This window comes from Pelodiscus sinensis, unplaced genomic scaffold, assembly GCF_049634645.1.
Source record: "Pelodiscus sinensis isolate JC-2024 unplaced genomic scaffold, ASM4963464v1 ctg58, whole genome shotgun sequence".
NCBI lineage: Eukaryota > Metazoa > Chordata > Testudines > Trionychidae > Pelodiscus > Pelodiscus sinensis.
The window spans coordinates 422,170-490,534 of NW_027465922.1; the positions used below are offsets into that span (position 1 = coordinate 422,170).

At 60.6% G+C, this 68,365-nt stretch overlaps 2 protein-coding genes across 3 annotated transcripts; one reads left to right on the forward strand and one right to left on the reverse strand.

Annotated features, from left to right (window-relative positions):
- The first annotated feature begins 15,103 nt into the window (after positions 1 to 15,103).
- On the forward strand, positions 15,104 to 33,566 carry LOC142825018 (C-type lectin-like). Of its 2 annotated transcripts, none has more exons than XM_075916737.1 (6): positions 15,104 to 15,254; positions 21,374 to 21,453; positions 22,650 to 22,744; positions 27,132 to 27,272; positions 29,695 to 29,900; positions 32,586 to 33,566. In XM_075916737.1, exons 2-6 carry the CDS (start codon positions 21,387 to 21,389, stop codon positions 32,590 to 32,592), a joined length of 516 nt encoding a protein of 171 aa, XP_075772852.1. In that variant the 5' UTR covers positions 15,104 to 15,254; positions 21,374 to 21,386; the 3' UTR covers positions 32,593 to 33,566. The 2 variants fall into 2 exon arrangements, with proteins under 2 accessions (XP_075772852.1, XP_075772853.1); XM_075916738.1 differs by having other exon boundaries at positions 15,141 to 15,254; positions 29,783 to 29,900; positions 32,586 to 33,548.
- A 13,236-nt stretch (positions 33,567 to 46,802) lies between these two features.
- LOC102457719 (C-type lectin mannose-binding isoform-like) lies at positions 46,803 to 59,441 on the reverse strand. The gene is made up of 7 exons (XM_075916733.1): positions 59,304 to 59,441; positions 58,675 to 58,789; positions 57,697 to 57,776; positions 54,496 to 54,590; positions 51,542 to 51,682; positions 50,364 to 50,475; positions 46,803 to 47,120 (listed from the first exon to the last, which is right to left on the reverse strand). The coding sequence occupies exons 2-7, from the start codon at positions 58,764 to 58,766 to the stop codon at positions 46,984 to 46,986; spliced, it is 657 nt and encodes a 218-aa protein (XP_075772848.1). The 5' UTR covers positions 58,767 to 58,789; positions 59,304 to 59,441; the 3' UTR covers positions 46,803 to 46,983.
- Positions 59,442 to 68,365: the final 8,924 nt, after the last annotated feature.

Consider the following 68,365-nt stretch of genomic DNA (forward strand, 5'->3'; position numbering starts at 1 on the left):
CGGGACCGCTTGTTCTTTGTAAAGCTCCAGACTGACGCAGCTCCCCCGCTGAGACGTTTTCTCCACGTACACGGCAATGGGTGGTGTCTAGGTACGGAGAGGGAGAGTGACTTCAGACCGCTCTGCAGACCTCCGCCACTGCTCGGGTGAGTGACCCTGGCCATTTCCCCTGTGGGCTGCTCTGTTTTGCTGCCTTGGTGGTGAGATAACAGCTGCTGTTTCCGGTCTGTGGGTGCTGCCTTAAACACCTTAAGCTGGTTAACATAACAACGGTGGGTTGGTTGGTTTGTTTCGCATTCCCCTTGGGCTGAGTCATGTAAAATACACCGACTGATTCACTTGTTTACAACAGGGGCCTGCAGCCTGTCTAGTGCAGCGGTCCCCAACCTTTCGTGGCTGCCAGGCGCCCGGGGCGGGGCCGCTCATGTGCCGGGCGTCTGGGGGCGGGGCCACGCATGTGCCGTGTGCCGGGGGCGGGGCCAGAGGACACGGCCGGTTCTGGCCAGAGGCAGCCAAGGGGCTGCAGAGGGGACCCGGCGACCGGCCCAGCTGGCCCCAACCAGGGGGGAACATTGGAGGGGAGGGGGAGAAGACAATGGGCGGGGGAGGGGCTGTGGCTGGGGTATTGGGGCTCTGCTGGGAGATTGGGGCTGTGTTGGGGGGCTGAGGGCAGGGCAGGCAGGGCTCAGCCGGCTGCAGGGTGTGACATAGTGGGGGTACTTGCTGGGCTCTTGAAGGCAGAGCTGGTGGGGCTGTGCAGAGAGAGGGGCTTGCCTGTGCAGAAAGCAACCAAGGCCCAGCTGATTGCCCAGCTGGAAGAGAATGACCAGCCACAGGGCCAGGATCTTGTCCCCAGGGGAAGCAGCCAGACCCCACATGGGAGTGTGTCAGGCTCAGAGAGGGGGAGGAGCGCTGGAACCCACCGGAGAGATGAGACAGCGTCTCCCGGGAGGCCTGCAAGCCTCCCCCCCCCCCCCCCCCCACTACATCACAGGAAGTTTTTCCTAACGTCCAACCTCAACCTCCCTGGCTGCAGTTTACGCCCGTTGCTGCTTGTCCCGTCCTCAGAGGCCGAGATGAACAATTTCCCCCTCCTCCTTGTGACCCCTTTTAGGTACCGGAAAACCGCTCTCATGGCCCCCCTCCGTCTTCTCCTTTCCAAGCTCAACAAGCCCAGTTCCTTCAGCCTCCCCTCCTAGCTCACTTCTTGACGGACATTGGCCAGAGCAACCCGCAGGCAGTCAGGCCGAGCCAGACAGACACGCGGTCACACGCTGTGTCACGGTGCTAAGCCCTGTGAGAACAGGGTGTGACGGCGCGTCGGGGTCCCCCGTTCCTGCACCCCCATCGCAGCAAGAACAGACTCCGCCGGGCGTGGAACAGAGAGGGGCGGATTGTTCCTTCAGGACACAGCCCTGCACAGATGGGATGTGGCTACCGGGCCCGGGGCCAGGATGTCTCTGCCCTAGGGTTGGGGTCCATCGCCCCTTGGCCCCAGCTTAGCCTCTTCTCTCCATGCTTCCCCCACAGCCACTGCCCCCCTCCCAGGCCCTGCCCCCAGCCAGGTGCTGGCCTCCGCCCCCCTCCCTTTGTCTCTCCCTGGGGGCTGAGCCTGGGTGTCTGGGTTAATCCACAGTGGGAGAGTCGGTGAGAATCCCCCATCCCAGCGCAGGGGGACCCCGGTCACAGAGCAGACAGCCCCCCCCACTGCACCACACGGGGCGAGGTGCAGAGCTCATGGGAGGGGCCCGTGGGGTACTAGCGCTGGCAAATGAGGACACACATCAGGTTAGAACGGCCCATGAGATGCTGCCCCACAGGACGTGAACTGGCGAGGGGCTAGTGAACTTGATCTGTTGTGTGGAAAGGGAAACTGAGGCACGCCCACTCAGTGATTTGCTGGCTGACCGCCAAGGGGGTGCGCCTCTGGGAAGCGTGGGGATCTGCGGGGAGGTGGCCCCACTCGAAGGGGGAGGGGCTATCAGCAGCCCAGCACAGCGAGGTGTTTCCAACAGGCCAGGGAGGGCGGGGACCGACCCCGGAATCCGCACCGGAGGAATACAAGGGGCAGAGATCCAGGGGCTGGCAAGGGGCAGAGATCCAGAGTCGGGAGAGATGCTGGGTCCGAGCGGGGCGAGATGAAGAGGCCCGACGGTGCCTGGCCACCCAGCGACAAGGCTGCCTCTGGAAACGGGGATGCTGGGGCCGGTCCCCGATGCGCCCTCCAGTTACGGGCAGAGGCCTCGGCGGAAGGGCACAGAAACAGCCACGTCCCTCTGTCCCAGGCCGGTACGGTCCCTGGGGGCCTGCTCCCCCCTGGCCTGGCTAAACAGAGCGCAGGGCTCCAATTCCAGCCTGTTACGCGGCAGCCGGGCCCTGCCAGGGTTCGACACGAGGCTCCTGCGTAGGAAGGGAGCAGAACGTGGCAGCTGAGGCCTCGGCGTGAGTCACTGACTCACCCGCCTGCCGCGAGCTGAGGGGGACGGTCTGACGCTCTGCGCCCCACAACAACACCCCTCGGCCCCGGCCCCCAGGGCAGGACTGTGGTGCAATTCTGAGCTGGCTCGTGCAAACCACGTCCCGCCAGGTGTTCACGGGAAGGGGCCAGTTCCCGGAATAGGACCCGCCTGTTGGCAGGCAGGTGGCGTGGCTGTCGGGGGAGTTCGCCTGTGGCCGATTGTCACATTGCTGAATTGGAGGGAAGCAGCCAAATCGCTGCTGCACCCCTAGGTGGGGGTGTTGGCCCCAGAAATTGGTGTGGGGGGAGCCATGTGGGGTATTGAATGGGAGATTATTGTTTGTTGATCTTATGTACGCTATTTATGTGAGTGTATAATGTCTGTGTGTGTAGGTAGGAATCTGTAATCTGTGTGGAAGCTGAATATTTCTGTGAATGTGGTTAAGCATGGCTATGGACAGGCTGAGTAGCAAAGCCCTGTGGAACAATGGCTCTCAATAGGCTATGGACACACCCAAAGAATGGGATTTGTCACCTGAGGGCAGCCAGCAGGAAACATAGAGATTGGCCTCTGACCAGGTGACTTGCTGCATACAAGAAGAGGCCAGGAAGGAGTATAAAGAGGCCATGTGGTCGATGCCATTTTGTTCTCAGCTCAGCACTTCATCCCAGAGGCAGCACTGCAGGGATTGAAGAGCCCGGAAGACCTGTGAACCCATCCTGATCGTAGGATGTGCAATAAGAACTTTTAAACCAGCAGCTGTAACATCTCTGCTAGAGCCTGCATCGAGAACTGGGAGATTCGGTGCATGTAACATACTGTACTTTAATAACCTCACTCTCAGGCTTTTCTTTCCTGTAATAATAAACCTTTAGATATAGATTCTAAAGGATTGGCCCAGCGTGATTTGTGGGTAAGGTCCAGAGGGTAAATTGACCAGGGATCTGTGGCTGGTTTCTTGGAACCGGACAGAACTTGTTCGGGGTAGGTGGGATTGGGTGCTAGGACCCCCCACCTGTGTATGAGGCCCGGGGCCATCTGGGGCACGGATATTGCTGGGGTGTCGGAGGGGTTTTGCTCGGGAGGCTTCAGGCAGGCTGCTGAAGCGCTCTGTGGGACTGGTTTGTGGCCTGTGTGGAGAGGTCACCAGTCTGGGGGCTGTAAGGAGCCCCGGATTTGAGCAATTCACCCTGAGCGGACGCCCTAAGCTGTGCCCAAATACGGCCCGGTCTGTCACACCGATGTGCCTGTATTGCCGATGGGTTTGCTCTTGTGAGACGTCTCGGAGGGGCCCGTTAGCCTGGGAGGCGTTTTCGACCCTTCAGACGCTCTTGGCAGGGGCCCGGTTTCCTGTTTTGTGCTGTGGTTTGACTTCGTGTTTTTCCCTTTCCTGGCCAGAGGTCTGTGGTTTACCCTGGCAAGCGAGTGAATCAGCAGCAGTGGTGATGGTATGATTGGCAGGGGGGAGATGGCTTGACCATTGCCTGTTTGGTTTACTCCCTGGGGGGCACCTGGTGCTGGCCACTGAGGGCAGACAGGACCCTGGCTGGATGGACCTCTGGTCTGATCCAGTCCAGCCACTCTTATGTTCTTATTTGAAGCCCTTAGTTCTCCCAGGCTGCACCCTTGAGCTGTCTGCCTCAGTTTCCCCCTTCTGTTTGGCAGGTCCCAACAGGGGAATAACTTCTCAATCAGCTAAGAGCCATTGTGGGAAAAGAGCGGGAGCTCGCCCCCAGCCTCTCACCTGTTTTCCTTGGAGGCTTGTTGACGTAAGTGTGAAAACCAGGCTGGGGCGTTGTTTCCTGTTGGTTTCTCTGGAGGGATGGCATCGGTTCTCACATTTTAAAGTGGAGAAGACACTTCATTTGCAACTCCGAATGACTACACTACCCCCTAGTTCGAACTAGGGGGGTAGTGTAGACATACCCTTAGTTCCTGGGTCAGTGGCCTGCACCCAGGTCCAGACCTGCGCCTCAGACAGACAGGGGCTGGCCCGTGGCACCCCACTGTTACAACCGTTCCAGTGCCGCTGGGGTTAGCCGAACTGGGAACGGGTGGTGCACAACAAGGCCCATCCAGACACACCCGTAGCCACATCCCTGCTCTTTCCAACATTTTCAATCTGCCTAAAAATCAAGGTCAGTTTGTTAGCAACAGTGAAGTGATACCATGAACCTGGCAGTCAAAAACCACCCACGAGAAGGCAAGGCACAAAGCCAGCGCTAAGCAGAGACAGGTGGCCATCTTCCTTGAAATCGCTAGACGTACTGAACAGAGGATGTGCATCACCCAGGAAACCTCTCAAAGAGCCGATCGCTTGCCGGGCTGGGGCGATACCACACAAGGGGACGCCGAAGGGGCGAGGGAACCGCACACTAGTGGGAATTTTGTCAAAGTTAGAAAAGAAACCAATCCCGAAGACGTGGCACTAGGCCCACGTCTACTTCATTGGCTCGCCTAGAATGCTGCTGAGTAAATAAACCAGAACCCCTGGGCACTGGGGAGAACTGGAGACCAGAGGAGGAGGCTGGAGGGCAAAAGCCACGTAGAGGCCTCATGAGACCCATTTCCTGAGGGTGATGAAAAATGCAACCACAGAACGGAGAAATTGGCTGATTGTTTTGGAAACCACCAAGGGCGTCTCCAGCTGCGCTTGCAAAGTATTCCCTGGCCAGAGTAAAGGAAAAGAAACGTGTTGATGGGCCCCCCCACCCCCGCACTGCAGGCAGCCCCGGCCGGCCACCCTCCCCATCCCGTGGGCAGCCCCACTCACCCGAGGCAGCGAGCTGCTCACACGGGCTGGGAGGCTTCAGAGGAGCCCTGGGGGGCTTTCCCACTTCAAAGCGCCGCTTCCCTCCGCCCAGCTGTGCGGTGCCCCGTGCTCCTCTGCAGCCTTCTGCCCCGTGTTCTCACAACTTGCCACCTCCCGATGGCTCTTCTGGGGCTACAGCCTGCCAGTGAGCCCCCCTGCTCTCCTGCCCCCACATCGCTGTCTGCAAAGGAACTGCCCCCTGCGTGGAGGAGGAGGGTGCCGGACCCCATGATGAACTGCCCGGCCCTGGTTACAGGAGGAGGCAGGATCAGCTCCTTGTCCTGTAGATACGGCAGAGCCGAGAGAAAGCAACCGGTGGGTGCAGTCACTAGAAGGAAGTCAGGGGAGTTAGCTCAGGCTGGCGCGGTACCTGTAGGAGTGGGGATGGAACCGGAGTCTCAGGAGCTTCCCGGTGAGTGGGCGAAGGACGTTCACTGTGCAGCAGCCGTCAGCGGTCTGCAGGAAGGGAAAGGAAGCCCTGGAGTGACGCCCAGGAGGTGAAGTTGTGGTTGTCTCAGAGGAGGTAGCTAGTGATGCAAAGGAAGAGATGAGCAGAGCTGCGGGGGAGGAGATATCTTCTCCTCTGTGGTGTCCACCCCGATGGAGAAGGGAGAGTGTCTTTAGAAACTGTGAGGCTCAGGGGCTAGAGGAGGCTGGGTTCCAGGTGACCCAGGGAGCTAGTGCCTGGGATGTAGTAACATCTGGGTTACACCAGAGAGACAGCTGAGGGACACCATTCCCGTTCCTCCCTTCCTGTTACATTGACTCCTCGTAGATCAGGAGATCCGGCCCCTCCGAGTGGGCCTGTATTGGTATCGTCAACATTCCCTAGGTCCCTAGAATTTCCTGTACCTCCCTCTCCCCAGTGGGATATGCCGGTGTCAGCGGGGGGAGCTGGGGAACTCGCAGCAGCACCCGAGGTCCATGGACTGAGGAGGGTCCGGCGAGTGCAGGACTGCAGGGTTTCCCAGAGGTCTCCTGCTCGCCCAGAGTTCTAGGCAAGGGAACGTTGTGAGACCTCTCTGGAGGAAGTTGGTGATCTGGGCAGGAGAACCCCCGACCCTCCTTTGGGAGGCCTGAGCCTGGGAACTCTCAGGTCAGACACTGACTTGGGGAGGAGCACTCCAGGCTCTGCTTCAGATTCGCCGGTAGCAGCTGTGACAGAGATCGAGATGCTAGAGCTGGCAGCTAAGCAAGGTGGGACGATGGAGAATTCTTCAGTAACGGTGCACGCCCGGCCTCCTGTGGGTGGGGGAGGGGCACTACACACGAAAGAAAATGTAGAATCAAATGAAGCAAAAAACTTCAGTGAACCCAAAAGCTCCATAGACTATGGATAGTAATGCCATGCTCCAATACTAAGAATACAGCAGTAGGGATATATTATTGACCACCTGATGAGGACAGTGATAGTAATTATGAAATACTAAGGCAGATCAGAGAGGCTATCAACATTTAAAAAATTCAATAATAATGGGTAATAGAAATGTAGCCGTGTTAGTCTGGGGTAGCTGAAGCAAAATGCAGAACAATGTAGCACTTTAAAGACTAACAAGATGGTTTATTAGATGATGAGCTTTCGTGGGCCAGACCCACTTCCTCAGATCAAATAGTGGAAGAAAATAGTCACAGCCATATATACCAGAGGATACAATTAAAAAAAATGAACACATATGAAAAGGACAAATCATATTTCAGAACAGGCGGGGGATGCGGGGGGGAGGTAAATGTCTGTGGGCTAATGGTGGATTTCTACTATCCCCATATTGACTGGGGACACGTCACCTCCGGACGGGATGCAGAGATTAAATTTCTTGATACCTTAAACGACTGTTTCTTGGAGCAGCTGGTTCTGGAATGCACAAGGGGAGAGGCAATTCTCGATTTAGTGCTAAGTGGAGCGCAGGTTCTGGTCCAAGATGTAAATATAACTGGACCACTTGGAAATAGTGACCATAATGTAATAAACTTTAGCATCCCTGTGGTGGGAAAAACCCCTCAGCAGCCAACACTGTGGCATTTAATTTCAGAAAGGGGAACTTCACAAAAATGAGAAAGTTAGTTAAACAGAAATGAAAAGGTTCAGTGACAAAAGTAAAATCTCTGCAAGCTGCATGGAAACCTTTCAAAGACACCATAAGAGAGGCCCAACTTAAATGTATCCCCCTAAATTAAAAAACACGGTAAGAGAACCAAGAACGTGCCACTGTGGCTTAACAACCAAGTAAAAGAAGCAGTGAGAGATAACAAGACATCTTTTAAAAAGTGGAGGTCAAATCCTAGTGAGGAAAATAGAAAGGAGCATAAACTCTGTCAAATTAAGTGTAAAAATCATATATATAGCAGCCCAATGTCTGAGAGTCTGTAACGCCAAAATGCTGGCTGTTCCCTCTGGGCGGCGCTGTTTCCTGAAATGCTGGCTGTTCCCTCTGGGGGGCGCTGTTGCCTGAAATGCTGGCTGTTCCCTCTGGGGAGCGCTGTTGCCTGAAATGCTGGCTGTTCCCTCTGGGCGGCGCTGTTTCCTGAAATGCTGGCTGTTCCCTCTGGGGGGCGCTGTTTCCTGAAATGTTGGCTGTTCCCTCTGGGCGGCGCTGTTTCCTGAAATGTTGGCTGTTCCCTCTGGGCGGCGCTGTTGCCTGAAATGCTGGCTGTTCCCTCTGGGGGGCGCTGTTGCCTGAAATGCTGGCTGTTCCCTCTGGGGGGCGCTGTTGCCTGAAATGCTGGCTGTTCCCTCTTGGTGGCCCATGCTGCATGGGGAGTGCAGGGCCCAAACGGCCGCTTGCGCCGCTTGCAGAAGTCAGCCGAGTGCCATGGTGGGAAGCGAAGGGGGGCGGGGTGGTGACATGCAGCATGACAGCGGCTCCAGGCCCCATCCCCTGGCTGTGTATGTCACCGCACCGCCACCCTTCGCCTCCTGCCAGGGCGCTCGGCTGACTTCTGCGCCACTCAGCCAGGCCATCACGTGGGAACAAGTGGCGCAAGCGACCATTTGGGTCCACGCTCCCCATGCAGCACAGAGAGTGCAGAGCCCAAATGACCGTGAGAGGCAGGAGGGGGAGGAGAGCTGAGAGAGAGAGGGGGGGAGACAGTCGGAGGAGGAGAGAGAGACGGAGCGAGAGACCGGCGGCTCAGGAGAGAAGACCGACATGGAGGAGAGACCTGAAAATCCCAACTTATGACGGACTAATTGCCTCGTATACTAAGAAAAGTCACTAAAGAGTTTGAAGAGCCACTAGCCAAAACCTCAACGTAATAGCAAAATGTTTGTAAGTCCATCAGAAGCAGGAAGTTGGCTACACAACCAATGAGGCACTGGACGATGGAGATGCTAAAGGAGCTCTCAAAGATGATAAAGTCGTAGTGGAGAAGCTAAATGAATTATATTAGTTCCACGAGGAGTAACGGTAGTTCGGAATAGAGAGCCTAGTCCGAACTACCTAGTTCGTGCCGCGTGTAGCCGCATGTAGCCGCGGGGCACGGAGTCCGAACTACCGGGGATTTAAAAATGGCGGTGCCCGGCAAGATGCAAATGAAGCCCGGGAAATTTAAATCCTGGGCTTTATTTGCAACTTCGGATGCCTACATTAACCACCCTAGTTCGAAGTAGGGGGGTAGTGTAGACAGACCCCTAGAGTTTTCTGAGGGGGTTAACAAACATGTGGCCAAGGGGGATCCAGGGGATCTAGTGTACTCAGATTTCCAGAAAGCCCTTGACAAGGTCCCTCAGCAAAGATGTTAGGTAAAGTTGGTTGTTACGGGATGAGAGGGAAGGTCCTTTCATGGAGTGATCATTGGTTAAAAACAGGACACAAAGGGTAGGAATCAATGGTCATTTTCCTGGTTTTCTGACGTGGCCTACCCCCTCCTGCCATGGCTGATGAAGCTGTGCATTGGCCACCTGGACCCCAGCAGGGACCAATGCAAGGCCCAACCCAGCTGGGCCCACATGCAGGTGGCGTGTGCCTTGGGCACCTGAAGGCTCGGTTCAGGTGCCTCCTGACCCTCCTCGACGTGAGAGAACACAACATCCCCGAGATGGTGTGTGTGTGTTGTGTCCCCCACAGCATTGTGGAGAGGAAGGGGGAGGTCTTCTTCCCGGGGTGGGGGCAGAGGCCGGCCAGGAAGGAAGGACTTTCGAGCACCCGCACACACCTGCCATCTGCCAGGCCCATCAGTTGGGGGTACGCATCTGGGAGGCCCTGAGGGAGAGTGTCTCTCAAGGTCCCCAGTAACTTTCCCCAGGGCCTCCCCACTAGGGGCCTGGGCCTTGCGCCACTGTCCCTTTCCCACCACAGCCCCCCCGCACCCCCTTCCCTGACCTCTGAATAAACACACCTCTTTGGATTTGAACAAAGCAAACTTCCTATTTTTTTTAAAATAAAATAAACTGGGGAGGAGGGGGGCTGAGAACGTGGATGGGGGGGTAAGGAGGGGGGCTGAGAACCTGAATAGGGGAAGGAGGAGGGGGGCTGAGAACGTGGATGGGGGAGTGAGGAGGGGGGCTGAGAACATGGATGGGGGGTAAGGAGGGGGGCTGAGAACGTGGATGGGGGGGTAAGGAGGGGGGCTGAGAACCTGAATAGGGGAAGGAGGAGGGGGGCTGAGAACGTGGATGGGGGAGTGAGGAGGGGGGCTGAGAACATGGATGGGGGGTAAGGAGGGGGGCTGAGAACGTGGATGGGGGGGTAAGGAGGGGGGCTGAGAACCTGAATAGGGGAAGGAGGAGGGGGGCTGAGAACGTGGATGGGGGGGTAAGGAGGGGGGCTGAGAACGTGGATGGGGGGGTAAGGAGGGGGGCTGAGAACCTGAATAGGGGAAGGAGGAGGGGGGCTGAGAACGTGGATGGGGGAGTGAGGAGGGGGGCTGAGAACATGGATGGGGGGTAAGGAGGGGGGCTGAGAACGTGGATGGGGGGGTAAGGAGGGGGGCTGAGAACCTGAATAGGGGAAGGAGGAGGGGGGCTGAGAACGTGGATGGGGGAGTGAGGAGGGGGGCTGAGAACATGGATGGGAGAGGGAGGAGGGGGGCTCAGGGTTGGGAGTGGCACATGGTGCAGCTGGAAGTGCTACCTGGGTCTGGGGACCTCAGCAAACTTGGGGCTGGTTGGGGTCTGGGGCAACAGGGAGATGGGCAGAAGCGGGGGGCTGGAGCAGGGTCAGGGATGGCAGGGGGAGTGGGAATGGGCATGGCAAGGAGGACAAAGGGAGGGGGAATGGGCATAGCGGGGGGGCAGGGTGTGGGGGATGGGCATAGCGGGGGGCAGGGAGTGGAGGATGGGCATAGCGGGGGGTAGGAGGGTCCACCGCCATGGGTGGGGAAAGGGCTTCCCCGCCCCCAGGATCTGGTGGAGCTCCTGGAAGTAGGGACGGGAGTGGGTCCTGCCCCGGAGGCAGAGCTGCGCTCCCTGGCTCTGGCGTAGCTCTGACCTTGCTCCTGGGGGTGTCTCCTCTCGGCCAGAGCCTCGGCCATCGGGCCAGAGGTGTCATTTCTTCCCCGGGAGCGGAGATCCTGCAGGGTCTCCTCCTCCCCCCACAGCTCGAGGAGGGACAGGATCTCCGCCCCGGTCCAGGAGGGCACAAGCTGTTTGGTGCCCCTGGCTGGGTCCCGGGAGCCCTGGTGCTGCTCCCTGAGAGGGCCAGGGAAGTGTCGGGGGCCTTGAGGCTGGGCCATCGGTCCAAAAGGGGGTGACAGGCAGACCCGTGCGGTGGGGTGCAGCTCCCAGGCCCGGCTCCCTGCCACAAGGCTCGTCCCGGGGGCCTGCAGCTTTAAGAGCTGCCAGGAGACAGGAACCGTAGAGCTGCGATGAGCGCGGATGGAGCGGCCCCCAGGGCACCTGTGTCATTTGCTGGGGGCCCTGCTTTGGGAAGAAGCCCGCCCCTCTGCGTCCGCACGCGCCTTTTGCCAGAAAAGCTTTTTGGGAAAAACGCGTCTTCCTCGTAGAACGAGGTTTGCCGCTGTCGGAAAACCCTCCGTTCCTTTCACGTCCTGTCGAAGATCGTAACGGCAGAGCGGGCGTAAGTATTGTGTGTCCGGAAAAACGGCCGTTACTCCAGAACAACGCTGCCGTGCGGGATACCCTTTGCCCCTCCTCCAAGCCCGCGGCTTTCGCTGCACGGGGACGGCCAGGCCAGTGCTCTGGGCGCTAGTCACGTCGTTAGCATCTCGGCCGCAGTCCCCAGCTCTTTTCGGTCCCAAACTCTCGTTGTTTTTCTCTCTCTGCTGCCTGCAGCCTGGGGGCTCAGCTTGGGGGTGGCCTCGCCGCCCTCCCTCGTCCGGCGCGGTTCTGCCCCTGCTCCCCTTTCCTGGAAGAAGCCGACAGAAAATAACTGTGGTGAGGTCTGTGGTCGGTCCCCGGCACATCTCACAGCTCAAACCTCACCGAATCGCCGCCCCCGTGGGAAGGGCAAAGCTCCCCAGACCACCCACTGTGCCCATCCCCCACTCGCTGTGGGGCTCCGCTGGGCCCTCGGGCTGCGGCCCGGTGCTGGGACCCCCTGGGGCACCAGTCTGGGCTCCCGGCGCACGGGGAGGCTCGGACAAGCTGCAGCCTCCTCCAGGCCTCGCACGAACTCTGAGCAAATGTCACCGACCCTCATCGCGGGGAGCCCTGAGCGACATAGGCCCAGCCCCCCACCTCCCTGCTCGGAGCACAGGCCGTGGGGCCAGGCACAGACCCCCTGGGGGTCACATTCGTATTGCCCCAGTAAGAGGTGACAGTTGCTGCCAAAATTGCAGTTTCTTTGGTAGCACTTGGGGGTGCACGGCCCCCCGTGCCTCTGCCAACATTTCCATTGCTAACTGGGGTGCCCCACACGTCCCCTGCCCCTCTGGGTGGCCCCCCCTGCTCCCCTCCCCCACAGGCACCCGTCAAGCCTGGCAATCTCCTCTGTGATCCGGCACGTCCGGGGCGTTAGGACCCAGCCCTGGTGCGGCTCACCCAGCCCGCAGGGAGCTGAGATAACACAGGGCTGGCTCCTCGCCTCCTGCGCTCGCGGGCTCTGCGGGAAGCGGGTTCCTCTCTGGCAGCCTGCAGAGCTCAGCAGGGCCAGGCTGCTCCTGGCGTCTGCCTCTGGGCTCAGCTGCGGCGCAGGGAACGGCTGAGCACACGCGGGAGGGCGGCCAGGGGACGGGATCCGGGCTCTGACCTGAGACACGGCCTCAGGCCTGACCCTCAGCGCCGCTGCCAGGCCCGAAGGACACAGAGCAGCCCGTGTCTGGGGAGGGGGCGATGCTTTCGGCAGCAGGCTCGGAGATGCACCTTTCTGGTCCCTCTGCTGGGTGTGGGGCGTCCCGGCGGAGGCCGTTAGGGCTAACGAGGGCCCAGCTGGGGCTCTATGTAGAAGAACAGTTTGCTGCTGAGGGGGAGCAGAGGGAGCAGGAGGCTCCCAGGAGCGAGCACAGGACTGGGGCAGCGAGCCGCCCTGGTTAGCGGGGTAGCCAGTCCACACGCCGGGCCGGTGACGAGCGGCCCGTCCAGACGCAGTTAGCCCGGAGACGGGCGCCGCTAGATGAAGTCTGGCAGCGGGTCACTGAGGCAGGGTGGGGAGTGGGCACCCCTACAAGGGCCCAGCGGGGGTGGGGGTCTCCTGAGCCAAGACACGTAGACAATGGCCAGAAGCGTCACACCCGGCGAGGGGAAGGGGTTTGGGCAGAGGAAGGGGGGGCTGCCTGGGGGGGTGAGTGACCGGTGCCTGGGAGAAGGGGCAGCCTTGGTTGGGGGGAGCAAGAAGGGAGCAGACTCAGTCCAGGACGGGGGGTTCAGGGGCCTGTGACCCCCCCAGAGGACTAGGCCCTGCCCTGGCTCCTCTCAGCATCGCCCCTGCGCTGCGCCGGGTCTCTGAGCAGCAAGAAACCTTCCACTCTCCTGGCCGCCTGAGCCGCGTCTGGCTGCAGATGGGGGAGCAGGGTCGGGGGCTCCCCGACACGCCGTCACAGAGGTGAGCGGGAACGGCTCACTGCGAGCCCGGCTCGGCGGGTGCGGCTGGGCTGGTGGGTCCCAGGGGCCTCCCTTGGCACCGAGCTGATTGAATTTCTTCCGCGCGGCCCCCGGCCCTGAGACCCCCCTGTAGCTCGTCCCCTCTGCCTGGGGCTCAGCGCTCTCGGGGGCGGGGTGGGGGGCTGAGCTGTCTGCAGGTGTCGCCCCCCCCCACTCACTCCCGGCCCGTGACAGGTGGTGAGTCCGAGGGGCCAGCGCGGGCCCGGGGCAGCGAGTGCAGTTCTGGGCAGAGCTCCCTGCGCGTCCCCTCGACTCCCACTCGAATCGCTGGGTCCCGTTGCCAGTCCTGGCGCCCGGAGAGACACAGACACGTTCCCCCGGCCACGCGTTCTGGGAAACCCGGGTCTCACGCGTGTCTCTGGGCCGCCTGCCTGTCCCAGCACCCGGCCCTGCACCCGCCTGCCTGTCCCAGCACCCGGCCCTGCACCCGCCTGCCTGTCCCAGCACCCAGCCCTGCCCCCGCCTGCCTGTCCCAGCACCCGGCCCTGCCCCCGCCTGCCTGTCCCAGCACCCGGCCCTGCCCCCGCCTGCCTGTCCCAGCGCCCGGCCCTGCACCCGCCTGCCTGTCCCAGTGCCCAGCCCTGCCCCCGCCTGCCTGTCCCAGCACCCGGCCCTGCACCAGCCTGACTGCCCCAGTGCCCAGCCCTGCCCCCGCCTGACTGCCCCAGTGCCCGGCCCTGCACCCGCCCGCCTGTCCCAGCACCCGGCCCTGCACCCGCCTGCCTGTCCGAGCACCCGGCCCTGCCCCCGCCTGCCTGTCCTAGCACCCGGCCCTGCCCCCGCCCGCCTGCCCCAGCGCCCGGCCTGCACCCGCCTGCCTGCCCCAGCGCCCGGCCCTGCCCCCGCCTGCCTGCCCCAGTGCCCAGCCCTGCACCCGCCTGCCTGCCCCAGTGCCCAGCCCTGCCCCCGCCTGCCTGCCCCAGTGCCCAGCCCTGCACCTGTCTGCCTGTCCCAGCACCCGGCCCTGCCCCCGCCTGCCTGCCCCAGTGCCCAGCCCTGCACCCGCCCGCCTGTCCCAGCGCCCGGCCCTGCCCCCGCCCGCCTGTCCCAGTGCCCGGCCCTGCCCCCGCCCGCCTGTCCCAGTACCCGGCCCTGCACCCGCCTGCCTGTCCCAGCGCCCGGCCCTGCACCCGCCTGCCTGCCCCAGCGCCCGGCCCTGCCCCCGCCCGCCTGTCCCAGTACCCGGCCCTGCCCCCGCCTGCCTGCCCCAGTGCCTGGCCCTGCCCCCGGCTGCCTGTCCCAGCGCCTGGCCCTGCCCCCGCCCGCCTGTCCTAGCGCCCGGCCCTGCCCCCGCCCGCCTGTCCCAGCACCCGGCCCTGCACCCGCCTGCCTGCCCCACCCCCGGCCCTGCACCCGCCTGCCTGTCCCAGCGCCTGGCCCTGCCCCCGCCTGCCTGTCCCAGCACCCGGCCCTGCACCCGCCTGCCTGTCCCAGCGCCCGGCCCTGCCCCCGCCCGCCTGTCCCAGCACCCGGCCCTGCGCCCGCCTGCCTGCCCCACCCCCGGCCCTGCACCCGCCTGCCTGCCCCAGCGCCCGGCCCTGCACCCGCCTGCCTGTCCCAGCACCCGGCCCTGCCCCCGCCTGCCTGCTCCAGCGCCCGGCCCTGCACCCACCTGCCTGCCCCAGCGCCTGGCCCTGCCCCCGCCTGCCTGCTCCAGCGCCCGGCCCTGCCCCCGCCTACCTGTCCTAGCGCCTGGCCCAACACCCACCCCAGGACCTGCCGCAGTGCCCAGCCCAGTGCCAGGCTGGGACTCAGCAGCAATAACGCTCCCTCCTTCCCCCAGTCACTGCAGGGCAGCAGGAAGCTGAGCGGGGGAGGGGCAGATTGCCATCTCTCAGCTGTGTGGTCCCATTTCAACATTCATGCTCCTCCTCCTTCCCCCAGCCCCGCCCCCTGCAGGGCTATAAATACCTGGGACTCTGCACCGGCTGGACACCAGCCCCCAGCGCTCCGGACCGGCCACCCAGACAGACGGACGCACGGACGGGTGAGTCCCTGCCCCCTCCAGCCCCTTTTCCCCTCCCTGCTCTGTGCTGGGCCCTTGGGGGCAGCCGGTCCCTGTTATTGGGTCTGGGGGCTGCACTTTCCTATGTGAACTCCTGGGCCCAGGGACAGAGTCTGCCTGGCTCTCCACCCCACAGCCCGGCCCCCAACACAGGCATCCCGTCCCAGAGCGCGGAGCCCAGGGCCCCACCCTCCCTGGCTGGCACTGAACTGCCCCCCTGTGCGACCGCTGACACATGATCCCCTTGTGGGGGCTGTATCCACTCGTGGGGCCTCGGCGTCTGTTGCAGCATTCGCTGGCTGCTCTGTTGGGCTGTGACCCCTACTGGGCTGGGCTGCTCTGCAGGGACTCTCGGTGTGAGGGTGAGCTAGATTTTTTGGGCTGCCTTATGGAAAAGGGAACAGAGCTGGCTTGGGGGGCTGGGCAGGGGCCGAGCTGGCTTGGGGGGCCGGGCCGGGGCTCAGAGCCCTGCCTCTGGCCCCCCCTTGCCTCCAAGATGGATGGTGCTGGCTGCTCCTGGTTCCGGTAACAAGAAGTCTGGGCTGCACCTCAACCAATAAACCTTTTGTTCTGCCTGAGAGTCCCATCTGGCTGGAGCTGGGGGGCGGGGCCTGGTGACTCCCCCACACCCCGTGACCCCCTGCAGAGTGGCACCTGTCCCCTGTGGTAGGACAGGACAGCGACACGGTGAATTCAGCCAAGCGAAGCCCCAGGCGTGGGTACCGCACGGGGGTGGTGAGAGATGTACGAGCTCCGTGCTAGAAGTTACCAGAGCAGCCGTGTGAGCCACCAGTGCGGAGGGTCAGGACAGTGACGCGGTGAATTCAGGATTCACTGGTGTGGGCCGGACCAGTCTCCTGCTCCGGCAGGGACGGGAAATGTTCGGTTGCCTGCGCTCTCATGGGCTCCCTCCGGATATCCGGCCAGCTCCGTGCAGGGAGCCGGCGTCATGGACGTCATGGGAGCCCCCACAGGGCACAGACCCCGATTAGCTGGGAAGCCGCCCGAGTCAGGTTCCCAGTCGAAGGAAGCGCAGTGACAGTCGTCGGCAGACGAGCCGCTCTGCGTTTGTACCCGGGACGAGGGACCCGGCTCAGTCCATCGTGTGGATTCACGACTGCCCCTGGGCCGGACAAGGAGCTAAGTGGAGGGGCCCCACGGTTATAGACAGAGACAGAAAATTGCCCTGCGCGCTGCACGGATCATCTTCCGCACGAATGGCGCCTCCCCGGGACGTCCCTCCCTCTGCATCCCCCTGTGCCCAGCTCTCGGATCGTGTGCTCAGCAGGGAGCCCTGCCCTGCCCGGGGGGCAGGATTTCTGTGCCATGGGCTGTCGGCAGCGCCAGCGCCGAGACACCGACCAGCCGGCAAACGTCTGTTTGTGTCCGGCCTGGCTGGGTCCCAGCGTGTCGCTCCTGCTCCCAGGCCCCTGCCTCCAGCTCTTCCCTTCTCCTACATCCCCAATTTCCCCTCCCCCACCCTGGGATGTTACACTGGCCCTTCCCACCCCGCCCATGCAGGAGCAAAGAGGGCAGAAGGGGCGGGGGAGTCCCCATGTTAGAATAGGGGAGACAGCAGGGGTGGGGTAGCCGCCAAGGCAGGGCAGGAAGAGAAGGCAGGATGGGGGAGCATTTGTCAGGGTGACTCTGGTGCTGGAATCCCGTGTCCAGTGCGGGAGTTCCTGGCTCTAGCAGGGTGTTGGTTGATTTACTCGAGGGGGCGGAGGAAGGGGGGTGGAAAAGGACAAAAAATTAAAGTTCTGCACTAAAACATGAAGAATTCTGCACATAATATTTGACATTTCTGCATATTCTCTCAAATCAGGCCAATTCCAACTGTTTCAATAACTTATTTCAGACTCTCGGTTGCGGGTGTGTCCGTAACGACAGAGTAAAAGAAGATTCGGGTTATTTTTGACAGATTCCTTACCAGACACATTCATCCCGAACTCTGCCCAACTCATGGAAATTACAGCCCAGAACTCCATTGCCTGCACCTCTCAGAAGCAGAGCAAAGTCTGGGGCAGTTGGGGAACTGGGGGGGCAGAGGGAGAGTCCTGGAGCCGGGGAGTGAACGTGGAGGGAGCTGGGTGTGGGTGGGACGTTTTTCTTTCGGAGAGGGGATTGTTCGTGTGCTGGGAAGCCTCCCCCGTACAGACTGTGGCTGACCCTCAGCCTCTCCCTTGGTCAGTCCTATCTGCCCTGTCCCCGCACCCCCATCCTCAGGGGTCTCTGCAGCTCCCCCCATCCCCCAGCTCAGGGTGACCATCCAGGTAGCTGAAGAAGAGGGGCTGTTGCATGTAGGGCGCAATGATTTTTGCAGGGGGCTCCGTGCTACGAGCTCGGGATCAGCCCAAATCCACATCCTGCCCAGCAGAGTGAGGTTGCCCCGCAGTTCGTGGAACGAGCGTGGCTATTTCTGGCGCTGCAGAACCTGTGGGTTCCCCAGGAAGTGACCATGCAGGGCTCTGTGCTGCTGAACAATCCCTGTGAGCCGGAGTTCTGCTTTCCCACCGGTCGCCCCCGCCCGCCCGCTCGCGGCCCCAAGCCATGGGCATCGCCAGGGGGCCCGCACGGCACGGCATTGCCACTGGGGCTGAGAGCAGAGGGCCCCGCTCCGTGTTCCCAAAGGGCGACTGGGCTCAAGCGTCAGAACCCTCCCCTCAGTCGCCCAGAGCCTGTCCCCTCAGGCGAGCGCCAAGCACGGGCCACACAGCCACACGCTCTGTCCAGCGTCTCGCGCCCGTCTCTGCCGGCCTGGGCCGCAGCCAGATGCCACCCAGGGCCCGGACCTGGCCGGCTGGTCTGGGCACTGGGCTGTGAAGCTGTTTTCCAAGATGTCACCTGGGGCCGTGTCGTATCGCCCCCTCCGGGATTTGTGGGGGCTTCAAGGCACGGGGTGAAGCCTGCAATAGGACAGTTCCTATCAGAAATGTCAGTGTAGGGCAATTGGAGGGGCACAGGGAGGGGGATGTGGGGAATTCAGGAGTGAAGGGGAGGCGGGGCCCACGGAGGAGGGACTGCAGGAGGGTTGGGGAGTCTGGGCTGGGGGTGGAGGGGGCAGTGGGGGGAGACAAAGGCGCTGTTTCGGGAGGTGGCTGCAGAGAGGGGAAAGTTCCCAGCTGGCTTCATCCCCCTCTGCCCTTCCCTGGGCAGGCGGGTGCGAGAGGGGGTCACAAGCTGAGCCCTGACCCCTTGCTTCCTGGGAGTCAGGGGAAGTGGAGGCAGGCCCGGTACGTGCCACTGCAGCCCCCCTAAAAGGGCACTCAGGGTGGGGGGGCTCAGGGCTGGGGCTCCCCTCACAGCCAGCTGACTGCTTCTTGCCGGAGCCCCACAAGGGGTGCACAGGCTTCCCTTCAACCCTGGTCCCTGGGGGAAAACAGGACTGTGATGGGGGGGGGGGGTCGAGGCCTGAAGCCCCCTGCTGGAGGCTGGTGGCCTTGCTGCACCCCGCCCAAGGGGGAAGGGCAGAAGAGAGGTCCTCCAGGAAGACTAGAGTGGCTGCTTCTGCAGCAGCCAATCAGGGCTCAGAAGAGGATAGAAAAGAAACTGCTGGGCCAGGGCCTGGCAGTTCCTCCCTGGAGCGCCACCCGGGCAGACTGAGGCTACGTCTGCACGACAGCGCTACTTCCAATTCACTTAATTTGAAATAGTTAATTCAAATTAAGCTAATTCGAAATAACGCATCTAGACACAAAAACTATTTTGAAATAGCGCGTCCACACTGAGTGGACCCTGAACCGAAGTTAAGGCTGGCGGGAACCAGTGCCGGCAGGGCATCAGGCTAGGACTTAGTGTGTGGGGCTGCTGCCTGAGGCTAACTGAGCTCCGTGCTTAAAGGGACCCTACCCCCACCCCGGACAGACAGTTCTCAGGGTTCCCCGCTTGCTTGTCTGCCTCGATGAGGGACAGCAAAGCAGTCCTGGCTTGGAGTGCCCTGAGTGCCCGCACGCGGCACATCACAGCACTCGGCCATGTGGAGCCAGATCTGCCCCTGGGCACGCCAGTGCGTCTCGTGGGGTCATTTCCATCAGCCCGGCTGCACTTCCTGCAGGTTGTCATCCGGGGGGGCATTGGGGGGCTGTCAGGATCCAGGAGGCCCTGTGGGAGAACATCCACCCCAAGAAGCCCACAGAGCCTCCCTGGTCCTCCTCACCGGGGGCTCGTGCCCCATTCCTCCCTCATGTCCTTCCACTTCCTCTCCCTAGCCCCCTTCCTCATGTCAAATAAAAGACACGTAAGTTCAAAAATAGAAACTGGGTTTTTTGAACAAAACTGGGGGGGGAGATGAACATCTGGGGAGACTGGGAAAAGGAGATGGGAGGGGGAAGAGAGAGGGTGGAAGAGGGGAGGGGGAAACCTGGGAGGAGGGAGCTGGAAGGGGGAAGCCAGGGGAAGAAGGGGGAGGGGAAGCTCAGGGCTCAGGGTGGGGGTCTCACTGGACCAACTTGACTTTCATGCTGACCTGCTCCTGGGTTCGCATGTGGCCGTTGGTGGCCAGGCTGGCAGCTCTCCTGCCATAGACGGCCACATTCCTGTGCCTAGTGTGGAGATCATGGACGTTGGGGGCATCCCCCCAAACCTGACTAAGGTCCATGATCTCCTCCCTGGACCAGGAAGGCGCCCGCCTTCTCCAGCCCCTGGCAGGCTCCTGGGAGCTGGCAGACTGCTCCTGGGGGGTGGTGGAGGGCTGGCTGCCAGTGGCTTGCTGACTCATGTTTTGGGGCCACTGGGTCAGGGGCCAGGTGACCACTGCTGGCTCTGGGCTGGCAGACTTGGAGCTGGCACAGGCACCGTGGCCAGGGTCTACCCCTTTAATGGCTCCGGGGCTGGGGGAGAGGAGAGCAAGCTTTCCTGGTTGTGCCCAGAGTGGCCACCAGGGCTCTCTGAGAAGGGCTGGAGGCCCCCTGTTTCGAATTCAGTGTCTACAATAGCTATTTCGAATTTGGCGTTACTCCTCGTACAATGAGGTTTACCAAATTCGAAATCAGGGCTCCACTGTTTCAAATTTATTTCGAAATAGCATTTTGCCTGTGTAGACGCTAGTAAAGTTAATTTGAAATAACTGCTGTTCTTTCAAATTAACTTAGTAGTGTAGACAGACCCCCAGCGACCCACGGGGAGCAGAGCAGCACCTCGGACAGCTCCAGCTGGGCGCTGGAATTCAGGCCGGACTGAGGCCCAGGGCCAGTGGCTGAAGACCGGCCATGACAGGCTCCAAGACACTGGAGAGCCCTGGATGGGCTGTGGGGGGCACTTGACCTCAGCCCGGGGAGAGGGGGCTGCATGGAGCCGCTTCCTGGGGAAGGGGCCCAGGGAGCGAGGAAGCCGTGGACGGCAGGGATACTTAGCAGGCAGCTGCTACTTCCGGGGCCCAGAGGAGTGGGTGGGCCTGGGTCCCTCCAACCCCCCAACAGCTACACAAATGGGGTAAGAAGCCTGGTCCCAGGTGACCAAGCAGCAAAGCCGGCTGGGACACCTCCGCCCCCTGAGCCCCTCAGGGGAGAAGCTGAGGACAGGCCCTTGGCCACACAGGGGCGCCCGCCAGAGCGTGAGCCCCCCACGAGGCCACAGAGGAGTCCGGTTCCAGAGCCCAGAGCAGCAGGCACAGGACTGTCCTGGGTCAAAGAGGACGAATTCCCCCCCCCCCCCAAGATGCTGCCTCCCCCTCCCCAGCTGTTCTGAACCATTTGTCGCCCCCAGGGCGCTGGTGACCCTGTGACAAGTGTAGGGCCAGGACCCAACCCCTGCCGGGCCCCACTGGGGACCAACCTGCCCCATGGTGCATGGGGCTCTGGGGGCCCCAGTTCTAGAGGGGGCTGCAGTTCCACCTTCTGCTCACCAGGGGCCGCTGTGGCACCAGAATAGCCAACAGGGACGCCCCACAGCAACCCCTAGTGGTGAGAGGTGGAACAGCAGCGCTTCTCCAAAGGGGCCATGCAGGTCCCAGACGCGCAGAATCCCCCAGGGTGTGAATTGCAGGGGGCTCTGGGAAGGGCCAAGTTAGGAAAGCTCCATCCCCATGGAAATGCCCCATGGGAGGAGGAGTGTCCCTCTGGGGTCGTCTCCTCGCCCATCTCCCTTGTGTGTTTGCTCCCCAGGGGCAGCGAGAAGATGGGGCCAGTCGCCTTCGTCACCCTCTGCCTCCTCGGCTGCCTGGTCTGCAGCCCCGCGCTGGCAGGTGAGTCCCGGCCCGGCCCCTCGAGCCTGAGCCCCCGGGGGCTGGTCGCCGTGGTAGGAGCTGGGACGTGGCTCCATTTCCCTCGGGGCTGCCAGAGGCACTGCCCGTCTCCTGCTGCTGGGGTCCCTGCCTGGGGGGCCCAGCCCCACGGCCGCTCCCAGGGAGGGGGGAGAGGAGGAGTCTGAAATGCCCCATGGGTCAGCTGGGGATCGGGAGGGGGGCTGGACAATGTGCGCTCAGCTCCTGGCAGCGATGGATGTCCATCCTGCCCCTGTGTTCCCCGCCCACTGGCCGGCCCTGTCCCCACGGGGCCCCTCTCCAAGGGCTGCCCCAGGGCTCCTGGCTCCACTCCGGCTCCTCCCCCGTCCCGCCCGCCCCTGGCTGGACTGCCCCCTGCCCGGCACATTGTGCCTCTGTCCTCCCACATGTCCAGTTCCCCCTCCCTCTGCCCTGGCCCTGAGAGGGGCAGTGCCCACCCAGTGTTCCCTGCCCTGCCCCACGGATCCCTGCTGCCCCCCTCTTTGTGCCCCACCTCCTGGGCACCGCTCTCCCCTTCCCTCCCCCTCCTGTCCCCCAGCTCCTTCCACCCAGCCCTGGGCTCCTGCTCCCCAGTTCTCCTCTGCTCGACCCTGTGACCCCCCAGCTCCGCCCCTTGGTCCTGGCTATCCCCCCCCCCCCCACACTCACACACACTTCCCTGGTCCCATCACCCCTCCAGGCCAAGGAGATGGGGAGAAGCTCAGTATGGTCCATGGGGCTTTCAGAGCAGGGGCAGGGAAGGGCTGCCAGCCACCCCACGGTGCACAGCTTCCTTCCCTCCCACAGGGAGCCCCGGGGCATGCAGCCCACACCCCATTCACACAGAGACCCCATCCTGCCGGGACTGCAGCTCAGGGCTCGGTCCCAGGGCCTCCATTCCGCCCCTGTGGAGTCTGGGAAAACCCAGCTTCACCTTGCAGCCCCAGCACCCCCCCTGCAGCCCCAGCGCCCCCCCCCCCCTGCAGCCCCAGCCCGCCCCCCGCAGCCCCAGGGCCCCCCCTGCAGCCCCAGCACCCCCCCTGCAGCCCCAGTGCCCCCCTGCAGCCCCAGACCCCCCCCCCCGAAGCCCCAGCCCTCCCCACATTACCCGAGCTCTGGGAAAGCAACAGGTGTGGTGTGAAACAGCCTCTAACCGGCCCTCGGCATCCTCTCCACAGGGACACAGGCCGGGTCCTGTCCCCAGGGCTGGAAATCCCACCAAGGCAACTGCTACGGATACTTCACTGAAGCAAAAAGCTGGAAGGAGGCCCAGGTTAGAGGCTGGAGGCAGGGGGGGCTCAGGGTGCTGGGCGCGGGAGAGGCAGGGTGAGTATCGGGGGAAGGGCGCTGGGCGGGGGAGGGGTGGGGTGAGTATCGGGGGAAGGGCGCTGGGCGGGGGGGTGAGTATCAGAGGAAGGGTGCTGGATGGGGGAGGGGCGGGGCGTGGAACGAGGTGTACCGGTAGTTCGGATTAGAGATCCTAATTCGAAATACCTACTCCATGACGCGTGTAGCCGTGGACACGGAGTTCAGACTAAGGGGATTTAAAAATGGCGGCGCCCGGGAAGATGCAAATGAAGCCCGGGATATTTAAATCCCGGGCTTCATTTGCAACTTGGAATGTCTCCATTAACCTCCCTAGTTTGAACTGGGGGGCTAGTGTAGACGTACCCTCTGTGCCGCGAGGAGTAACGGTAGTTCGGAGTAGGAAGCCTAGTCCGAACTACCTAGTCCGTGCCGCGTGTAGCCGCGTGTAGCCGCACGGCACGGAGTCCGCACTAGCGGACATTTAAAAATGGCGGCGCCCGGCGAGATGCAAATGAAGCCCGGGAAATTCAAATCCTGGGCTTCATTTGCAACTCCAGTTGCCTACATTACCACCCTAGTTCGAACTAGGGGGCTAGTGTAGACGGACCCTGGGTCTTCCCCACACGATCACGCTGGGCCCGTCCTTCAGAATCCACCATCTGAAGGTTTCTTAGCAAGAGAAAGGAAAGGGGGAGAGTGCGGCTGTGAAGGCGACTCCGTCACACGCACCAGGCCCCCAGCTCTGGGCGCAGGCTCTAGCAGAGAAGTTACAAACTGCCGGCTTAGCAGTCTCTGTGCCCATCCTGTGTCCGGAGGGGTCGGCCTCCTTCCCGCTCGCCGCCCCTCGCCAGGCTGCATCGGGGATCAGCAGCAGGATTGAAGGGAAGATGGAATCCGCCTCGTGGCGCTTTCCATCCAGCCCTGGCGCCTCCCAAGCCGAGCGGGTCACATGGCCCAGTGACCCGTCCCTGTGTCCCCTGCCAGCAGCCATTAGATTCTGGCTGGTCTGCAGGTTTCCAGACGCATCCCTCAGGTGTGAATTGGCCACCTGGAGAGCCACTGTCCCTGGGGCCGTGCTAATTAGCACATTCATTCATTGGACAGTCCTCCTTTACAACAGGCAGGCCAGGCCCACGGCTCTCTCAGGCACAGAACACGCAGCACCAGCCCCGAGCCCCGTCCATAGCCCCACAGACCTCCCACAGGCACACGGGTAGCACACACAGTCAGGAGGACAGAAGCTTTCATTGGACACCTCCCACGGCCCCTTGGTACAGAACCATCTCTCTGTGGGGTGTGGTTGCCAGAGTGCTGCTCCCACACCCAGGGGAGGGTCGAACTCAGTCAGGACCAGGAAGGCAGCTGGCACAAAGAGCTGCAGAAACAAGCACGGCCTTGCGGGGCCATTGCATGCCTGGAGCAGCTCCAGCTCCATGGCATAAAGGCTGTGGAGCCCAAAAAAGCTGGGCTACCGGAGCCGGCTCTGCGAGAGCTTTGCTGTCCCTCGGAGAGGCAGGCAAGCAGGCAGCGGGAGCAGAGTAACGGCTGTCCAGGGGCCCCTTTAAGCGTGTGTCTCTGCAGGGCTCCGGCACCAGCACTCGGAAGCAAGTGGAGACTTCAGACCCCGGCTGAAGTGGTTCTGGGTGGCCTTTTATGCGTGCGAGCGTCCAATCAGTCTGGACGCTCTCTTTCACGACAGTAGATCACTTTTTTGATGCCCTTTTGCATTCGGACGCGCTCTTTCAAGAGATCTCTTCTGAAAAAAGCGTCTTCCGAAAGAAGCCTGCAGCCTAGATGTAGCCTGAGGGTCCCAGCAGGGGGGTCCGCAGGCTGAATCCTGTGGCTTGGGGGGCTGCATCCGACCCACAAGAGGTACCTTGCCCACCCCTGCTTTATTAGCACTGCCAATTTCTCAGCGTATCACAGAGCGTGTCCACACACGGATCACACGGACATAAAACCAACTTCTAACTAACAGGCCTAAACGTTTCATCCCATGTAGCTGACATTGTGTCACCTGCATATTTCACCAGCTCACTGCTCGCCCCTTTCCCCAGATCGTTTTAAAGTAGGTTGAATAGATTGGGCCCCAGTGCAGTCCCTTGGGGGACACCCCTAGTTACCTCTCTGCACTCAAAAAACTGACCATTGATTCCTACCCTTTGCTTCCTGTCTTATATTTCATCCAGAAATTTAATTCATGCCATCATGTGCCAACAGTGTCCTTCCGCTATGTATATTGGACAGACTTCTCAGACACTTCACCAAAGAATTAATGTCCACAAATCAGATATGAGACATCTTCACAAGGAGAAACCAATTGGTTTTCATTTCAGCCTACCTGGACATACTCTTAACGACCTTACTGCATGTATCTTACTTCAAAGAAACTTTAACACCAGACGACAAAGAGAAACTTCAGAACTGTCATCCATGCTTAAATTTGACACTTTACAAATGGCCTTAACCAAGACGCTAATGATCTTACCCATCACAAGGGAAGCCTTTGTAGACCACTCCGGTAAACTCATTTCACAAAGGCATAAGGGAGCGGTCGACAAAGGCTTCTCCTATCGACCGATCCGCGTCTTGACTCGCGCGCTGTGCCGACGATCAGCTGAGCCAGCACAGCGCGGCGGCCATTTTTATTGTAATGAAGCTGGGGATATTTAAATCCCCGCTTCATTGACTTTGTCGGGCAGCCTATTTTCCATGCCTCTGTCGGCAGAGCCATGCAGTCTACACGTACTCTTAGGGTATGTCTACACTACAAAGTTAGTTCGAACTAACTTACATAGGCGCTACACTAGCGCTCCGTTAGTTCGAACTTAATTCGAACTAACGGAGCGCTTAGTTCAAATAGGTAAACCTCATTTTACAAGGATTAAGCCTAGTTCGAACTTACTAGTTCGAATTAAGGGCTGTGTAGACCCTTAATTCGAACTAGTGGGAGGCTAGCCCTCCCCAGCTTTCCCTGGTGGCCACTCTGGCCAACACCAGGGAAACTCTATGCCCCCCTCCCGGCCCCGGACTCCTTAAAGAGGCACGGGCTGGCTACGGTGCCCGTGCCAGGTGCAAGCCTGCCAGCACCCAGCCAGCAGACCCTGCACCTGGCACGGCTCGAGCCACCCACCCAATGCCCCCCAGCCCTCCCCCATCTTCCTGGGACCAGGCTGGCGGCTCCCGGGAGCTTGCCCGGGACTGCAAGAGGCGGACACCCGCCTGGGTTAGTGTGGACATCGTGGACCTCATCCACGATCTCCGCACTAGGCACAGGAAAGTGGCCGTCTAGGGCAGGAGAGCTGCCAGCCTGGCCACCCAGGACCAGGTGTGCATGAAAATCAAGGGGGTCCACTGAGACCCCCGACCCTGAGCCCTGAGCTTACAATGGCTGTACTGGGTCAGACCAAAGGTCCATCTAGCCCAGTAGCCTGTCTGCCGACAGCGGCCAACCCTAGGGACCCTGGAGGGGATGGACCGAAGACAGTGACCAAGCCATTTGTCTCGTGCCATCCCTCTCCAGCCTTCCACAAACCTTGGGCAGCTCCCAGGCACTGGCTGGTGCCTGCCCCCTCCGAGCTGCTCAGCCCGGCTCCCGGGCTCTGTGCCCAGGGTGGGTGGGGCCGGCTCGCTGGGCCCTGGACGGGCACCCTGGCACTGGGCTGTGTCAGTCACACGGGGCTCACGTCAGCCCAGCCCCCCAATCCCCCAGCCCTGCCGCCTGTGTCACTATTCACCGCCCAGCCCCCCCCAGGCTGCACCCGCAGCGATCCCCCCCCCGAGAACGTGGCTCAATCGCCCGGGCGAGAACAGGCCCTGGGGGCGGCTACGCAGCAGGCAGATCCGGGGCTGCCCCGTCCAGACGACTCGGGCACCCGGGGCTGGGGACTCGTCCGGGCGGGGCCGGGGAGCGGCTCAGGGCCGGGTGGGATCTCCAGGAAAGCCCTTCCCGCGGCGCTGCCCCGTGGCCTGTGGGGCCAGGACGTCCTGGGACCAGCCAGTGCCCGGCAGAGCCCGGAGCCGGGGCCGGCCCAGGGAGCGGTGCAGCCAGCGGTGCCCACCCCACGGCCCGGCAGCGGGTCTGCCTGACGGAGCCACGGCCAGGGCGGGGGGGGGTCAGAGCTGAGCCGGGGCCGGCCCAGGGCCAGGGGAGCTGTGTCTGTGCCCAGAGCGCTGGGGGCCAGGCAGGGGACGGGGTGGGGGGGAGGCTGCTCTGCCTGCTCCTGCCATTGGCGCTGGGAGGGAGGGGCGCTACCCCGGGGGGGCCGGGCCCCAGATCTGTGCTGGACTCGCCCCTGCTGCTCCCTGGGGGGCAGAAATGGGGTAACTGGCTTTGTCCCTTCTTGGCCCAGGCGGCGTGCCGGCAGTACTGGCAGGGGGCCAATCTCGTCTCCATTCTCAATAAAGAAGAGAACGACATGCTGGCCGGCTATGTCAAGCAGCACAAGGAAAAGTCTAAACACGTCTGGATTGGACTCTCGGACCCTTCGGAGGTGAGTGCCCGGCGCCCGCTCCGCCTGCGGCCCCTCCCTCCCCTGGCTCTGTTCCCTGCTCAGTGGGGGGCTGTTGTGGGGCGGGGGGGGGTCCCACGAGAGCAGGATCTCCAGTGGGACGGGGTGGAAACAGGCTACAGCCGCCTGTGATGTCAGTCCCAGGGTCAGTGCCCAACACCCAGCGCAGAGCCCAGCCTGCTGTGACTGACCAGCACAGCTCAGTGACTGGCTGATGAGTCCAGAGCCAGCCAGTCCGGGTGTGAAGGGGAATCCCGGAGAGACCGGCTCACAGCCGTGCCGCAGGGAGAGGTGCCCAATTTGGCCCCCCAGACAGCAACGTCCTCCTTGGAGGGCCAGCCAGTACCCAGCAGACCAGCCGGCTCGAGGGCACCCACAGGACCTGACCTGCCATCACTGCGGGCAAAGGGGCCACAAATGGACTCAGAGCCCCAGGCACCAGGACAGGCCCCGCACCCCGAGACCTCCCGGGGTGAACGGGCTGGGGCCAGGCTCAGCAGGGCTGGGACCCTGGACGCAGGCGGAGGGGGGAGCAGGTCCCTGTCCCTGCCCCGGTGGCTGAATTCCAGGCTGAGGTGCAGGCAGACCCCTCCTAAGAAACACTGCGGGACCAGGCTGGCCTCCGTGCAGCTCAGCCCCTGTGGGAGGGGGGATTCCTGTACCGGGAATGGCTCCCCCCAGGGAAGGTGGGGACGTGGGGGGTCCAGCGGCAGCTGGTGGTTCCCCAAAGGTATCGCCGCAAGCTGCTGTATCCGGCCCACGACGTCCCATTCGCGGGGCACCGGGGGATCCGGCGCACGCGGCTGAGGCTGCTGCAGAATTTTGACTGGCCGGGGATATTCGTGGCTGTGCAGCGGCACTGCCGGCCTGCGACTCTGGCCAGAGGGTGCAGAAAGCCCGGGACAGGGGGAAGCCGCCTTAAGGCACCAGCCCACCATAGAGGAGCCTTTCTGGGAGGAGGGGGCGGGATGATGGATCTAGTGGGGCCCCTGGGCCAGGCGACCCGGCCAGGGAAGAAATACGTCCTGGTGGGGGTGGATTTCACCACCTACTGCCCCGAGGCCGTGGCCCTGCCCTCCATTGAGGCAGACACGGTGGCCAATGCGCTGCTGGCCCTTTTCAGCAGTGGGGGTCCCCCAGGAGTCCTCGCGGACCAGGGATCCCACTTCATGTCGGCCCCGCTCCGGTGGTTGTGGGAGACGCACGGGGCCCGGCTCACCTGGGCTCCAGCGTACGGTGCCCGGCCCAGTGGGATGGTGGGGAGGTTCCAGGGGACCCTGAAGCTAAAAATCTTTATGCCACCGGCAGGACTGGAACAAGTCCCTGCCCCACCTGCTGTCTGCACACAGAGGGGTGCCCCACGGGGCCACCAGGTTCTCCCTGACTGAGCTGCTTTCCAGGAGGCGGGTGAGGGGCCCCCTGGACTTATTGAAAGACGAGTGGGAGGGGAAGGTCTCCCCGGAGGGTGAGCCGGTCGTGGAATACGTCCTGACATTCCGGGAAAGACTTGCCGAGCTCATGGGCCTGGCCAGAGAGAACCTGAGCAGGGCCCAGAGGAAGCAGAAGGTCTGGTACGACCGCAATGCACGGGCCCGCGCCTACGCTACCGGGGACCAGGTGATGGTCCTGATCCCCGTGCGGAAGAACAAGCTGCAAGCCGCCTGGGACGGCCCCTTCAAGGTTCTTAAGCAGCTGAACGAGGTGAACTACGTGGTGGAGCTGACGGGCCGGACGCGCGGCCAGCGGGTATATCATGTTAACATGATGAAGCCGTACTGGGACAGGGAGAACTTGGTGCTGGCCGTGTGTAAGCCCTGGGAGGAGCAGGGGGAGGATCCCCTGGTGGGCCTGTTCCCTGGGACCGGAGAGGACTCTTCGCTGGAGTCAGTTTCCCTCTCGGACCAGCTCACCCCGGCCCAGCAGGCCGAGATCCGAGAGGTGCTGCGCTCCCACCAGCAGCTGTTCTCCGACAAGCCGGGTCTCACCAGCCTGGCTGTCCACCGGGTGCAGATGGGCACTCACCCCCCGGTGCGCTGCTCCCCATTCAGGGTCACGGGGAAAACAGCCCAGGACCTGGAGAGAGAGCTGCTGGTCCCAAGAAGGACGGGTCGATCCGGTTCTGCAAGGACTCTCGCTGCTGCAGGCCCCGACCCCCACAGAGTGAACCCAGCGCCGCCCAGCGCCACCCCCCAGAGCTGCACCTGAGCTCGGCAGTGGGGATGGGGGAATGAGGCTCCGTGGGGCAGCGCCAGGCTGAGGCTGTGGGGGCCTGTGGGGCTGCACCAAAGATGGATGCTGAGTCTCAGGGCAGGTCGGGGGCTCCCCTCAGCCCCGTGGGGGTGGCAGGAGCTGGGGGAGGGGCCTGGCGACTCTCCCTTCGCTGGGGATTTTCATGCTTCCACAGGCTGGCTGGGTCCTGCCCTGGGGCCCCTGGCTCCGGGCCCGTCGCTGGGACCATGGGGCTCACGGGGTCTCTGCCTCTGTCCCTGCAGGATCAGTCCTGGGCATGGACAGATCAGTCCCTGTTCAACTACCATCAGTGGGACATGGCCGCCAGCCAACCGGACAATCCCAAAAGACCCGAGCACTGTGTGGTGTTAAAAGAGTCAGGTGAGCCAGCAACTCAGACTCCCTGCGGCTGGGCTGACAGCTTGGCCCAGCTCCAGGGCCAGGTGTGGTGGGTCGGTTCTGCACCCCGGAAGGGGCAAAGTTGAGGGCAGAAGGGGCGGGGGGCCAAAGGCAGACGGGGCGGGGGCAAGGGCAGAAGGGGCGGAGGCCAAAGGCAGATGGGGCGGGGCCAAAGGCAGATGGGGTGGGGGCAAGGGCAGAAGGGGCGGGGGCCAAAGGCAGACGGGGTGGGGGCAAGGGCAGACGGGGCGGGGGCCAAAGGCAGAAGGGGCGGGGGCAAGGGCAGAAGGGGCGGGGGCAAGGGCCGACGGGGCGGGGCCAAAGGCAGATGGGGCGGGGGCAAGGGCAGACGGGGCGGGGGCAAGGGCAGAAGGGGCGGGGGCCAAGGGCCGAAGGGGCAGGAGCAAGGGCCGAAGGGGCGGGGGCAAGGGCAGATGGGGCAGGAGCAAGGGCCGAAGGGGCGGGGCCAAGGTCCGAAGGGGCAGGAGCAAGGGCCGAAGGGGCGGGGCCAAGGGCAGAAGGGGCGGGGCAAGCGCCGAAGGGGCGGGGCCAAGGGCAGTCAGCCTGTAGCACTCCCAGGAGCAGCACCTCACTGCCGCAGCACCACCCAGAGCAACGCACCAACGCTGCCGCAGCAATGGGATGGCAGCCGGGAGCTCTGGGCCCCTCTGATTGGTCAGACCCTGTCGGGGGGGTTGGTCCCTGGCCCCCACCAGGGCCCTGAGACACGGACCCGGCTCCTCTGTCTGCCCTGCCCCCGCCGGGGAGGGCATGTGGCCCCCGCACGCACACACCCGTCAGAGTGGCCACACTGGGTCAGACCAAAGTGCAGCCCAGGTGCCCCGGAGGGGATGGACAGATCCGGGATCCTCACGTGGCCCCTCCCCTGTCGCCCGTTCCCGGACAGAGGGCAGGGACACACTCGGTCGCACGGGGGGCTCTGCTGCGCTGGCCCGGGGTGCTGGCTCTGAGCCCCCCCGGCCCCCTGCCCAGGGCACCAGGGGCCACGCAGGCTGCGCTGGGCTCACGGGGACACGCAGGGACTGTGGGACCAGCCGTGCTGGGTGTGATGTTGTAGGGGGGACGGTCCACTCACAGGTCACTGTGCTGGGGCTGGGGGCTGGGGTGCCCCCTACTGGCCTGCGTCTGTAGCACGGCCCAGCGGGGGGTCGCCCTGAGGACCCTCATGTCACGTAGCCCATGGCCCAGCCGGGAAGGGGTCTGGACAAAGGAGGGGGGGGGGGTGGGGAAGAGTCAGTCAGTCTGGGAATCATGAAGAGAAGAGACTAAGCTGAGTACTGGGGGTTCAGGGCCTGTGGACCCCCCCAAGGGGCCTGAGGCTGCCTGGCCCTCACTCCTGGCCACATGGAACCTGGGCTGGGCTGTACCTCGCAGAAGCAGTAACCCCCCTATTCTGCTGGCTGGCGGAGTCTCATCCTGCTGCAGTCGGGGTGCAGGGTCGGGGGGGCCGACGCGCCACCACCCTGGGTAATGAGGGGCCCGTTTGCAGAGAGGTGCAGACAGAAGAGGAGCCAAATTCAGAGCGAATCCCCTGCCCCCGCTCATTGGTGCTGGGTCTGTGGGGGTCTCGGGGGTAGGGACGGGGTCTCCCACCAATTCCCTTTCTCCTCGCGACACACCTGGTCCTCCCAGGACCCTGGTGTGTTAGATGGTGACATATGATGGTAACAAGCAGCCACCAGCTGCCCCGCTGGGCTCTGCGTAATTGATTAACCATTTACTAAAACATGAATTATTTGTCACTTTTACAAACTGTTCATAAATTGCACCCAAACGTGTTAAAGGAACATGATGGTTCCAGAGTCGAGGAAGAGCCTGTCCAAGGCTGCTCCTGTAACCTTAACTCTGCCCCTGGTACGTGTGTGTCTTGGCACAGTCGTCAGGGACAGGCTCTGTCCATCAGTCGGGTGCTGGCAGGTGGGCCCAGCCGGGCTGCCGGGACTGGACGGGGACAGAGTCAAACAGCAGCAGAACCCGCCCCCAGGGAGCAGGGCGCTGAGAACGGCCCATGCGCCCCACGGAGCTCCCTGCGGCCTGGGGTGCTGCTGAGGGGCTGAGCTCACCCCGCCCCAGGGCCGCCCTTCCCCCGCTCTCTGGCTGCCGGGGCAGGAATCCACTGCAGGCAGCCGGGCAGGGGGTGGCCAGCCCCAGAGCAGGGGAAGCGGTGCCTGAGGGAGGACCGTGTTCTGTGCACACTGGCTCCTGGGCAGAGACACGTCCCCTCGGCCGGCGGCCGGGCCCTGCCTGGAGCAGACGTGCCCATGGGGACAGCCAGGCCCCAGCGGGCAGGACGTGGAGGGCGCCGGGCTGGGGCAGCCGCTCAGCATCCCTGAGCAGTGCCCCCGTCCTGGGGCAGGTCTCTTGCTGGCCCCTGCCCTGTGGCTGGGCTGGGGCAGGAGCAGGAGCACCCGGGCCAGGGGTCTCCCCGTCCCACGGAGCCTCCGCGTCTCTTTGCAGGGTGGGGCTGCCCCCTCTGGGCGCTCAGGCTCCATCCCGCCCCCCCCCCACCCCCGTCGCCTCTTTGGGGCCAGGGCCCGGTGCTGGGAGCCTCCCCGGGCACAGAACAGCGGGGGAGGGGTTGCTTATGGCAGCAAGGGCCCAGCCTGCCCCCTCTGCCCCCCAGCTCACTGCTGTTTGTCTTTCCAGAGTTTAACCGCTGGCACGATTATCCCTGCGAGGAGAAATTCTCGTTCATCTGTGAGCACGGTTCCTGTGGGCCGTAGCTCCCTTGAACCACAGGCCCAGCACCCAGGCAGTGAGAGACCCGGGTCCCTCCGGCACCCCTGGGGGACCAGCTCCGGAGCCCCTGGTGCAAGGTGCCTGCTGCGGAACATCGCTGTGTGACGCTGCCTCCCCCCGCCCCCCGTGTTTCCCCGTGGCCCCCACGCTCGGCTCCGCAACCCCAGCGCCGTGAAATAAACAGCCTGCCCTGCGGGGAGGGATGGGAACGACCAGGCTGAGGCCCAGGGTTCTCTGTAATTTTCACACTCCTGTGCAGAATGAATTTTGTTACATGCACCAATACGTAGATAATGTGCCACACGTCACACTCCCCGTCACGGCTCACAGGTGGTGCCCACACTTGGCCCCTCGGCTCCTGGGCAGATCCCCCCTCCAGTGAGACAGCCCCTTCTCAGGGGGCCACTCCAGTGCGCGACCCTCTCTTGGGGGCCCATTCTCATTTGGGGGTCCGCCCCTCCTCCTCCGGGATGGTGCCTCTCAGGGCCTGCAGCCCCCCCCCCGCCTCCGCTGTGAGCCCCTCGGGGGGTCCCCTTCCTCTGCACTCCCGGGGCCCCCCTCCCAGAGGGGACAGCGCCCCCCTGTTCTCCAGACCAGAGCGACTCCCAGCCAGCCCCCAACAGGAGAGTTTATTGAGCTCTGAACCCAGCAAAGGATCCCGCAGCCCCACGCCAGTCTCCCTGCAGCCAGCTGGGTCCTGCCTGCCCTGCCCTCAGCCCCCCAAAACAGCCCCCGGCTCCCAGCAGAGCCTCCTACGTCCCCAGCAACCGCCCCCCCCCCCCTCCGCCAGTGTCTCTCCCCAGGTAAGAGGGTCACCTGGCCCCTCTTCTCCCCCCCATCCAATGTTCCCCCCTCGCTGGGACCAGCTGGGCTGAACACTGCTCCCCACACTGGGGGGGCTGCGAGGGCGACCTGGGCCTGCCTCTCTCCAGGGCGCAGTGTCTCCCTCTCCATCTGGCTGGCGGGGCTGCTCCCCGAAACTCCCCAGCCCGCAGGCAGCTCTCCTTCTGCCCGGCCGGGGTTACCTCCTCAGCTCCCCCCGACCCGCAATCTCGGGGCCCCCCTGCCCTTGTGTGGCACCTCCCCACCCGGCTCAGCCACAGCCGCCTCCTCCCTTCCGGACGCGCCCCTCCCTGGCCCAGCCGTGTCCTCCTAACCCTCCGGCTGCTCCAGACCCTCTCCCTGCCGCCCATCCGCCCTTGGCCCTTCCCCCACTGGTCCTCGCCCGGCGCTCCTCTGCCCTGCACCGGCTGCTGGGCGCTTGCCGCCAGCCCCCAGCGTTCCCCGCCCTGCGCCAGGCCGGTCCTCCCAGCGCCTCCGCCTCCGGCCTACGCTTGCCAGGGTGTCTCTGCTGCGCTTTCCCCCTCGCCTCCGGGGGCGCCCGGCCTCTCGCCATCTCGAACGCCCGGGGGTTCCCCTTCTTCCCCCGGAGCGTGGGGTGTCGCGTTACTGGATTGTGAGGGGAGCAGCCGGGTCACTGCTGCGCCCAGAGCGGGTGTTTGCCCCAAAAATAGCACAAAGGGGGCCATGTGGGTGTCGAACGAAAGCTCATGTAACCCCCAAGGAGATGACCTAGATTCCCGGGGCTCTGTCGGCTGGCAGCTCAGGGACAGGCACGCTGAGTTTGCCCTGGCTCCCCTCCCTACCAGGGACAGAGTCTGCCCTGCAACCCACAGGGAGTGAGGTGCCCTCCCAGGGAGTTCAGGAGGGGAAGGAGGAGCCATGGTTGGGGGAGTCTGGAGCCAGCCGGGGCAAGGGGAGGGCGGTTGTGTGGGAGCTAGTGAGCCCCGGGCCTGCATGCAGGGTTCCATGGGAAAAAATAAAGCTGAGTGGGTGGCAGGATCCAGAAGGACCCAGACCTACCCATCACAACCTGTCAGCAGATTGGCCTTAAAGAAGGGAAGCAGGTGGAGAGGGGGCGCTGCACTTATCTTCTACCGATTCCATATAGGCTATTCCTCTAATTGTATAGTAGCTGTATGGGAAGTTCTAAACGTGTTCTCTGTCTGAGGCAGAGCAACGGGCAAGGAAGGCTCAGCCGATGGCTACGCTAGTTAGCAAGGGGACAATGAGGTGCCAATCCACACCTAGCTGTCTGAGTCAGCCCGGATAATGGTTGCTGACTTGGGACACAGGGATAGGTCGATGGACCATGTGACTCTCTCCAGCTTGGAAGAAGCCAGGGAGCGATATAAAGAGTCCGTGTGGCTGACTCCATCTTGGTCTTCAGATCTGCTCCTGACCCCAGAGGCAGCCTTCCAGAGAATCACGAGCCGGAGAGAACTGTGGTCCCATCCTGACATAGGATGTGCACCAGAGACTTTTAAGATATCAGTTTGTAACATCTCTGCTGCGAGCCTGTGTCGAGAACTGGGAGATTCGATGCATGTAACGTACGATACTTTAACAGCCTCACTCTCGGGCTTTCCTTTCTTTTAGTAATAAACCTTGAGGGTCTGTCTACACTACAGCACTAATTCGAACTAACTTAATTCGAATTAGTTAATTCTGGTGGAGCTGCAGGTCTGCCCGCATCCAGGCCTCCACTGTGCGGTGCAGGGCTTGCAAGGACCCCAGGTGCTGGTCCCTGTACTCCTGCTCCGTGCTGGCGGTCCGGAGCAGGCTGCGGGTGCAGGAGCATGTCCCGGGTGGGGTGGTGCGCCCGGCACGAGCAGCTTGTGCAGCTGTAGAGAAGGAAGAGAAGTGGTCAGTTCTCCCTGGGGACGCAGAGGATGATGCCCAGCCCCCTCCCCCACCCCGCGACGTGAGGGTGACCATGTCCTGCACCGTCAGAGCCGCTGTGCTTGTACAGAGGCCATGGTCAGGATGTCTGGCCCTCCCCGGGACTGGGAGCTGCCCCAAGACCGCACCAATGTCCCTGTGCCATGTATAGTGTGGCTGGGGTGGCGGGGGGGGGGGGAGATGTCCCCTACCTCTGTGTAGAGGGGGCGTGTGAAGGGAAAGCATCCTGCTGGGTCCCGCCCCGGGGTCGGGAGTGTGTCAGGTCTCTTCACACACACATGTGCCTATTGGGCCACGGCTCCTGGGTGTCACGCAGCTGGAGCCACCTGCCCAAGGGTGGCATGGCACGTGCACAGGTGTCTGTGTGATCAGTGGGAGGCATGGCCCACGCGTGTGGTCCCTGGTCTCCCTCCCGCCTCCCCCCCCGAACTACTTAATTCGAACTACTTACCCGGTACGGTCTCCCTGGACGACCCTGCCGACTCTGGTGCTGGAACATCTTGTGGAGGCCCCTCCGGTGCGCCAGGGTCAGGGCCCTCCGGTCCCGGCTCGCTGTCCCCCGGGCTGGCACGGACCGCCCCGCCCCCCCGAGAGTCGGTCGAGGGCAGGGAAGTAGGGGCAGGTGGCAGCCCCTGCTGCGGCGCTGCCCCTGGTGGCCATGGCGTACACCTGCCGCAGCTCTTTGATTTTCAGGTGCACCTGCTCCTGGGTGCTCCTGTGTCCCTTTCGGGCCATGGCGGCCGCTATGCGCCCATAGACAACCGCATTCCTCCACCTAGTGTGGAGATCATGGATGTTGGGGGCCTGCCCCCAAACCTCAATGAGGTCCATGACCTCCGCACTAGACCAGGAGGGTGCGCGCCATCTACGGCCCCTGGCTGGCCCCTGGGTGCTGGGGGACTGGGCGGGGGGACGGCTCACTGGCACTGGCTGCCTGGCTCATCCTGCAGCCACTGGTTCGGGGCAGAGACTTCTGGCAGGGCTGGCTCTGGCAAGTGCCGTCTGGCCAGAGTCTACCCCTTTAAGGGCCCGGGGCTGGGGGAGAGGAGAGGAGTTTTCCTGGTTGTGACCAGAGTGGCCACCAGGGCAAGCTGGGGAGGGCTAGCCTCCCACTAGTTCGAATGAAGTGGCTACACAACCCTTAATTCGAACTACTTAATTGGAACTAGGCTTAGTCCTCATGGAATGAGGTTTACCTAGTTCGAATTAAGTTGGAACTAGCAGTTTCTATGTGTAGCGCCTATCAAAGTTAATTCGAACTAACGTCTGTTAGTTCGAATTAACTTTGTAGTGTAGACAGACCCTTAGATTTTAGATTCTAAGGGATTGGCTCAGCGTGATTTGTGGGTAAGATCCGGAGTGTAGATTGACCGGGGATCTGTGGCTGGTTTCTTGGGACCAGAGAACCCGTTCAGGGTTGGTGAGATTGGGTTCTAAAACCCCTCACCTGTGGGCAGGCCCGGGGCCATTTGGGGCACGGATATTGCTGGGGTGTCGGAGGGGTTTTGCTCGTGAGGCTTCAGGCAGGCAGCTGGAGCGCTCAGTGTGACTGGTTTGTGGCCTGTTCGGGAAGGTCTCCAGTCTGGGGGCTGTAAGGAGCCCCAAGTCTGAGCAATTTACCCTGAGCAGACACCCTCAGCCGTGCCCAGACCAGCCCGGTCCGTCACACGGGGTTCCAGCACCCCGTCGCACTCCTCCCCCTTAAGATGGGGCTTGCCTGTTCCCTTGAGTCCCGTTCTCTCTCTGGGATCCGGGACAAAAAGTCAGCCTTCTGGTGGGCCGCTCCCAATCGGTGTCCCACCTTAAAACTGTCGGGTTGTAGAGCCAGGTACCAGCGCGTGACCCTGTCTGAGGGCCTGTCCGTGCCCCGAGAGCCCCCGGCACCCCGGCAGGCCGGCCCTTCCTGCACAGCTCTGTCAGGGGAGCGGCCAGGGCACTAAAATGGGGCACGAACCTCCGGTAGCACCCGGCCCTCCCAATGAGAGCCTGGGCCTGCTGCTGAGTCTGGGGGGGCCAGTCCCAGGTGGCTTCCACCTTGGCCGGCTCCGGCTTCAGCCGGCCGCTCCCCACCTGGTGGCCCAGACACGTCACCTCGGCCATCCCCATCCTGCACTTCCCGGCTTTTACAGTCAGCCCAGCATCCCGGAGACGGCCCAGCCCCTCTTCACTTGGACCACGTGATCCTCCCAGGTCTGGCCAAACACACAGATCTCATCAGTATAAGCCAAAGCAAAGTCCTCCATCCCCCTCAGGAACTGACCCACCAGGGCTGGGAGGGGGCCGGGGCCCCCTTGGGGCCAAAGGGCAGGACCAGGAAGTCAAAGAGCCCTAGTGGGGTGATGAAGGCCGACTTCACCCGGGCCTCTGGGTCCAGGGGCACCTGCCAGTCCCCTGTGGTCAGGTCCATAATAGTGAGGAACTGGGCCCCCCACTTGTCTAGGATCTCACCAGCCCAAGGCATGGGGTCGGCATCGGACGCAGTGATGGCGCTGAGTTCCCGACAGTCCACGCAGAACTGGCTTGTCCCGTCCTTTTTGGGGACCAGCACCACTGGGGGGGCCCAGGGGCTGGAGGAGGCTGGATCCCCCCGAAAACCAGCATGTCCCCCACCTCCCTCTCCAGATCCCGGGCTGCTTTCCCAGTGACCCTGAATGGGGTGCACCAGATGGGGGGATGAGTCCCTGTCTCCACCCAGTGCACGGCCGGGTTAGTGCGCCCAGGCCGGGAGGAGAACAGCTGCTGGTAGGAACACAGCACTTCCTTGCTGGGCCGGGGTGAGCTGGTCCGAGAGGGGGATTGACTCCAGCGGGGCACTAGCCTCGGCCTCGGGGAGGAGACCCCCAGGGGATCCTTCCCCTTCCCCTCCCCCTGCCCACACGGCCAGCACCAGCCTCTCCCCGTCCCAGCACGGCTTCATCATGCTGCCATGGTGCACCTGCTGGTGGAGTTACCCGCACACATTTCTCTGTCCCTTCCACACTGGAGGGCCACACCTTCACCCCGTTCCTAGGGCTCACGGTGCAACCCTGTGAATTTACACCCCCCACACCCAATTCCTAGGGCTCACAGTGTAACCCTGTGAATTTACACCCCCCCACACCCAATTCCTAGGGCTCACGGTGTAACCCAGTGAATTTACACCCCCCCACACCCAATTCCTAGGGCTCACGGTGCAACCCTGTGAATTTCCCCCCCCCCCAATTCCTAGGGCTCAAGGTGCAACCCTGTGAATTCCCCCCCCCCCCCCAATTCCTAGGGCTCACGGTGCAACCGTGTGAATTTACACCCCCCCCAATTCCTAGGGCTCACGGTGCAACCCTGTGAATTTACACCCCCCACACCCAATTCCTAGGGCTCACAGTGCAACCCTGTGAATTTACACCCCCCACACCCAATTCCTAGGGCTCACAGTGCAACCCTGTGAATTTACACCCCCCCCCAATTCCTAGGGCTCAAGGTGCAACCCTGTGAATTTACACCCCCCCCAATTCCTAGGGCTCACGGTGCAACCCTGTGAATTTACTCCCCCCACACACCCAATTCCTAGGGCTCATGGTGCAACCCTGTGAATTTACACCCCCCCCCAATTCCTAGGGCTCAAGGTGCAACCCTGTGAATTTACCCCCCCCCCCCAATTCCTAGGGCTCACGGTGCAACCCTGTGAATTTACACCCCCCCACACCCAATTCCTAGGGTTCAGGGTGCAACCCTGTGAATTTACACCCCCCCACCCTATTCCTAGGGCTCACGGTGTAACCCTGTGAATTTACACGCACACACACACCCAATTCCTCGGGCTCATGGTGCAACCCTGTGAATTTACACCCCTCCTCACCCAATTCCTAGGGCTCACGGTGTAACCCTGTGAATTTACACGCACACCCCCACCCAATTCCTAGGGCTCACGGTGCAACCCTGTGAATTTACACCCCCCTCACCCAATTCCTAGGGCTCACGGTGCAACCCTGTGAATTTACACCCCCCTCACCCAATTCCTAGGGCTCACGGTGCAACCCTGTGAATTTACACGCACACCCCCACCCAATTCCTAGGGCTCACGGTGCAACCCTGTGAATTTCCCCCCCCCCCAATTCCTAGGGCTCAAGGTGCAACCCTGTGAATTTCCCCTCCCCCCCCCCAATTCCTAGGGCTTAAGGTGCAACCCTGTGAATTTACCCCCCCCCCAATTCCTAGGGCTCAAGGTGCAACCCTGTGAATTTACACCCCCCCCCCCAGTTCCTAGGGCTCAGGGTGTAACGACCGGAGGGTTGGTGGGCTCTTTAGCCACTGAAAGAGCCTCACCCAGTCGTGTCCTTCTCCTCTGTGGACTGACAATTCCCAACCAAGCAGAATGCACATGCCAAGCGCACAGGGTCAGCTCACCAATCCAGGTACAGGCAGACTTCCCCTGTTGGCCAGGCAGTATCAGTCTCTCTGGTCTTAGGCCGTATCTCGGAGGTGAGTTCTTCTTTTTCAGGTCTTCCCCCTCCTCCTGGTCCTCTTCCACCTTTGCTTCCTTCTGTTGTTTCTGATCTTTTTTTTTTCCTTCTTGAACCCCAGTTTATATAATGAAACCTGAGTCTTGCTTGGCTTTAACCAATTTTAATATAATTTTACTAACCAATCATAACAAAATGACCTAACCAATCCTACCCCACCACCTTCATTGATTTACACCTGGCTACATTCATTGCACAGCAGACGGGAACCGTTACAAACCAGAAGAGCTCAGACAGTCAAACGATAGGGAAGTGTCACGGGCTGGGGATTCCACAACATCCTCTATTATAAGTGGTTCCCGGCCAGACAGAACGGTGCTACCCACAAATTCCTTTACCCATCTTGAGATCTGTGTCTTTATCTGGTGACAGTGGGGGAGGGGGCTGTCAGGGCAACGTCCCTCCGCACGGCCTGGGGTGACACTTTTTAATACAATGTAGATGGAACTGTGAGGCTGTGACTCCAGGCCTTCCAGTACTGGCTGCTCTTCAGTCTGGCTGCAGACGGCGGCTTTGGTTCCTGCCTAGCACAGCCTTCCAGCATGGCTGCAGAAAAGCCGTATTGTTACAGCGGTGGCCTCGGCTGGGCAGCTCCACTCCAGAGCTCACCCGTTACCTGTCTGACGCCCTGGAAGGGACCGTCCCAGGCCGCCTGCAGCTTGTTCTTCCTCCCGGGATGAGGCGCATCACTTGGTCCCCGGTGGCGTAGGAGCGGGCACGTACCAAGCGGTCGTACCAGGCTTCCTGCCTCCTCTGGGCCTGGGCCTGGGCCGGGTTCTCCCTGGCCAGGCCCATGAGCTCAACAAGCCTCTCCCGGAAGGTCAGTCCGTCCACCACTGACTCGCCATCCGGAGAGGCCTTCCCCTCCCATTCGTCCATTCTGGGGTCCGTCACCCTTCTCCCTACAGCAACTCAACCGGCGAGAACCCCGAGAACTCCCGGGGCACCTCCCTGTATGCAAAGAGCAGGTGGGTGAGTCCTTGTCCCAGTCCTGGGGTGCTGGTCCATGAAGGGTTTCAGCAGTCGTTTGAGCATCCCATGAAACCTCCCCACCAGCCCGTTGGACTGGGGGTGCTACGTGAGGCCCAGGTGAGCTGCACCCCGCACCTCTCCCACAAACACCGAAGCGGGACCCCTGGTCTGTAAGGACCTCCTGGGGGAACCCCATCCTGCTGAAAATGGCCAGCAGTGCATCGGCCTCCGTGTCTGCCTCGGGGGGCAGAGCCACGGCCTCAGGGTGGCGAGCAGCGAAATCCACCCCCACCAGGACGTATTTCTCCCCCGTCCAGGTCGCCCTGCTCAGGGACCCCACTTGATCCTTCTGGAAGGCTCCTCTATGATGGGCAGGGAATATCATGGGCCAGGAACAGCAGCCGGCAGCGGGACCTCTGGGGCACCACCGGCTGCCTCCTCCCCTCCCAGGATTCAGATTGCCCCATTCCCAGGCCAGGAATCCCTTCTCCCGCGGGAATCTCTCCCTGCTGTTCCCCTAGTCAGGATTATTGTAGAATGCATAACTGTAAAATGGAGTCAGTCCGGGTTCCATTTTGTATCTCACCTCAGGAAAATCAGTAAAGTGCCCGCCACTGCCCGGCCTTTGCACCCTTCTCCCTAGCCGACGCACACGGCACAAACCCCGGCACCCCACTCTCTGTTGCTGCGCACGCATTTGATCGGTGCTCTCAGCCCGCTAGACACGGCACACGACCCCTTGTTTTGCACTCAGCTGCTATCCCTGTTTTCCCGCCTCAGAGGGCTTATAAGCTCAGGAAACTCGGGAGCGTCTCTTCGTCTGTCCGAGTGTGTGCAGGTTGTGGGCTCCCCGTGGGGTTCCACCATGTTGCTATTCGTGGATATGTGGCTGGTGAGGCAGGCGTCGGTGCAGTGACCACCGTGTGTGAGAGAACACTCCGCGCATTGGATTACTGGCAGGTAATCTTACCTTACCTACCGGATCGGCCCGCGGAGTCGTAGGTCTGGTGGGAGCCTGATCCAGGAGCCATGCCACGAAGGGAGCGCAGATCCCTCGTCTCCAGGCGCCCGTTCCAGCTGGAAGGGTCTGCTTCGAGGGATCGCCCTGCCGTCCTCCCTCGCAGCTTTCAACTCGCTACGAGGTCACAGGCCTCAGTCGACCTCTTGTATCTGGGATCTGTCTTCTATTTCTTCTGGGGTAGGGTGGGAGCGGTAGAGTTGTGCGGTTGTTGTGCTCTACTATTTTTTTTAAAATACATGGTTAGGCCCTAAACTTGTGTTTGGTCTGATTGTGCCGGCTAATCCAACGGTGACAGAGAGACGTAACACCGGGCCGGATCTGGCTTCTGTGCAGAGACACTCTTAATAGCATAACTGGCCACAGGATAATTGGTTTACCCGAGTCTCTGGGGTAACACTGAGGTCCTCCCACAGGGGCCAGGACCCGGCACCGCCCTGGTCAGCCAGGGCCCTCAGCTTCTCTCAAGAGGGATCCTTACGCAGCTCCGTCTGGAACTCGGCTGCTTGGCTGGTGTTTATGGCAGTGGAGTGTTGTGCCTCAGTTTCCCCACCCCAGGCTGGAGGTATGACGTAGTGCAGGTACCTTGCTGGTTGCTAGGCTGGAGCTGTGGGTGACCCCCACTGGCTGCTGTCTGTACCACAGCCCAGCCGAGTAGCTGATGGGACAGGGAGGGAACCTGTTCGACCAGTTACCTCCCAGGGAGCGGAACAAAGGAAGAAAGGCGGAGTGGAGCCCCTGGCTGGGGGGCAGGGCGGGAAGTTGGGCAGTTTCTGTCTGGTATCATGGAGGAAGCAGCCTAAGCAAGGGGCTGGGATTTAGGGGCCTAGTCTCCCCCATCTCAAGGGGGGCTGAGGCATCCTAAGCCTGCCCTGTAACAAAATTACGTCTATGCTGGGCTGTTCCCTAGAGAAGCAATAAACTCCCTCTGTTCTACTGGCTGGTGCAGTCTGTTTGTGCCATTTCGGGGTGCAGGAGACGAGAGACCCCAACGCGCCGTCACACTGGTGTCAGGAGTGGGATGCACTGCACCCCGTGGATGGAGCTTCCAGCGGCGAGCGACAAGGCGCGGTAGAAGCAAGAGCCCTGGAGCCAGGCGTGCTGGAGACAGAGCGAAGCGGTTCCTGGGAATCGTGGGGCGCTGCAGCACTAGACTGGTGAGTCTGCACCGAGGGGACCAGCGGGCCGATGGCCTACGCCCGACTCTTGAAGGCAGAGCTGGTGGGGCTGTGCAGAGAGAGGAGCTTGCCTGTGCAAAAAGCAGCCAAGGCCCAGCTGATTGCCCGGCTGGAAGAGAAGGACCAGCCATGGGGCCGGGATCCTGTCCCCGTGGGGAGCAGCCAGACCCCTTCTGGGAGAGTCTCAGGCTCCCAGAGGAAGCGGAGCACTGGAGCCCGCTGGACAGACGGGACAGCTTCCCAAGGAAGCCCTGCAAGCCGTAGTCCGTCTAGGGCAGGGGCCAGCCCAGCAGAGCTGCGGCGGCTGGAGATCCAGCTGCGGATGAAGGAATTGGAAGTAGAGGACCGAGAGTCTTTAAAAAGTTTCCATGTAGCTTGCAGGGATTTGGCTCTAGTCACTGTGCCTTTTAATTTCTGTTTAACTAACCTCCTCATTTTTGTGTAATTCCCCTTTTTGAAATTAAATGCCAGGGTGCTGGACTGCTGAGGTGTTCTTCCCACCACAGGAATGTTGAATGTTATTATATTATGGTCACTATTCCCAAGCGGTCCTGTAACGGTTATATCCCGGACCTGATCCTGCACTCCACTCAGGACTAAATCGAGAATTGCCTCTCCCCTTGTGGGTTCCTGCACCAGCTGCTCCAAGAAGCAGTCATTTAAGCCATTGAGAAATTTTATCTCCGCTTCTCTTCCTGAGGTGACATGTATCCAGTCAATATGGGGGTAATTAAAATCCCCCATTATTATAGAGTTCTTTATTTTGGTAGCCTCTCTAATCTCCCTCCGCATTTCAATGTCAGTATCGCTGTCCTGGTCAGGTGATCGGTAATATATCCCTACTGCTCATTTAATATTATTGGAGCATGGAATTACTATCCAGAGCGATTCTATGGAACATGTTGATTCACTTAATATTTTTATTTCGTTTGATTCTACATTATCTTTCACATACAGTGCCACTCCACCACCCACCCGGCCTGCTCTATCCTTCTCATATATTTTATATCCCGGTATGATTGTGTCCCACAGATTTTCCTCATTCCACCAGGTTTCAGTGATGCCTATTATGTCTATCTCCTCATTTAATACGAGGTACTCCAGTTCACCCATCTTATTAGTCAGACTCCTAGCATTTGTGTACAAGCACTTTAAAAATTTGCCACTGCTTATTTGTCTGCCCTTCCCTGATGCATTGGATTCCTTTGTATGCGGTTGTTTGTCTGCTCTGGCCCATGGTTTGCCCTCTCCCCTCCTCTCTTTCCGACTACAGCTTAGAGAATCTCTATCAACGGATTCTCCTCTAAGAGAAGTCTCCCTCCGATTTACGTGCATCTCCGCACCAATCGGCTTCCCCCTCCCCCATCTCTTAGTTTAAAAACTGCTCTACGGCCTTTTTAATGTTTAGTGCCAGCAGTCTGGTTCCACCCTGGTTTAGGTGGAGCCCATCCTTCCTGTATAGGCTCCCCCTCTCCCAAAAGTGTCCCCAGTTCCTAATAAATCCAAACCCCTCTTCCCTACACCATCGTCTCATCCACGCATTGAGACTCTGAAGCTCCGCCTGCCTACCTGGCCCTGCGCGTGGAACTGGAAGCATTTCCGAGAATGCCACCATAGAGGTCCTGGATTTCAGTCTCTTTCCTAGCAGCCTAAATTTGGCCTCCAGGACATCTCTCTTACCCTTCCCTACGTCATTGGTACCGACATGTACCACGACCACCAGCTCCTCCCCAGCACTACCCACAAGTCTGTCTAGATGCCTCGAGAGATCTGCAACCTTCGCACCAGGCAGGCAAGTGACCATACAGTTCTCCCGGTCATCACAAACCCAACTATCTATGTTTCTAACGATCGAATCACCCACTACTAACACCTGCCTCTTCCTAACTGGCATTCCCTCCCCCTCAGAGGTATCCTCAGTGCGAGAGGATACCACAACATCCTCTGGGAGGAGGGTCCCAACTATGGGATGGTTTCCCTCTGCTCCCATTGAATGCTCTGTTCCCTTAAGACTTTCATCCTCCTAAAGAGCACTGGGGCTCTCAGACTGGAGGTGGGACAGTACTACAGTGTCCCGGAAAGTCTCCGCAACATATCTCTCTACCTCCCTTAGCTCCTCCAGTTCAGCCACCCTGGCCTCCAAAGCCCGAACTCGGTCTCTGAGGGTCAGGAGCTCCTTGCAACGGGTGCACACGTATGCCACACGCCCACAGGGCAGGTAATCATACATGTGACTCTCGACGCAATAAACAGGATAGCCCCCACTCTGCTGCTGGGCTTCTGTCTCCATTTTTCTAATGAATAAGTTTAAGTATAAACTGGGATTCTTTTTAAACCTCTGGAATATAGATAATTCTAAGAGTTATGTTTTAAAGAAGGTCAGAAGTCACTGGTGCCCTCTAACCTCTCCCTCTAACCTCCCTCTCCACACTCCCCGTTAGCTGTTCCTGTTCGCAAGCTCCCTGGTCGCTGAGTCACAGGCTTATATACGAATTGCACAGCTCAGAGTGGGGAATGACAGGGACGTAATCCCCAAAAGCAGTTATTCACTTTTAAGTCATGACAACGCTGGGCATGAAAAAATATGGCCATACGCACAGATTAAAAGGTTCTTACCATCACGGTGCTCTCCATAGCCACGTTTTGAACAGCCATAAAGCAGGCCTAAATGTCTCTCTTGTTATAATCCGAAATTTTAAAGCAAGTTGATGCCTGTGTGTATGGTGGGGTGATAAGGAAACTTCTGGCCAAATGGAATGCAGGATGTTTGGTATATAAGTGTGGGGGGGGCATAGAATGAATCTTGTTCCAGAACATTATAGATAAACTGGGGGGGGGGTGCTTCTGGCTGGACAGTTTAAAAGTGTGGGATGCCTTTGATTGGACAGACCGGTGGGGGTTGTGGGTGCTTCTGATTGGACAGACCAAAAGATGGGTTGGACACTGCTTCTCTGATTGGTCAGATCGACCAATTGGTCATCCTGCCGCTAGTGTTTTTCTTTCCTCCCTTTTCTTTAGTCTCTGTTTCTCTCTCTTTTTAGACAGCCTCTCTTATTCCATTTTCCCCTTTTTCTCTCCCCTTTCCTTCTTGTATTTTTAGCATCTCCCTGTTTCCCTCTCTCCCCCCACTTTTTTCTTTCCCTCCCCCCAATTTCTCTGTCTCTGGTGCTAGCTTTGCTCTGTTTCTCTCCCCTTTTCTTCTATTTCTTTTCTTTCTCTGGCACTAGCTTTTTCTTCAGCTTCTCTCTCTTTTTAACCTGCCACACTTATTCCAATTTCCCCCTTTTTGCTATTTCTTTTCTTTTTAGACGGATAAGCCGGCCTCCATTTTCCCCGACCTGGAAAGCGTGCGTCCAACATAACGCCATCACGCCATTTTGGAAGTCGCGTGGTGGAGGGGCCCATGGGAGGCTTAGGAGGCATCACGGGAAAGGGGCAGGGAGAGAGGGGGACCAGGGGCGGGGAAAGGGTAGGAAGAAGGGCGGGAAAGGGGCGTGGCACCTGTCAGAATTGTATGGTGATGAAAGCTATCGAGGTGTTTACTATTCACCAAGTCTCTGTTATCCCAATCAAATCATAGTTCCTGGACTGGGCCAGGGCCTCTAATTCTTCTTGTTTGTTACCCAGGCTTCTCGCATTGCTGTACAAACACCTTAGATATCCAGCTGATCGCCCAACCCTCTGCATTCGAAAGAGAGAGGGACACGCTCAGAGCTGGATGCTCAGGGGACGTTTATTTCACTGCGCTGGGGTTGCGGAGCCGAGCGTGGGGGCGACAGGAGTGGGGGACAGGGTGGGGCTGGAGGGAGGCAGCGTCACACAGCGATGTGCTGCAGCAGGGACCCTGCACCAGGGGCACCGGAGCTGGTCCCCCAGGGGTGCCGGAGAGCTCTGGGTCACTCTCCAGAGGGACCCAATTCACTGCTGGGTGCTGAGGTCTCCCCAGATGCATCGAGATGCCTCCCACGGGATTCTTGCTTACAGATGAACGGGAATTTCCAGTTGCAGGGGTAATCGTGCCATTGGTTAAAACCTAGAAAGACAAACAGCAGTGAGCTGGGGGGGGGCAGGCTGGGCCGTTCCTGCCATAAACAGCCCCTCCCCACCCCGTTCTGTGCCCTGAGGGAAGCTCCCAGCCCCTGGGCCCGGCCCTGAGGAGGGGGCAGGGTGGGGTGGAGCCTGAGCACCCAGAGGGGGCAGCCCCACCCTGCAAAGAGACTTCATGGGAGGGGGACACCCCCTGGCCCAAGTGCTCCTACTCCTGCCCCCAGCCCAGTCACAGGACTGAGGCCAGGGAGAGACCTGCCCCAGGATGAGGGCGCCGTTCCAGGATGGGGCTGCTGTTGGGACTGAAAGTTTTATTCTTTTTATATTCATATTTTAGATTTAATATGTACCAATCGTACAGTAATGAGAGAACCTATTGACACCCCTTTCATATGTTATCAAATTAACCCTTTTAGTTTACAGTCTATTTCTTTGTTGTAAAGTTTAGTGATGGGCCTTAGTAGAGAGAGGGTATGTCTACACTACCCTCCTAGTTCGAACTAGGAGGGTAATGTATGCATACCGCACTTGCTAATGAAGCCCGGGATTTGAATTTCCCGGGCTTCATTAGCATAAGCGGGGAGCCGCCATTTTTAAATCCCCGCTGCTTCGAACCCCGTGTAGCGCGGCTACACGGGGCTCGAACTAGGTAGTTCGGACTAGGGTGCCTATTCCGAACTACCGGTACACCTCGTTTCACGAGGAGTAACGGTAGTTCGGAATAGGACCCTAGTCCGAACTACCTAGTTCGAGCCCCGTGTAGCCGCGCTACACGGGGTTCGAAGCAGCGGGGATTTAAAAATGGCGGCTCCCCGCTTATGCTAATGAAGCCCGGGAAATTCAAATCCCGGGCTTCATTAGCAAGTGCGGTATGCATACATTACCCCGCTAGTTCGAACTAGCGGGGTAGTGTAGACATACCCAGAGAGAGTTTTGGTATTGTGTCTGTGTTAATGAGATTCGAAGAATGTTGAAGGCTAAGGCCTTAATTGCGTGATTTACAATGCATTTTTGCTTTGCCCAGTGCAGATATTGATATTTACCACATAACCTTGAGAATCCTTGTAACATTGCTCGTGTGTGTGAAAAGGGAATGAATGTGTCGAGATAAAGTGCAAAAGTTATTGCTCAGAACCAGACGGCCGAAGAAGGAAGGTTAGCGTGGGCGAAGACTAGACTACCTGGCGTCAAAGAAGCCATCTATAATCACCAGTGTGCACCCATAATAAGGAGTGATAGGATTCTTGACACATTGATGGGCCTTGAAGCGGAACTGGCACCCCAAAGACGATTGATTACAGGATGAGCCTTCAAGAGATGTTTGGGAACGATTGACACCGAAGAGATAACACTCCGGTCACAGGCTGACACAGTGGAATTCATTGACTTCAACAGAGAACAGGATTATAAAAGCAGGGTGCTTGGCCATGGAACTTTGGGTTCATCTTGCCACCAGCTCCTGAGAAGCGTCGGATCAATCAACCGACAAAGGCCCTGTTCTCCTGCTGTGATCGATCTAACTGGCCACTAGATTGGTACAGAATCTGGACTGGTAACTACAACGTCGTCTGGCGGGACTGTGTATGCATGATGATTGTGTGTGAGTGATTGGAAAGCAGACGCGACTGTTGTATTCTCAATAAATGCGGCATATTGTCTTTTCCCCTATAAAGGATCCTGTGTGATTCGTTTAAGCATAACACTGATGCCCCCTCCCTGCTGAACAACTGCCCCAGCCCAGCGCCCTCCATGTCCTGTCTGCTGGGGCGTGGCTGTCCCCATAGGCATGTCTCTGCCCAGAGCCAGTGTTCCCAGGCGGCTGTGTGCAGAGCACAGTCCTCCCTCAGGCCTGTGCCCTGCCCGACTGCCTGCTGTGGGATTCCTGCCCCGGCAGCCAGAGAGCGGGGAGAAGGGCGGCCCTGGGGCAGGGGGAAAGGCGGCCCTGGGGCGGGGCAGGCTCAGCCCCACAGCAGCAGCCCAGGTCACAGGGAGTTCCGCGGGGGGCATGGGCCCTTCTCAGCACCCTCCTCTCTGGGGAGCGGGTTCTGCTGCTGTTTGACTCTGTCCCCATCCAGTCCCGGCAGCCCCGGCTGGGCCCACCTGCCGGTACCTGGCCTGATGGACAGAGCCTGTCACTGAAGACTATGGCAGGACGCACACCTAGGAGGGGCAGAGTTAAGGTTACACGGACAGCCTTGGACAGGCCCTTCCTCATCTTTGCGACCTTCACGTTCCTTCAGCAAAGGTTTTTCAGTGTAATTTATGAACGGTTTGTAAAAGTAACAAATAATTCATGTTTTAGTAAAAGGTTAATCAATTACGCAGAGCCCCGTGGGGCCACTGGTGGCTGCTTGTTATCATCACGTGTCACCATTTAACATGCCAGGCTCATGGCAGGGCCACGCGTATCCCAGGGACAAACAGAGTTGGGGGGAGACCCCGTCCCTACCCCCGAGCCCCCCACAGACCCAGCGCCAATGAGCGGGGGCAGGGGATTCGCTGTGACTCTGGCCCCTCTCCTGTTCTCACCGCTCTGCAAACGGGCCCCTCCTCACCCCCAGCTCTGCCTGGTCCCCGTCGCTGTCCGGCCGTTTCCCTGCCCTGCCGGCTCCGTGAGCAGCCCGGCACTTCCCCCAGCGCCGCCGGCTCCGCTCCCTGGCGGCAGCGTTTGCTGGGGATCCCCTGTGGGTGCCAGGCCCTGGAAACAGCCGGCGCCAACCCTATGGCCTCTCACTAGGCGCCGGCGTGTGGGCGACTCCGCGGCAGGGAGCTCTGGCCCTGAAATCCCTGCGTGCCCCCGTGTGCCCAGCGCAGCCTGTGCGGCCCCTAGTGCCCTGGGGTAGGGGGAAGGGGGGGCTCAGAGCCAGCAGGCTGGAACAGTGCAGCAGAGCCCCCCGTGCGACCGTGTGTGTGTGTGTGTGTGTGTGTGTATATACACATGTGCGTATATTTGTGTGAGTGTGCATGTATGTGTGTGCATGTGCGTGAACACACCCAAGGGAGCTGGGGGCAGCAGTGTCACAAGGTCACACCAGGGCCCCCCCCCCCCGTCTGGGCAGACAGGTGCCGGGGCAGAGGAGCCCTCCCCGGTGGGGGCAGGAGAGACAGAGGAGTCGGGGTTGGTCCTGCAGTGCGCTGGGGCAGCCGGATCCGTGTCTCAGGGCCTGTGGGCAGAGCGCGGCCGGGGGGGGAGGTGGGGGGGCGGAGAGGGGCTGAGCTTCTGGCTCACCTGGTTTTTCCAGCGCCACGCAGTGCTCCCCTTTACTTGGAGGGTCAGGCTGCCCTGGAGCCCAGCTGTAGAATTTGGCCGGGGTCCGATCCGTCCATTTCCAAAAGTGTTGCTGCAGAGACAAAGGGCGGAGACCCCGTGAATCCCATGGTCCCAGTGACGGGCCCAGAGCCAGAGGCCCCAGGGCAGGACCCAGCCAGCCCTTGGAAGCATGAAAATCACCAGCCAAGGGAGAGTCGCCAGACCCCTTTCCCCCCCACCACCTGCCACCCTCACGGGGCTGCCCCCCAGCTGCGTGTCCATCTCCGGCCCCCTGCAGGCTAAGCCAGGCACTGCCCCTCAGGGACACACGGCCGGCCCCATTGTCTGTGTCCCCCCACGGCTGTGAGGGTCCCACAGCCACCCCCCGACAGTGGCTGCTCCCCACTGCGGAGCTCAGGGCTGCGGCTCTGGGGGCGCTGGGCAGTGCTGGGGTTGCTCTGTGACGTGCCCAGCCGGTCCCTGGCTCTGGCGCTTTGTCCCCAGGGAGCAGGGAGGCACCAAGAGCCATCGGGCGCGGTTAGCGGGTGGCACCAGCCTGTGGGTGGGGGGAGCCTCCTGCAGGAGTCTGTGCCGCCCCCCCCCGCCTGCGCTCTGGGTGCTTATTGCTCTGCCCCCCCCGGCCGGCCAGCAGGGCCAGCAGCACCTGCCGGGCGCCCAGCCTGAGGGCATCCCCGAATGCCCCCTACAAGGCCGGGAGCTGAGGTGCCTCTGGCCAGTGGACCCCCTCCCTCCGGCCAGGCCCAGCAGAGAACCCACAGGCCCCCCCCAGGCTCTGCCGGCCCCGCACTGTTCCCTCAGCCTGAGGGGCTGCCCCTTGCCCGTGCCCTCGTCTAGACGTCTCATCTCGTCTCGTCTCCGGAGGGGGGTGACTCGTGGCCTGGGCTGAACAGTCGGAGCCCAACAGGCCTGGGCCGAGTGTCACTGTGGATGTCAGTCACAGCGGGCTGGGCTCTGCGCCGGGTGTTGGGCACTGACCCTGGGACTGACATCGCAGGCGGCTGTAGCCTGTTTTCACCCCATCCTACAGGAGATCCTGCTCTCATGGGACCCCCCCAGCCCACTACAGCCCCCCACTGAGCAGGGAACAGAGCCAGGGCTGGGAGGGGCCGCAGGCGGAGCAGGCGCCAGACACTCACATGAGAAGGGTCCGAGAGTCCGATCCAGACGGGTCCATTCTGTTCTGGGTGCTGCGTGACATAGTCGGCCAGCATGTTATTTTCTCCGGCGCTGAGAATGGAGACGAGGTGAGTCTCCCGCCCATTGTCCTGGCACTCGCTCTGGGCCAAGAAGAGACAACGCCAGTTACCCCATTTCTGCCCCCCAGGGAGCAGCAGGGGCGAGTCCAGACAGCAACTTACCTGTCTAGCCCACCTTAACCAACCCTAAGGGTCTGTCTTCACTAGCCACCCTAGTTCTAACTAGGGAGGCTAAAGCAGGCATTCGAACTTGCAAATGAAGTCCGGGATTTAAATATCTCGGCTTTATTTGCATGTTCCTGGGCGCCGCCATTTTTAAATGCCCGGTAGCTCGAACTCCCTACCTGTGGCTACACTCAGCAATGAGGAGTAATGCTAGTCCAAATTAGGGGCTTTAGTTTGAACTACCTAGGCTGTGCCACGTGTATCCATGGGCAGGGAGTTCGAACTACCGGGCATTTAAAAATGGTGGCGCCCGGGAACATGCAAATAAAGCCCGGGATATTTAAATCCCAGGCTTCATTTGCAAGTTCGAATGCCTACATTAGCCACTGTGACGGACCCACGGGGGGTCCGCACTATCGGGGGGGGAGATCCGCCCCTCCCGGAGATGGAGGAAGCGAGCGGCCAAAGCGGTCGGCCGCTGCAGCCGTGATCCCCGGCTCGGCCAGGTTGGTGCAGCACAGGGGCACGGCGCTGGGCCCTCGCCCTGGAGGGGGCCAGGAGATGCTGTTGCTCCCTGGCCAGAAGAGCAGCTAGGACAGCGTGCTTTGAGACGCGCTGAGGGCAGGGCCCCCAGCGTAATGCAGTCGGCGGCAGCCCCGCAGGATGTAGGAGGGGCAGAGCCCTGTCACCCGGCGTACATCCCTGGGCCGCTTGAAAAATGTCTGGGGCCCTGGTGTGGGGGGGCAGGGAGAGACCGGCGTCGGACGGGACTCCGGGAGAAGAGTCTACCCCCGTGCTCGCAGGGGACCCTGGGATTGCCCAGACGGCCCCAAGAGCACCCAAGAAGGGGTAAGGACCCCCGAGGACCCGCAGGGTCCGGCTCCACGGGGTAGGAGAAGGAAGGTGTGGTGTGGTTTTGGTGCCCGTGGGCAGATGGGTTAAGGGGCTAACCCCCATCCGCCGTGCAAGGGGAGCAGCGCGCCCCGCACTTAGGGCCCCGGGCTGGGACCTGGAGGAGAGGGTGGGCCCGGGTCCCCCTTTCCCCAAGTCTCTCCTTGAACACAACGTGACGCCCCCAGGTGGGAGTTAGCCCGCACGCGGGCCAGACGTACAGACCAGAGCCGCGTCCGGACCCCCACGTCAGTGGGAATCACTGAACCCCTTCGGGAGAGGGGAGGGTGATCGCACCAGCAGGGCCGAGCCTGAAGAGACACGGACCCAATAGCAGGACGCCGGCCAGGCGGTGGGTTCGTGGACCCTCCCCCTCCCCTTTACGGACGGGAAGGGGTGACCGCACCCTGAATACCCGCTGGCCCCGTCACACCACCCTACTTCGAACTAGGGGGCTAGTGTAGACATACCCTAAGGGACTTGCTGTGGGGCCCATCAACTCTGTCCTGGACTGGGAATGGGCGACGGGAGGGATCCCAGGATGGTTCCCTGCTCTGTTCCCTCTCTCTGGGGCACCTGGCCCTGGGCACCGTGGGCAGCCAGGATGCTGGGCTGATGGGCCTGTGCTCTGACCCCGTCTCGCCGCTCTTAGGTTCTTACAAACCGAAAACGTGCCCCCGCGGCTCAACGGCCAGCGAGAGGCCCAGCGAGAGGCCGACAGGCAGCCTCGGGCGGCACAATGAATCCGAGGGAGCAAGAGAGAGCGGAGCAGAAACTGGGACAGCGGCGTGTAAACGTGTCATTAGGGAGGCGAAAGGGAGCCTGAGGAGCAGCTCTGTACAGCCGGGCCCCAGGCAGAGCCCAGACCGGAGCCGGGCCTCGGAGGTGGCGAATCTGGGAACCTCGCCCGCCCCGGGGCGGCCCTGGGGGAGGTTTTAGGAACAAGCTGTGACAGCGCGGCAGGGAGACTCCAACCCTGCACCCCCATCCACAGCCGGGGGTGACTCTCAGCCCAGCCCAGCCCCCTTCCCCCGATACTCAGCCCACCCCTCCCCCACCCAGCGCCCTTCCTCCGATACTCAGCCCACCCCTCCCCCACACAACGCCCTTCCCCCGATATTCAGCCCACCCCTCCCCCACACAACGCCCTTCCCCCGATATTCAGCCCACCCCTCCCCCACACAGTGCCCTTCCCCCGATAATCAGCCCACCCCTCCCCTGCCCAGTGCCCTTCCCCCGATACTCAGCCCACCCCTCTCCCGCCCAATGCCCTTCCTCTGATACTCAGCCCACCCCTCCCCCACCCAGTGCCCTTCCCCCGATACTCAGCCCACCCCTCTCCCGCCCAATGCCCTTCCTCTGATACTCAGCCCACCCCTCCCCCACCCAACGCCCTTCCCCCGATACTCAGCCCACCCCTCCCCCACCCAACGCCCTTCCCCCGATACTCAGCCCACCCCTCCCCCACCCAACACCCTTCCCCCGATACTCAGCCCACCCCTCCCCCACCCAACGCCCTTCCCCCGATACTCAGCCCACCCCTCCTCTGCCCAACGCCCTTCCCCCGATTCTCAGCCCACCCCTCCCCCACCCAACGCCCTTCCCCCGATACTCAGCCCACCCCTCCTCTGCCCAACGCCCTTCCCCCGATACTCAGCCCACCCCTCCCCCACCCAACGCCCTTCTCCCGATACTCAGCCCACCCCTCCTCTGCCCAACGCCCTTCCCCCGATTCTCAGCCCACTCCTCCCCCGCCCAGCGCCCTCCCTGATATTTAGCCCAACCTGGCTCTGCTCAGGCCCCAGCCCAGCCCTGACCCCGCTGCCCCAGCCTCTCACCTCGGCCCCCTGCCAGGTTCTGTGTTGGGTGAACAGCCCGTAGCAGTTGCCTTGGTAGCTCATCCATCCTCTGGGGCAGGACGTGGCGCGTGGCTCTGCAGAGAGAGGGGCCGGGGGGGAGGCCCAGTGGTTAGACCCTGGGTCGGGGGCGCGAGCGTTTCTCCCCCAGGGACACTGGCACCGGGAGCGTTTGGGGCTTGGCCGGCTGGGGAGCCTCCTGGCCCTGGGGCTGCGGGAGAAGCCGGGTCTGCCCAGACCCCACGGCCGCAGAGCGGAGCCCTGGGTCTCTGGTCTGAACGGGGCATGGGCCCCGTTGCCCCTTGGCCCGTTCAGAAGCCAGGAAGCAGGGCCCTGGGGGGTGGCTCGTAGCCCTCCCCCGCCCCGCCCCGGACAGCAGGGATGGTGGGGGAAGCCGTCACCTGGGGAGGGAAATCCCGAATCTGTGGCCCCGCCCACAGCCGCCCCGTCCACAGGAGGTTTCAGTTCGGCTGCCCTGGGCCCCGCACTGGGAGGTTGTGGAATCCCCATCGCTGGGGATATCGAAGAGCAGGTTGGATAAATGTCTCTCCGGGATGCTCTAGACGGTGCTGGGTCCTGCCATGAGGGCAGGGGACTGGACCCGATGACTCTCGAGGTCCCGTCCAGTCCTAGTGTCTGTGATTCTATTCCAGAGAGGCAGCAAGCGGGCGGGGGGGGGGGGGGGGGGGGCGGGATTGACTAGTCGACGAATCAATGCTTAGCGAATAGTCAGCGAGTCAACTAGTCGGTAACATCCCTGGCACCGACCTGGCGGCCGGCTCCTCCGTCCTGCCCCCCCCTCCCTGCCCACTGCACTCGGCTTCTCCGTGGCGGTGGGAAGCAGACGGCCCCGCCCCAGGGCGCCCCGTTTCCCCCCTGCTGAGAAGGGGTGGGGGCCTCCAGCGCGTGGGTCACTGGGGAGGGCTGCTCTAGGCCCCAGCCCCCTTCAGGACTGCACTGTGCCACCCCTACTCCACCCCAGGTCCTGCGCCCTCCCCACAGTCTCCCGCTTCTCTTCCCTCCCCCTCCCTGTTCACCCCTTTCCAGCCAAGCCCCTCGACCAAAATGTTGCAATGACATTTAAACTGCCACCTCCCCCGCCATCTACAGTTTTGTTCCAAAGACAATGGAGCGTGTTTCCAGGGCACACGTGATGGGGACGACTGGACACGCAGAAGGTACCTAATTAAAAGCGCTAATTTCGGGCTAGACCGTGTCAGTCACAGGGGTTGCTCTCCCTGGAATCTGGCGGAGATTCAGTGTAAAAGCTCGGCAGCGGGGCCGGGCGGCTGTCCTGCGGCACTCGGGATCCCTTCGCACGGGATACGCGCTGCCGCCCTCCTCTCTCGGCATTTTGGGTTTCGCAGCAGATTTAATATTTGAAAGACGCTTTAACACAAGGGCACTGGCTTAAATTAAGTGTCGGGGCTTTGCCGGCTCATTGGCGCGATGGCTGCACTACAGAGTATTGTGGGCAAATGGCCGTTCTCCAAACCCCCTTTGCTTCCGTGCACACGGCTCTGCTGTTCTTCCGACAGCAAATCGAAAGCGCAGAAGGGTTTTCCGGCGTTGGTGACGCTCTTTCTACGAGGAAGGGGCCTTTTTGCCAAAGAGCAATTTCGCAGAGAGGCGTGTGTGGGCGGGGAGAGGGCGTTTTCAGAAGGAGGGGAAAGAGTTAACAGCCCAGGTGCCCAATGGTGACGCCGACGGACAGTCTGCGCCCCGGGGCACGTGCCTGTTCAAAGGCTACAGGCAGGGTCAGCACCGCGGTGGGAGCGGCGTGTAGCAATAGGGCTTTTCTCTAGTCATGTTGGGAGGCCTGTGCTAGGCCTGAACCAAAGCCGCCTTCTGCAGCCAGACTGAAGGGCAGCAGCCATTAGCTGTAGGCCTAGAGCAGTGGTCCCCAACGCGGTGCCCGCGGGCGCCATGGTGCCCACCGGGGCATTTGTGTGCGCCCGCCAACAACCTGGGCCGGCCCCGCCCACGGCACATGGGAGGCGCCGACCCCAGGCGTGTGACACGCACCGGTGCCGGGTGCGCGGTGCTCGGTGCTCGGGCGGCGCTGGTGCCAGCCCCAGGCACGCGGATCGGGCGGCAGCACCAGCCCCGGGCCCACGGCACAAGGCGCTCGGGTGACCCCAGCCCCGGCCCTAGGGCACATGCCGGCGCCGGGTGCAAAGGCATCCCAGTCCCCTGGCATGCCCCCGGGCACCCGGTGCAGCCCCACCTCCTGGGCACCCGGGAGCCTCTAAAGGTTGGGGACCACTGGCCTAGAGACACATACTCACATCCATTGAAATTGTATTACAAAGTGTCACCCCAGGCCGTGCGGAGGGACGTTGCCCTGACAGCTCCCCCCATCACCAGATAAAGACACAGATCTCAAGATGGGCAAAGGAAACTCACATAACATCATTCTGTCTGGCCAGGAACTGCTTATCCACAGAGGATGTGACACTGCCCTATCGTTTGACTGTCTGAGCTCTGTCTGGTTTGTAACGGTTCCTGTCTGCTGTGCAATGAATGTAGCCAGGTGTAAATCAATGAAGGTGGTGGGGTAGGATTGGGTAGGTCATTTTGTTATGAACATTATACTAAAATAATTGCTTACGGTCTAGCTAAGCAAGACTCGGGTTTCGTTATATAAACTGGGCTCCAAGGAGGGGAGCAGGGAGAAGGAGGGAAGTAACAGAAGCAGAAGGAAAGAAGCAAAGGCTGGAAGACCCGGGACCCCAAGAGAAGGGAGAAGACCTGGAAAGAGGAACTCACCTCCGAGACCCAGCCTACGACCAGAGAGACGGACCTTGCGGGGGAAGTCGCCTGCACCCAGATTGGTGAGCATGACACTGCGCTTGGCATGTGCATTCTGCTTGGTTGGGAATTGTCAGTCCACAGAGGAGAAGGACACGACTGGGTGAGGCTCTTTCAGTGGCTAAAGACCCCGCCAGCCCACAGGAAGATGCCCCTGAGCCCTAGGAATGGGGTACGGGTGGGTGTGTAATAACCAGGGCTGCACCTTGAGCCCTAGCAGCTGGGTAAAGGCCTGTGTCCCCGTATGGATGGGATAGAGAAATTTGTGCAGGTAACACTGGCAGCTCCGAGGGAAATGGAGCCACGTCCCAGCTCCTACCATGGCAACCAGCCCCCGGGGGCTCCGGCTCGAGGGGCCGGGCCGGGACTCACCTGCCAGCGCGGGGCTGCAGACCAGGCAGCCGAGGAGGCAGAGGGTGACGAAGGCGACTGGCCCCATCTTCTCGCTGCCCCTGGGGAGCAAACACACAAGGGAGATGGGCCAGGAGAGCTGGAGACACCCCCAGGAGCACCCCTCCCCCTCCCATGGGGCAGTTCATGGGGGGGCAGAGGTGGGGCTGTTCTCTGGGGGCCTGGCCGGGCTGGAAGGGCCTGAGGAATCCTGCCCCACACCCACCGCTCGGAGCCCATCTCCCTCGGCGCACGGGGCCCTTCTGCTCCCCCTCACTGCGCCGAGCCTGAGGGGCAGAACCGGGCCCCCAGCCTGGGGCAGGTCCCAGCTCCCCACGGCCAGACTCTCCCCGAGCCAGGGCTGCGGGTGGGGAGGAGCCGGGGACCAGGCGTGTCCTGAGTCGCTCCCGGGGCCTTTGGTTCCAGGCAAGGGGGTCCCATTGGAGAGCCAAGCGGGTCTCAGCAGGGGCATTTGCCACCTCCCGCTGCCCCTCCCCTGGGCTGGGGGTGGCCCCTGCCCACGTGGCCCCACACGAGGGACGTGGAGGGCGGCGGGGGAGGGACAAGGCTGGAGGAGGCACCGCTGCCCCGGGGTGGAAGTCGGTCTGTGTGCTCGTGGCTGGAGTGTCAGTGGCAGGAGCCGCCCTCTGCCCCGCACCCCGGACTGGAGAGCGGGCTTCCTGCTGGGAACCTGGAGCCCCTCGAGTTCTCAGCCAGCTCCTGGCCCAGGAACCCCTGAGTCCCGCCAGGGCCTTCCCCACCCGCAGGGGGTGAGCCCCAGGGGAACGGCCCGCTCCAGGGCCCGAGTCTGGGGAGCCGACCCCCTGGGCTTGGGCGGGGGGGGGAGGAGGGATAGTTATTGTAGACAGCTGTGGGGCTGGGATTCCCGTCCCACCCCAGGGACTGGCTGCCCCCAAGGGCTCTGCATGGAGGGAAGGGACCAGAGGGGCAGGGACTCACCTGTCCGTGTGTCCGTCTGCTTGTCCGTCTGTCTGGGTGGCCGGTCCGGAACACTGGGGGCTGGTGTCCAGCCGGTGCAGGGTCCCAGGCATTTATAGCCCTGCAGGGGGCGGGGCTGGGGGAAGGGGGAGGAGCAAGAATGTGGAAATGGGACCAGTGACCACACAGCTGAGAGATGGCAATCTGCCCCTCCCCCGCTCAGTTTCTGTGATGGACCGGGCCGTGTCTGGGCACAGCTGAGGGCGTCCGCTCAGGGTGAATTGCTCAAATTCGGGGTTCCTTACAGCCCCCAGACTGGTGACCTCTCCAAACAGGCCACAAACCAGTCCCACAGAGCACTTCAGCTGCCTGCCTGAAGCCTCACGAGCAAAACCCCTCCGACATCCCAGCAATATCCGTGCCCCAGATGGCCCCGGGCCTCATACACCGGTGGGGGGTCCTAGCACCCAATCCCACCTACCCCGAACAAGTTCTGTCCGGTTCCAAGAAACCAGCCACAGATCCCTGGTCAATTTACCCTCTGGACCTTACCCACAAATCACGCTGGGCCAATCCTTTAGAATCTATATCTAAAGGTTTATTATCACAAGAAAGAAAAGCATGAGAGTGAGGTTGTTAAAGTACAGTACGTTACATGCACCGAATCTCCCAGTTCTCGGTGCAGGCTCTAGCAGAGATGTTACAGCTGCTGGTTTAAAAGTTCTTATTGCACATCCTAGGATCAGGATGGGTTCACAGGTCTTCCGGGCTCTTCGATCCCTGCAGTGCTGCCTCTGGGATGAAGTGCTGAGCTGAGTCCAAAATGGAGACGGCCACATGGCCTATTTATCCCTCCTTCCTGGTCTCTTCTTGGCTGCAGCAGGTCACCTGGCCATCGGCCTATCCCTGTTCCCTGCTGGTAGCCCTCAGGTGTCAGCCCTCATTCCCGAGGTGTGTCCTTGGCCCATCGAGTGCCATTGTCCCACAGGGCCTCGCTAATTAGCATGTCCACAGGCCAGGCTCTGCCCAATGCTCAACCACACACAGAGAAACATTTGGCACTCGTACAAAGTACAATCTTATACTTTCACACACAGATATTAAACAATCACGAGTGGCATATCTAGAATCAGCAGACAGGAAGCTTCTATTCGACATCTCACATGGCCCTCTCTATCCCACTTTTGGGGCCAACACCCCCCATGGGTGCAGCAGTGACCTGGCTGCTCCCCTCAAAATCCAGTAACATGACACCACGGTTCTATGATTCTGTGTGGCCTCACCAAAGGAGAATAAAGGGGAATAATGACATCTCTAGATCTGCTGGCAACGCTCCTCCTAATGCACCTAATATGCCATTCGCCTTCTTGGCTACCAGGGTGTCCTGTTGACTCCTCTCCAGCTTCTCGTCCACTGGAATCCCCAGGCCCTTGTCTGCTGAAAAGGAACCTCTCCCGACCCCGCTGCAGCCCCCGGTACCACCCTGGCTCCTGGCAGACATGAGGCAGAGCCGTTCACTGCTCCTTGGAGTGATTGATGGAGGGGCCCAGGAAGCTCTGCTCTAGGAATGTGCAGACCCTTCTCCAGCCTGCGCTGCCCAGGGACTCAGGCTGAGAGGTCCCACTGGCTCCTGCTGGACTAGGAACCTGCTACCCCCCACCCCCCGGTGAGTTGGGAGCCACACAGGGGTGTCCTGGGAGCCTGAAGCAGCCGGGCATTCCCCTCCCCTTCCCCACAGGGATTCAGTATCAGAAGCTCCCTGGGCTTCATCCCTTGTGGCCATTTCCCCGCAAACAGCTTGAAGCCAGGAAGCAGGTGGGGGAGCGAGCGGGGGAGGTGGCTGGGCTGAGGCGCGCCCGGGCCCAGGAGGAATTTCCTGGGAGTATCTGGCTGGGGAGGGCTGGGGCCGAGGGAGCCGTCCAGCCAGGACGCTTTGCTGCCCACCCCTGGGGGAGGGGGAGACGGCTCTGTCCCACTGTCTGCTGGTTACTTCTGGCCACAGGTAACGCCCCACCCCCAGCACCGGCCCACCCCAGCGAGTGATGAAGAACCAGTTGGGCTGGGCTCGCTGGGGCAGGCCTAGAACTGGGGTACGGTTGTGCCCCGAACCCTGCAGCCTGCCTCCCTCACCGGGCTGCGAGTGAGAAGCAGCAAACCCCTCCAGGCCCAGCCGTCGCTCTGCACAGCGGCATGCGGGGGCCTACACCCAGCCAGACCGAGCGTCCCCTGCCACTGACGCACCACACAGAGAAAGGCCCCCACCCGCAAACTTCTCCTGCCCCAGCCTGGCCCCCACCCTGGGACCCTTTGGCCGGTGTACGTCCGTGACCCAGCCTGCCCCTCCCTCAGCGTGGAGAGAGCTCCCCGGTCCTTCTGACCCTCGCCAGGACTCAACCCGAGCGCTGGTTTCCGGCAGATCTCAGACCGATGGATTCACTACCGACAGATCATTTGTAACCAAGGCAACGGGTGTGTCATTGAGGGACAATCCCTGATTTCCACTGGCCATTGCGATGTTTTGTGCCCTGGGGCTGGAGCGCCCAGCCTGTCCCATCCCCACAGCCCCCAGCCCTGCCTGGTGTGTGCATGGCAGGGGTCCCACCGCTCCCAGCCTCTATCTGTGCAAAGCTACCAGCAGTCTCGGATGGAGGCTAGAAGTGGGGGGCATGATCACATGGCCCTGCAGTGTCAAGGCAGCAGCACAGGACCCGTCTGGGGCAGTTGGGAAATACGCTCCTTCAGCGTCCGCTCTGCTCCCCGATGGCCCATTGACTCTCTGGCCAGACTGTGGCCTTTTGCCTGGCTCTCCGGTTTGGGGTTGGGATCTCTCCCGTGTTCCCAGTGCCGGGTGCAGACGTGGTTCATGCAGACAATAGACCAGCGTAGCCACGAACTTGTAGCCTCTGCCATGACACCTCACATGACCCATCCTGTGCTGAATACAACCATCGTAGTGTCACCACAATCTCCCCATGAGGAACACGGGCCCAGTCCCACACCGCTGCCCAGAGCCATGGGGATGGGCTTTTTGGGACACCTTCCCGGGGCCGATTCAAGCAATACAATCCAATGTGGGGTCTACACTTACTCTGCAGAAGAGAAGAGTGAGGGGGGATTTGAGAGCAGCAGTCAGCTCCCCGAAGGTGGTTCCAAGAGGGCAGGAGAGAGGCTGTTCTCAGTGGGGGCATGTGGCAGAAAGAGGATCAATGGGATCAAGTTACACTGGGGGAGGTCTAGGTTGGACATTCGTAAAAATTATTTCCCTTTGTGGGTGGGAAGCGCTGGGCTGGGTTCCCTGGGGGGGAGGGGGGGGGAGTCTCCATCCCTAGAGGTATTTAAGTCCCAGCTTGACCAAGCCCTGGCTGGGCTGATTGAGTCGGGTTGGTCCTGTTTTGGGCAGGGAGCTGGACTCAATGACTCCCGAGGTCTCTGCCAGCCCTGGGCTTCTAGGATTCTGTGATTCTTTGTGAGCAAACCTGAAGAGCTGTGGCACCAAGAGTGGCACTGAAGTGTGGACAGCGCCTCTTTGGCCCCCGAGAGCTGCCTTGCCCCCAAGCCCTGTGGGGTGGCCCAGGCGCTGGGGTTGGCTGGTGGCCCTCGCTCACAAGCCCAGGGCAGGGGACGAATTCCCCCCCAGAGCAGACTGGCTAGCACCTTGGGCCTTTTGTGCTATTTTGCAGCATCCGGTCACTTGCGAGGACACAGGGCACATACCACGTAACCACGTCCCCCCGTGGCAGGGTTCTGGGTACTGGGGAGCCTGGTCCGGGCGGCAGGGCAGGTCAGACTGCAGGGCTGTTTGACTTTGGTCTGGGGGGGACAGACCAAGTGATCCAAAGCCCCTCTTAAACATGACCCCTCTATTACCTGCTATGGGTCCAGCTCCTCCAACCCGATACCCCCGACCCATTAGAGTGCTCATGGCTCAGAGAACGGGCACAGGGCCAGGCCCAGGGCTCCCCAGTTTGGACCCTGGGGAAGGGGGGGGTTACAAAGTCCATTGCCCCACTGCACTGTGACAGTTGGGGCCACGCCTGCAATTTCCTTTGTAATCTCACTGATCTGGTCCGTTAGGCCACAGCCTGCACTGAGCTGAGATAACAAAGTTCCGGCTCATCGCCTCTGGGCTGGGGGGTGGGGACACTCACTGCTCTCTGGGTGACCGGGTCCTCTGACTCCCCCTGCGCCCCAGTATTCATCCTGTGGTTCTCCAGACCCCCAATCCTTTGCAGCGGGGCTCTGTCTGTCTGAGCCAGCCGCTGCCCATTCTGTGTGTGGGGCACGGCCTACTCCTGCCTCGCTGGGTCCCTCGCATTTCTCCGCCCTCCTATTGGCCTCGGTCCACGGCTCCAGCGGGGCCAGGTCACTTGCAATTAGGAGCCCGTGTTACCTTCTGTGCTCAGGCCCCTCGGCCCTGCAGCTTCGGCCTGGCCCCCTGCCTTGTGCTGAAGGATTTCCCCCGACACGTGTCTCTGTGCATCCCAGGGCTGGCCCTGCCCCTCCTGCTCCTCTGCCCCCCGGACATTTCACGGCTCAGACAGACCCCCTGGCTCCAGGCAGTCGCTCAGGGCCTCCCCCATCCCACCCTCCTGGCACAGCGCCCAGCCCAGCTGGAGAGGACTGGGGCAACCACCTGCCTTTCCCCCGGCCCTGTGGCTTCTCTCTGCCCGGTGGGACGGCCGCCCAAGAGTCCTTCTCGCCGCTGCCAGGGCCCCAGGGCCGTCTGGCCGCCGACCAAGGCTGATTCAGCCCTCGGCCCGAAGGCAAGTCTGGGTCACTGGCCGAGGGCCCCTGGACGGACACTTCTGCATCAGCCTCCCCCATGCAGGGCTGCCTGGCCCTTCCCCCGATGGTCTCCACCTGTGTGCTACCCGGGTGTCATGACCATGAGGGTTAGCCAGCAGCCTGGTGACTAAGGGGTTAACTATGTCCCTTACCTAAACAGGTATCAGGCAGCCAATAGAAATGCAGATCGGAATTTCAAACTGGGGCAAAGGAATTTGTGGGTTTTTCTCACCTTTGTCTCTGAGCAGTTTCTCTCCATCTACTGAGGGGACAGACATCATGTCTGTCTCCAAGAAAACACTCTTCACTATCCATAAGTGGGGTAAAGTTTACGTAAATCCCTCAAGTTTTATTGTTGTATGGTTTGGGAATGAGACTCTGATGTCTGTGCATTTGGAAATGGGTTTTGCTCTCCTTTGTAACTAAGCTCTCGGCCCATGGTGGAATCCCCCATGAGTATATTAATTGGTGCCTTTTCCATCTAGTCCTTATGCTGGCAACAGGAGTATTGTGATGATAATAAAAGTTCTTTCTCTTTTCTTTTTATTAACCTGGGATTGGTTAATTTTTGTGTCCTGGTTTTACTTTACGGCTGAGATTTCCCAAGTGAGCTCTTCTCTGGTTTCCTTAGCTTTACTTGGGTGGTGGCAGTGGATTTTTATGCCCCAAATCCAGGTTTTTAAGATTTTGGAGGGGAAGCTTTATTGGCGAGATCAGGTTTTGGGGTGCTTTTGTGGGCCTCCACTTTTGCATTCATCATGCCAGAGTGGGGATTTGGCCTTGACATGGCTGTGAGCACTTGCAGGCCCCGAGTGAGGAGAAGCCGCTATCTGGGGAGGAGCAGGAACAAGCAGTAACCTAACCCCCTCCCCCGCACTGGGCATGTGTTCCTCGGGGGCTCAGTGGAATTACAGCGACAGCATCTCATGCCTCCCCTTCTCCCCTCCCCCCTCCCATCTGTGCAGGGGGCATGGGACGAGTAACGAGAGTGGAGGAGAATGCCTGCCCCCCCCGGCCTCCCTCCTCCCCAGGGGCAACGCAGGGATCTTGCCTCCCCCCAGACTTGCCCGTCTGCTAGTGATTCCATGGCCGGGGCCTGCGCCTGGCACATTGAGCCACCAAACCAGCAAGAGCTTCCACTGGCCAGGCCATCTGGTCCCCCAGAGCCCAATGGCACCTCGTGAGCTCTGTCCAGGAACCGTTCTGACCTGCTACATCACCCCTGCCTGGGACGCCTTTCCCGCTGGCCTGTCTCTGTTTGTCTGGATCGACCTAGGTCAGACAGACACTGGGCAGCGATGGTCCAGACGGGGCTGGGATCCTGCCGGGTATGATGTAGTGGGGGGGGGGGGCTCTCCGCTCTGTAACCTGGGGTACCCCTGCACTGTGATGTGTGCTTCCCACTGACTCACCCACATGTGGATTGGTCCAGACACCTAGGCTGTGTCTACATTGGCACCCTTTTCCGGAAAAGGGATGCTAATGAGACACTTCAGAATTGCAAATTCCGCGGGAATTTAAATTTTCCCCGCAGCATTTGCATGAACATGGCTGACGCTTTTTTCCAGCTCGGGGCATTGCCGGAGAAAAGTGCCAGTCTAGACAGGTATCTTTTGGAAAAGAAAGCCTTTTCCGGAAGATCCCTTATTCCTACCAACCAACACTCCCAGCCACTCGGGCGCCCCAGTGACCCTCGGTTTTGTGAAGGCCATCAACAGGGTGCTGCTCCACAGAGTCGTCTGCCTCACCGACCTGGATGCAGTCATCCAGGGGTTCGGCGCCCTCGGCTTCCCCAACTGCAGGGGGCAATCGACGGGACGTACATCCCCATCCATGCCCCAGACCTCCAGGCCTCCCTCTTCATCAGCAGGAAGGGGTACTTCTCTGTGATCCTCAGGCCGTGTCTGACCACCGGGGCCAGTTCACGGATATCAATGTGGGCTGGTCCGGCAAGGCACACGACGCGCAGGTGTACCACAACTCCTCCATGTGCCAGAGGCTGCATGCTGGGACTTTCTTCCCCGACCATCACATCAGGGTCGGGGATGTGAACATGCCCGTCTACTTGGTGGGAGATGTGGCCTACCCCCTACAGCCCTGGCTGATGAAGCCGTACATGGAACACCTCAGCTTCTCCCGACAGGCCTTCAATACCAGGCTCAGCAGGGTCCGCATCATGGGCGAGGGGGCCTTCCGCCGACTGAAAACACGGTTTAGATGCGTCCCCACCTGCCTCGACCTCTCCCAGCGCTATATTCCGCACATGGTTGCAGTGTGCTGTGTGCTCCACAATTTGAGTGAGAGGAAGGGGGAGGTTTTCCTGCCAGCTGAACGATATATCTGTCTCTAACGACGCAGAATCGAGATGGATAAATGAGATATCACAGAACATCAGTGAACAAGTTGTGGATGAAATAAAGAAGTCTCCATTGTTTGCCATACAATGGATGAATCAACCGGTGTCGCATTGTGCTCTCAGCCATTGGTGTTCGCACGATACATGGTTGAGGGAGACTTCGAAGACGAGTTTCTTTTTTGTAAGGATCTTGATACCACCACAAAGGCTCAGGATGTGATGGAAATTGTTAACAATGTCTTTGCAGTACATGGTCTGGACTGGGTAAATCTTGTGGGTGTCACCACTTATGGTGCACCTGCCATGCTGGGCTCAAGACTGGGCTTCCAAACGCTGGTGAAACAGCGTGCGCCAATGGTAACCGGAGTTCATTGCTTCATTCATAGGGAAGCTTTGGCGTCAAAAGCATTGCCTGATCAACTGAACGCCCTTTTCAAAGGGTTGGTGGAAGTGGTGAATCACATCAAATCATCGGCTCTGAACACCAGGCTGTTCCAAAGATTTTGCCTGAACGTGGGTTCCGACTTTGATGTGTTGCTGTTCTACACTTCTGTGCGGTGGTTGTCAGCAGGGAACGTACTCAACGGAGTTTTTCAATTGAGAGAGGAGTTGGATTTATTTCTCCAGGCACAAGGGAAAGAGGAATTCCGAACTGTGCTAGGCAGTCACATTTAGAACTTGCGTATCTTGTCGATATTTTTGGAATCTTGAACAAACTGAATCTTCAGCTGCAAGGGAAAGGTTCAAATCTGTTTTCTCCCCAAAGCATCATTAAGCCTTTTCTTGACAAATTGGAACTCTGGATCGGAAGAGTCGAAGGCAATAATTGGGTTCAATTTCCATATGTGGATGCCATGTGTGGCGTAGTGGGGGGCTGTCTGCTCTGTGACCCGGGGTCCTCCTGCACTGGGATGGGAGGGGGAGTCTCATTGACTCACCCACATGTGTATTAACCCAGACATCCAGGCTCAGTGGCCCAGGGAGAGACAAAGGGAGGGAGGCGGAGACCAGCACCTGGCTGGGGGCAGGGCTGGTAGAAAGGTTTTTAGTTTCTGTCTGGAATCATGGAGGAGGCAGTCTAAGCAAGGGGCTGGGATTTAGGGGCCAGGCTCCCCCATCTCAAGGGGGGCTGAGGCATCCTAGGCCTGTCCTGTAACCAGATTACATCTGTGCTGTGCTGTATCCTGGAGAAGCAATAAATTCACTCAATTCTACTGGCTGGTGGAGTCTGTATGTGCCACTACGGGGGTGCAGGAGGTGGGGGAACCCCGACCCGCCGTCACACCATGCTCAGGGAAAAGGAAGCCACTCGGACGCAAATTCTCAATCATTTACTGCAGCTACGAGACGTAATCCAACAATACTTCCCGGAGGTAAACAGGACAAGGCATGGATTATCTTCCATCAGGAATCCATTTACAATAGATGTTAATAGAGTTCCAGAGGATCTGCAGGAGGAATTCTTGAATCTGAAAAATGGTTTTGCGGCTCAAGACGTGTACCAGCAGTCTACCATAGAGAAATTTTGGGCCAGCATGACTGGGAGTTACCCAAATCTGTCAGCACACGCACTCAGATTTCTTTTGCCATTTGCATTAATTTATATGTGTGGGACTGGATTTCCGTGTTCATTGCACGTTAAGTCCAAAGGGAGGACTCGGCTTGTGTAGAAAGCGATATTCGTTGTGCATTACCACGTACCACTCCAAACATTGAAAAGCTTCTCAGTGAGAAGAGAATCCAAAACTCTCTTAGTAAGAAATAAATTTCAAACCAAACTGTTATAAGAACAACCCAGGAAACTACAGACCGGTCAGTTTAACGTCTGTCCCAGGGAAGATAATGGAGCAGGTAATTAAAGAAATCCTATGCAAACACTTGGAAGGTAATAAAGTGATAGGGAATAGCCAGCATGGGTTTGTGAAGAACAAGTCATGCCAAACTAATCTGATAGCTTTCTTTGATAAGATAACGAGCCTTGTGGATAAGGGAGAAGCGGTGGATGTCATATACCTAGACTTTAGTAAGGCATTTGATATGGTCTCGCATGATATTCTTATTGATAAACTAGGCAAATATAACTTAGATAGGGCCACGATAAGGTGGGTGCATAATTGGCTGGATAACCGTAGTCAGAGAGTTGTTGTTAATGGTTCTAAATCCTGCTGGAAAGGGATAACAAGTGGAGTTCCTCAAGGGTCTGTTTTGGGACCCGTACTGTTCAATATCTTCATCAATGATGTAGATATTGGGATAGAGAGTACGCTTATTAAGTTTGCAGATGATACCAAACTGGGTGGGTTGCAACTTCTTTGGAGGATAGGGACATAATTCAAAATGACCTTAGCAAGTTAGAGAAATGGTCAGAGGTAAACAGGATGAGGTTTAATAAAGAGAAATGCAGAGTGCTCCACTTAGGAAGGAACAATCAGTTCCATACATACAAGATGGGAAGCGACTGTCTAGGAAGGAGCATGGCAGAAAGGGATCTAGGGGTCATAGTGGACCACAAGTTGAATATGAGCCAACAGTGTGATGCTGTTGCAAAAAAAGCAAATATGATTCTAGGTT

Coding starts and splice junctions, on each gene's coding strand:
- LOC102457719 (XM_075916733.1), bottom strand. CDS start 58,766: ATGCCTGGGACCCTGCACCGGCTGGACACCAGCCCCCAGTGTTCCGGA. Junction 57,777..58,674: donor GCAGACGGACACACGGACAG/GTGAGTCCCTGC, acceptor TTTGCTCCCCAG/GGGCAGCGAGAAGATGGGGC. Junction 54,591..57,696: donor CTGCAGCCCCGCGCTGGCAG/GTGAGTCCCGGC, acceptor CTCTCTCTGCAG/AGCCACGCGCCACGTCCTGC.
- LOC142825018 (XM_075916737.1), top strand. CDS start 21,387: ATGGGGCCAGTCGCCTTCGTCACCCTCTGCCTCCTCGGCTGCCTGGTC. Junction 22,745..27,131: donor AAAGCTGGAAGGAGGCCCAG/GTTAGAGGCTGG, acceptor TTCTTGGCCCAG/GCGGCGTGCCGGCAGTACTG. Junction 27,273..29,694: donor GACTCTCGGACCCTTCGGAG/GTGAGTGCCCGG, acceptor ATGCTTCCACAG/GCTGGCTGGGTCCTGCCCTG.